The 59,370-nt window shown below is 39.3% G+C and overlaps 1 protein-coding gene across 3 annotated transcripts; it reads left to right on the forward strand.

Annotated features, from left to right (window-relative positions):
• Nucleotides 1–5,807: 5,807 nt before the first annotated feature.
• On the forward strand, nucleotides 5,808–58,928 carry GLCCI1 (glucocorticoid induced 1). Of its 3 annotated transcripts, none has more exons than XR_004060546.1 (8): nucleotides 5,808–6,756; nucleotides 25,798–25,949; nucleotides 33,859–33,945; nucleotides 41,913–42,029; nucleotides 43,990–44,142; nucleotides 50,022–50,232; nucleotides 55,878–56,237; nucleotides 57,060–57,128. XR_004060546.1 is itself a non-coding variant. In XM_030944168.1 (8 exons), exons 1-8 carry the CDS (start codon nucleotides 6,315–6,317, stop codon nucleotides 57,391–57,393), a joined length of 1,617 nt encoding a protein of 538 aa, XP_030800028.1. In that variant the 5' UTR covers nucleotides 5,808–6,314; the 3' UTR covers nucleotides 57,394–58,928. The 3 variants fall into 3 exon arrangements, 2 of the variants coding, with proteins under 2 accessions (XP_030800028.1, XP_030800029.1); XM_030944168.1 differs by having other exon boundaries at nucleotides 55,878–55,998; nucleotides 57,060–58,928; XM_030944169.1 differs by having other exon boundaries at nucleotides 41,916–42,029; nucleotides 55,878–55,998; nucleotides 57,060–58,928.
• The last annotated feature ends 442 nt before the right edge of the window (nucleotides 58,929–59,370 follow it).

Raw genomic sequence — 59,370 nt, forward strand, 5'->3', positions numbered from 1 at the left:
GTCAGAAACAGTGAAGTAGGATCACTAGAGGGGTAGAAGCAACCCAGAAAAGGACTGTCTGAAATGAAGGTTGAAGTTCCCTGACCCTCAGATTTGCCTTTTAAACCAGTACTGTCAAAATGCACCCTTATTAACACCAGCACTAATCTGACAGCCAGGACACTGATGTGGTAGGGGCATTCATGCTTAATGCAGTTTAAAAAAAACAACACAAAACCAGATGCAGACCAAATCAAGAAATCTTAATAGAAAGATGTCAGGGACTCTACTATCAGACACTTATTACTGTCTCAATGGATCATAATGGCTTCAAATCTACCTCATTAGGGGGATGCTGCTCATTTAAAAAGTTTAATATCATATAAATCAAAGTACTATACAGTACATTTGTGCTTTCCTAATATCCTTAGCAAGGTAACTGCTCATATGAAATGGTGTCTCCTTTCTTTTATTATATTCGTATGAATGGTAATAGATATAACAATATCATTATACTCAAATTGCTACTGGCATTTGCTTACTGTTTCTACCTTTTCCATTAAAGATACTACTACTGTGCATAATACACACTACCTAAGTACCCTGAAAACAATTTTTTTCCTCACAGATGGTTCTATGATGTGGCATGAAGCTATTTTAAGGAATAAATTATTTTTGTTATGTCAACATGAAACGCTGCATTATTTTGCTATTATTATTGGTATGTTTCAGATAAGAGACTGGCAAGAGAAATTATAGTAAAGAAGTGCTAGAAATGTCCATTACATTTAACATGGCAAGTTATCAGAATACCAGCCATTTTACCTGTGTTTCAAACCGTTTCACTTTGGAGAATAGCAACCACACATACTTGTCCAAAAGTGTCCTCATACCAAATGCCTAAAAATGGAAAAGAGGGAAAATAAACCTGCAAGATCCCTCAGCTCTTCATTCGAAGAACCTGGGCTTAGCCCCAGCTGTGCAAATCAGATTTTTTCCCAAATTATGAGCAGGGGAAGGGAGATGGAGAGTGGTTGAGTCAAGCAACCAAATTCAGAATAGTAATGTAGGGCAGGATTGCTGCCTGCAGGAAACTCAGCTTCCCATGGGACATGGTCTGACATGGTTAACTTGCCAGTAAGGGAAAGCCTTGAACGGAGTTACCTGTACCAATGAACAGAAAGAAAAACTTCAGACTAAATGCAGAGCTGGAAGCTTTGGTGATTTTAGCTGTGTGTTGAATGTTGGCCTTTATGTTAAAGCAGATGCCTAAGGAATACATAATTCAAAAGTCCAAAGTGGTTGGCCTATTTTCCTGAAGAGAAGAGAACGTAGTAGTAGGTCTGATTCCAGATGAGATAAGACTTTGTTATAACAAACGTAATGTTAATGGGCAGGATCTGGTTTAAGTGAGTTATTCAGTATCACAAAAAGACTTATGACAGATAGGAAAAAAAAAGACAATTATCCAAAATGGTATTCAATTTTCTTATGGGAAAATCTTACAGCTGGCTCTTATTCTGTAGTTTCCTGGCTTGTTCATTATGCAGTCCTCACTGCTAGTGACAATCCTTTGCACTGAATGAAATAATGTGAACACAATAGCATTTGACTAAAAAGAAAGTACTATAATACCTTCTGGCTGAAATTTGACTGTAAACTTGATTCTGAAATTTTCTGAAGTTTGTGAGTATTCATAAATACCAAATTGGACCTAGTATAAATACTGTTGGACCATAGGTCTAACAGCCCTTTACTTAATGCATTTTCCCCCTATCCAGGAAAAAAAGACATGAGAAAAAGAAACCTAACCTAACACTTGACCACATGCTTGACCCTAAATTGGATGATCAGAAGTGTTAAGGTAAGTCCTCAGTAGTGGGTTTCCTTTTGTTGTTGGAAGATAACTTGAGCATGTAGAGACTTGAAAGTGACCATGAGTTGAAAGTCTCATCCCTGGCTAGTACCAACAAAGCCAGCAGTGGGGATAATGATGTTGTATCAGCAGCCCTGGAGAATTCAAGGGCTCAAATGCAAGGTAATTCCCAAGAGGCTTGGGGATAGAGAGTGCTTGGCTGATCTGAGGAGATCATATCTGTGCCACTGAACATTTGGGAGCAGTGAGAAGATGGAGTGTGGTTGATGAAGGCAGTGTCTGTCTGTCAAAAATCCTTGTAGTAAAAATAAGTCCATATATATTTTTCCCCATTACTGTCTTATTCTAGCTAGAACTTCGTTTGAAGGCAAAACAAGCCGAAGAATGAAACCAACATCTCCACAGCTTGAAACACATATTTTCTAGGAAAATGGGCCACTGCTGCTTCAGCAGAGCTGCTCAGCTCCAGACAGCAGGTGCATTTCACATGGGGGCCCTTACTACAGGTGACGCTCCCATTCCTGCCTAGGGATGCTCCAAGGCCACAGAGGCAAGCCTCTGCTTTAGCCTCAGTTTTGTCATTTGAGAGCTGCAGTTTGGGTCATTAGGGGTTGATCTTGTTTTCGGCCACAGATAATGCTTTCTAGTCAGCATCTCTTTCAGAATATTATTAGGATGTAAGTACTACTTCTTGTTATTTCTCTCTTCCCAAATGTAATATTCCCAACTGTATATTCATTACAAATAAGAGAAACACAGGGAATGGACATGAACGTACATGAAGATAAATGCACCCTTTCTCATTACTGCTTTGTGTTAGGTGCTGCGTGAATACCTCAGAGACACTCACAAAGGACTTGATTACAAGTGGAATGGGGAAAGGGCAGCAAAGAAAACATAGAGGGAGACAAGAGAGACATAAAAATGACAAAACACTGGGAGCAGAGTATTGATGGCCTTATGCTCTGGTAAGGGCATAGAAACAAAAGTTATATCCAGATTTGAAGAGTTTGCCCTCTCTAAAACCTTCAAGTAGGAACAAAATAAGGATTAGGATTGCATATGTCTAATGACTGCTTAAAACTCAGTTTCCATGGCTCATGGCACTCATGTAAATCTGCTTCTGACCTCAAGAGATGAACCCATTATCAATTGATAATAGTAGGAGAGATGTAATTTTGCTTCACTCTTGCCTGTCACTGCCCTGCTCCTACAGTTCACTCCCTTGCTGTTGTGCTCTTGCTGTGATGCGTAATTTCCACTGCTCTCAGGATGTCTCTCCCAGAAGCTGTGTTAAGGATCTCCTTGTCTCCCAGGAGGATTTAAGATTCAGAAATACCTGTTACCTCCAGTGGAAACTCCCTTAAGCACAGGCCAGCTGGCAAGGTAGTTCCTTAAAGTGGTAAAGAGAAGCGAGAAATGCCTTTAACGTGGTTTTTGAAAAGTTGAAAAGGGTATTTAAGACAATCATGGGTTTTTTAAAGATATGAAAATTCTGATAGGAGCTCAGTTTTTACTTCACTTTCCCTGTAATATCTTCTTGGTATTATACAGCAGTGGTATTCCCTGAGGGAACTACTCTGGAACCTAGATCAAAAACAGTGAAAAATTCAACAGTTGGTATTCCGCTTTAAAATACTTTCTTCTAGAAGAATACTCTCTTCATCTTTTCTGAAATCACTTTTTCGTAGGCACATGGCATGGTGCTTTTACATGTATGCTAACTCTAGTTTAGAAGGAATTAAGATGGAAATAACTTTTGAGGAGCAAAGTCTCCCCAGCACAGCTGTTGATGTGCCTGGTAACAGTTTGGCTGGAATAAGTCCCAGTGGATTTTGTCTTCTCTGGTTGCTGTGAAGGCAAGTGAAGTGGTGATTCAGTTTGAACTGTAAAGCTGTGGCATGGTCTTCAGCTTGTTTGGAAAGGAAGACTTGCTATGATATTTTACTTTAACATGCCCTGTGGGGTGCGTGTGAGTGTTCTTGTTTTGGGGCTGGTGGGATTTTCTTTGTCACACATTTACCTTGTCTTTATGCATCTATTCTTCCTATCCAAATACCTTGCTTGTTCGATGTGCAAGAACATGGAAATTGTAAAATTTAGCCATTGTAAAATAGTATTTAAACAGACAAATTCAAGAGTTACACTAGTTCATCCTTATTTTTGTCTGACATAACCCTCAGCATTGGCAATAGCTGGAATTTGTCAGCTATTGTTAGTCAAAGGTGCGGTTTCTTTCTCAGCTGACACCAGATGATTTTTGGTCTGTAAGACATTACTGTATCAGCAATGTTATCTGACAAAGGTACAGATGTAGGAAAACGTGCTTACTGCTTAAAACGCTGCTGATATTACTGTTTGGCAGATGGCTACTACAGGTGAATGCTTTCCAGTCATTTTAAGCCCAGTGCAGTGAAGCAGAAAAAAAATAAACTGGATGGACTTCATAGCTGTGATTAAGTGCAAAATCCTTGGGGGAAAAACTCTCTACAGCCCAGTTTTACAAACAAATTTGGCTCATGCTAGCAGAAAACAAAAAGACCAGACTAGTGGAAAAATACATGGTTGCTGATTTTTGTTAAAATGAATTTATAGGAGTGGCTTTGTTGGCTGAGCACGTTCACGTGGATGTGCGGTGTATTATTCCAACCCTTTCTGTAACATAACCACGGTGGCTGCGTCACATGGTGCCAGTGCAAACAAAGTCTTGCTAACAGCCCATGAATAGGAGCATTTTCCGAGAATACGGTTTCTCATTGGGACTATCGACTGATTCCTGTGCTACCAAGGGAGAAGGATAGCTATGGACAGCTTTGGAGGTATAGAAGTGCAGTCATCTGAAGCGTGCAAAATAAAAATGAATGTCTGTTATTTAATCGGCAAATGGTACAAGGGATATAGTTAATTCTGTGATGCTTAATGATTCCTGATTGGTAGGTAGTATCTAAAATAAGAGAGGGTATCTTGTCAAACATTCTACTTCTACGTATATTCCATGTCCTTTTTGTTCTCCTAATGTTTGAATCTCAGAGGCCGTCACTGAGCTGACTTCCTCCACACAGCAAGACTCCCTGCATTTTCCCTTCTCCTCCATTAGCATCCTATTTGCATCAGATCCAAAATAAGCACTGTTTTCTTGATGGACTCAGCTCAACTTATCTTTCTGATCTCACAGCCATTTATTTTCTTAGCTATTAAGCTTCTCATCCTAACCCTCATTTTGTTTCTTATCGTCTCAGGTTATAAATTCATCTAATGGCAGCTCTTTTTCCTAGAACAAAAGCACTTTCTAAAAATATCACTGTAAAACTTTTTCTTTTCCTCTTGACATTCTCTGAGAACTGTTTTTGGACGCATATTAGGAAAAACAGAGTAATATTCTATATACACTTATAGGAAATGATGAAACCACACTTATTTAGACTTTGAAGAACATCTTGATTTTTTAACGAAAGTAGAAATACTGTCAAGGTTTGACGGACGTGAACAGACTCTGTTGCGAGAAATTCTGGCTGTTTCTGAGCCTTCCCTGCATGGGAGCGGAGTAAGCGTGAGGAGGCCGACAGCTCCCTGGGAACAGGGACAGCGCAAGACTTGGTCCAGAGCACTGCCTCTCCTGAGTCAGTGTTAAGTAGGCACCCCGTAAAGTCCGCTTTGAACTCAGAATCACATCCCGGCACCCCACCCAGCGCCTACCGGGACCGCTCTCCCACCGCTCCCCCGACGGGCTCGGCATCCCAGCGAGCCCAACCCCGAGCCCGCCCCTGCCGCCGCCGCCACATCCCACTTCCCTCGGCCCACCTCCCCGCCGCCCGCCACACCCCCGCCGCGCCGCTCGCTCCCATTGGCTGACAGTGACGAGCGACAGGGTCCCTGGCCAATGTGGCCCGCGCTGGTGCCGCGGTGGCGCCCAATGGGCTCACGCGCCCACCGCCCCTGCCCGTCGCGGCCGGGCGCTGGGGCTGCGCGGTGCCATTCGGAGGGCGGGCGGCGTGCGGAGCGGATGGTGCTGATAGAGGCTCCTGGGCACCGGCGGGGGCAGGAGCAAGAGCTGGCTGCGAGCGCCTCCCCCCCTCCCCATCCTTCCCGCTCCGGCTGCGTGTCCCCTCGTCGTGCTCAGCCGCCGACCGCCCTGAGCCGGCAGCGCTGTACGATGTGAGCGGCCGTTGGGCTCGGCAGCGCCCCCGGTGCTCTCGACGCTGGGGCGGGCAGCGATGGCCAGAGCCTGGCGTGGAAGCAGCAGCCGCCGTCGCCGATAGGAAGCGCCGGGGGCAGCTGGGCAGGCGGCGCGGAGACTCCCCAGGGCCGTGCAGCGCTTGTCCCGCCCCGCCCCCTCCCTCCTTCCCTCCCCTTCTCCTCCTCTCCCCGCTGCCGGTGCATGCGGGGCGCTGGGGGCCGAGCTCGGGTCCTCCGCAGCCACCGGAGCGAGTGACCCGCGGGGGTCTTGCGCATCCCCGCTATGTCCTCGTCCAGCTCCTCGCAAACCCCCCCGTCCCACCACCAGCCCCCGCCGCAGAGGATGAGGCGCGGCGCCGCCGGGTCCCCTACGGCCGGCACGGCCGGGGGCCCCGGTAACGGCGCCGGGGTAGGCTCGGCGGGGACCAGCCGGCTGCTCCAGCCTATCCGAGCGACCGTCCCGTACCAGCTCCTGCGGGGCAACCAGCACAGCCCGACCCGCTCCCCATCCGCCTCAGTGGGCAGCAACACGGGCCCGGGGGGCGGCGGGGGTCGCGGCGGAGGCAGCCCCCCGCCGCCGCCCAGCGCGACGCCGCCGCTGGCGGCGGGCGGCGGAGGGGAGTCGGGCAGGGTGAAGGGCAGGCAGCGGCGGTCGTCGGAGAGCGGCGGCAGCAGGAGGAGCAGCTCACCTGAGAGACGGAGCCCCAGTTCCCCGGTGTACAGAGGTAAAGCACCGGGAGAAAGGCGGTCTCGCTTCCCTGCCCCGCGGGGGTGCTGGCCGGGCCGGGGCCGCCCAGGCTCCGGGCACCCCGGGCTCTGCTTTCCGCTGCTGGGCTGCGCCCTGCCTTCCCCCCGGGCCGGCGGGGGTGGGACACCGGGGGACTCCCGGCCCGACGGGAGGAGCCTCGCCGGAGCCTCAGGGAGCGGGTCGGGGGGCGAGGGCGAGCCTTAAATCCCCCGCCCCTGAGGCAGGTGTCGTGCCCGGTTTTGCTTTGCCAGGAAGCGGGGGGGAAAGCGCTTCGTCCCGCCGCCCTGCCCCGCGATGGGGGCAGGCGACGCCTGAAATGTCATCCTCGTCTCGGGCAAGGTGAGAATCCTGCCTAGGAAAAACACCCCCGCGCCGGCCTTGGGAGGAGCGGCACGGGGGCGAGCCCGGGGCCGGCGGCGGCTCCGCTCCGCTCCCCTCCCCTCCCCTCCCCGGGCGGAGGAGCAGCGGGGGCTCCGATGGAGCTGCTGCTGTCGCTTCTACCCTTGGCCTCAGGCTCTGGCAGCGGAGCTGTGCAACAGGGAAACGAGCCTAAAATTAACCCGCTTCTCTGTCTCCAGCTGTAACTATCTAGTAGGGGTGATAATGAGGTAGATTTATATCTGGGGTGTCACAACCCAGTTCTGAAGTGGGGTTTTAACACTGTGTGTTAAAACCAAGCCTCAAATGCTCTTCCTTTCTGCCGAGCTCGGTTTCCTAAAAGACTTGCATTTTTGTAAGATCATAGGTTAAAAGATGTGATGTTTCCAAGCACAGGCTCCAAAACAAGAAAATTCCCATATTGAGGTGCTTAAAAACAACTCTGTCCTTTGTGATACTTAGTACTGAATCCTTGGGACTGTAAAAAAACCTCAACCAGACAAAATCCACTACAAACCAACCCCCGTGTAGCCAAAATAGGCCTGTAAAGTTTAAAATGTAAAATTGATTCCCAGCAAGTCCAACTTAACCCCTGTCAGATTGTCTGTTAAATTACTGAATGTGTTAAAGTGGCAGTGGCCATTTTACCTCCCCCACTCCCTTGTGCCTTCCCCCATCACTTGAGCAGTTGAATGAATTGGACTAAATTCACTTTTTATGTTGTCCTGCTGTAGCTATCAGGTATCACACATCATCCCTTTCTGGGAATGCATTCTGTGGTTCGATACCACTTGCTTTTTCTGTCCCTTCCATAAGTTTTAACTGTGTGTGATTTCTGTGGCAAATTGTGGTCTGTGTTGGATGCCAGCGTGTGTTGTAGCAGTGGAATCTTACCTTCTTTCCTCTTCAGTTTTTATGTATAGTAAACCCTTGCTGTCTGTAGTATTTGTAACTTGGGCAGATCTGTCATCAGAATTGTCCTACAGTGGGGCAGCATTTTACAAATGAGCAAAATGTCACTGCCAGTTACAAATTGAGTTAATTTGCCCTATGCATCTGCTTATGCAGATGACCTAATTGATTGTGTTATAATCTGGTCAGAGATACTTTGTAATGTATTTTTCAAAAAGAGTCTATTTCTGCAGAGGGTTTTGCGTGCTTGAAAATGGAACTTGAGCTTCTGTGGTTTTGATTCATTCAAGCCCTATTTAAAATTTTAAAGATCATATTTTTCTGACTGTATGGAGCACTAAATGTCGATTTCCCTTTTGCCTCCTAAACCTTTGGAAAATGCTGATGGGAAACTAGGAAAAACCAAAGGATCTGGGTGTATGAGTAGTGATAATGCTGATGATGAGCAGTAAATTATTTAATTATGGGAACCCAGAGGAAAACATTGTAGTGGTGCAGTGTATAAAGCCTACGCTTAAGGTGTATTGGAGAGTAAGGAATACGGGCAGTTACCTGCAAGCCACAAAAATACTGAAAAGCTGTGAAGTACTTCATTAATGTGTATGATATTTTTTGTTGGAGGGGAGATTTTAATTTTAGAAAGTGGTTTCAGTCTTCTTCATCTGTGGGCTATTTTAGCCTTAATAAATCAGACTATAAATTAGTACTGAATGACTTTTCTGTCATTAGACTTGTTTGAGCTTGCCTCCTGGTGAACTGCGTCACAGAGCTTGATTTGGTTTAATGAGTGCTGTGTATAAAATCATAAACGGTCCGTCGAGAAATGCACCCTGTAATCTGTATGCACTGCAAAGAATTCATTCCCCCTCCTCCAGGTCAAGCCAGCTGCTGCTGCAGAAGCTGACATCCTTTAGCAAATCCTGAATGAATGAATGAAAACAACGTGATCGCCCTAATAATGACCACAATTGCACACGTCAACAGCTTTATTTTACTGAAATACAGGCACCATTTTCTAGCAGGCGAGAGTAATGAGATACTCTATTTCTTCAGTCTTGCAAATGAAAAAAGGTTACCAAACCTCCCCTTCGTTTGCCCCTCCACCCCCCCAAAGCTAGAGGTGTTTTTACACAATTTGGAATATAGTTCCATGCCATGGGACAGTATTTTGTCTTTGTTTCTCTGCTTGTTCTCAGCATTTTAGTAAATGACGTGTGGACACTAAAAACATGTTTGTAGTCTGTGTGGTGATAATAGTATATAGAAATTTGATTACTGAGCTGGAGGACTACTGCAGTAATAATGGAGGACTTGAAAAAAAAAATTAAATGTTCCATATTCAGACATGGACCATTTTGCTGTGGCTTGTTAAACAGTGCTACTCCAGCTCTTTATAGTTGTTATCAGTATGCAAGTCTTGGGGAAGTGGCTTGATTAAAAGTTTTTTTGTCAGTTTTTCAAAGCCATTTCCCACTGCTGTAAAATGTGAGCTTAGGCTCTAGGTTTAATCCTGTTGTTTTTCTCACCAGTGCAGGAGATGTGTTTGTCTTTGGCTCTGCAGTCTGACTTGGATTGTTTCACAAATATGCTTGTTCTGGAAACTGCTTATGATTCTCATGGATAGATGTTATTCTCTTAAGACACCTGTCCCTTCCTCGCCTACTTTTAGCCTTTTTCAGTATAGATGCCTTGAACTGGCTATCCTGCTAAGCCATTTTGTGTGGATATTTTAGTGATTTGCTAGAGGTTCCTTTATGAAGGAGATTTCTGTGCAAACACTCCAGCTTTGAGCCTCTACAGGTCAGAGCAACTACCACTGCAGGCACTGACATCACTACTACATGAATGAAAGCAGCAGGGTCTGTTTTTTCTCCCACCATCATGTTTTCTACCCCTTCTTTCTACTATACTGTCAAGGTTTTTATTCTGTAGCAACACCCTGTGTTTTTAGGACTGAAACTTTCAATAATATGATATTTTCTTTCAAGCAAATTTGAGGACTTTTAGTTGTTAGGAAGCCATCAATGCCAGTAGCAGTATTTGGTTAGTACTGTTGCTGAATGGGTGAGAAATCATGAATGTTAGACATATATTTTTAAGGTGTTTAAAAAAGAGGGAATAAGAGGGGAAAACCTGATATCATAGGATAAATCTGCAATGTGCAAGTCTACACCTTTCCTCTTCTTGAAATGTGTTTATTCCTTACTAGTAGATATTTTTTGTAGTGTGTGTTCATGTTTTGGAGAGCTGGCCGTGGAAAAAGTGTCTGGTTGAATGTAACAACACGTGGTTTTCTTAGAGGGAATATATCTGTTAGATCTCTGAGTGCATAAAAGTAATGTCAACAGAATCTGAAGCTGTGTGGTTTATGACAAAGGATATTCTGGTAATAGTCCAAAAAGCCAAACCCTTGTACATGTCAAATAAAATTTGCTCTTTGCCTGTGGACACATCTTTTAAAGAAAAAAGCAACTTGTTTTCCTCCTTGCCTTACCTGGATAAAATCAACAGTGTCTGCTGTTATGTAAAGTAGCTTGTATAAATATGAGAGTGGATTTCCTGTTTAGTTTCCTTTTTTCATGATACATTAATATTTTGTATACAGGTAGGGTGTAAATTACTTCTATGATTCAAAATCAACACTGCTCTCACCAAATGCTTTGATTTTAGTTTTAACTCTCTCTAGTGGTACTGTAATATTATGCCTCATATTTTTCTAACTTTCATTTACACATTTTATAGAACAAACTTTTTTGCAATTCCATTTCCAAATATTAAAGATAAACGTTCGTTTTAAGGACATATGAAAAATACTGTGACCAGTTTGGCTGTTAAAGGTTCCCAGTGTCTTTTACTTCCCAAAATAACTCCTGAAGATTTGCCAACATGAGTGAGAGAAAGGAATTACAAAGGATGCAAAACAACTGCATAACCCAGTTCAGTGTAAGAAGTATATATATATCTGGTTTTAGGCTAGTGGAATTAGGAGTGGAGTAAAACAAACAATATTGTTGATCTCTAGACTTGTAAGGGATATCAATATTAAAACAACATCCAAAATTTGTACTTCAAAAGGTAGAACTATTTTAATATCCTGGATTCAAACCATCCAATATTTTGGCATCATAAGCATTTATACCAGAGACCAAGAAGATCTTGCCTTTATTTCTAGCAAATGTAGGTAAGGAAGTAATTTTTGTGACGCTTCCTATTTCCTGGTCGCTGAATAATGCAGTATTCCCATAATTGTATGGCCAAAACAGTTTTGCTCCAGCTTTGTCCCTCTCGCTTCCCGAAATAGCTTTCATTGGAATATAATATGATGACATAAAAGACCCTGGCTAAATTTGATCCAGTTGTCCTGAACTCAGAGCCTTTTTAGCTACATGTCTTAACATGACTGTAAATGAGAATGGTGTATTAAATGTCTGTCATAAATAATGCTTTATAAAACAAATTACTGAGCTTCTTTCAGGTGTTAAACTGTAGGAAGAAAAAATGGGAAGGTATTTTCTCTGTTGATCTTGAATAGTGCCGTAGCAAGGCATTAGCTTTGAAGACAGAACCTCCCTGTTTCATGGAAAAAAAAAACTAACTTAAAAAGTGTATGATTAGACCTGTTTTAAATCACTACTTCACCTTTAATTCTTATTCTTTGGATATAAGCAAGTATTTGTGTGTTACATATGGCCAAACTGAAGTTACTTGCCAACATCTGTGCATAGTAAAATAGTGGCAAATACTGAAGTTTGGTTTCTGAAATTCATGGTTTCTGTGTTTTGTTGTTTTCTTTCCCATGGTGGTGGGGTGAATGGAGGTTCTTAAAATGTATTTTAAAATGCAGGGAGGGTAGGTCAGTGGAATGTATCTTAGAATCTTACAAAAAGTCAGTGTTCACCAAGTCTAGACTGCTATATTGCAAAAATTCACAGTGGAAAGCCAGTTATTTTTAAAATGGGTTTTGTGCTACTACTCTATATCATTATGAAAAAAACCATAAAAATAACTGATGCAGTAATTCTGAAGTTTCAGTTAAGTCTAGACTTGAAAGCAGTAGTCGAAACTATGCAAAATGTATTGGAAATAGAGTATATGGTCCTCTGTGTTTCAGTACAAGTGAATATCTACAATACATTTTAAATGTGACTTTACCCATTGATTAATTATCTTCATCTGAAGAAGATAATGTTTTTTTTAACCTGCAGTGAAAAATGAAAGCTCCTGTTTAAATCAGTTGGCAGTTACTTCAGTAGAGAACAGTGCTGCCAGCACTTGACAAAATAGGTAGTTCTTCATGGATTTCACATATGTTCTTGGGAAGTTGTTAAAATAGTAGAGTTTAAACATCAACTAGCATTTTTTAATAAGTATCTTTTATTGATTAAAAAAATGACCCTGTATTAAACATACATAACTGGAAAATTGTGCTCAAGTATTTAACTGTCAATGATCATCATCTTGCTTTAGTGTTAGTATTTAAATGGATGTTTATGTTAGTCTTTCAGTGCTGCCTCCTTTTGTAGTGCTTAAACAATGGCTTAAGGCATTTTAGGCAAGTAAAATATTGTTTACATCTCATCGTTGGAATACATCACAGCAACTTGTCAGCCTGAGATTATGACCTTTTCCTTTGTATCACCATTTTTAAGGTTTGGGTAATTGCAAAATGTAGAGCACTGGAGATCACAGTGAAGGAAAATGGGTGTTTGTGCTTAATAATCAAATTCTGACAATTCATAACAATTTTGAATGTATATTCACTTCCCCAAAATTAGATAGTCTTTCAGTTATGCTTTAATTTTTTTCCATCTGATATGACTCTGAAGCTCATCCCTACCATACAGCTAGTTTTGAGTTGGAGGTGAAATGCTGAGGTGCAGAAAGGGATCAGAGACTTGTGCAGTATGGATAGCACACAGAGTATCGTGACCCAGTGTGTAATGGTGATCCTTTGGAATGGCGAGTCGGCCTCTCTGGTTCTTACCTTCCTGAGGCTGAGATGGTGTCCATGGAAGCCTTTATCTGCGGCTGAAACTGAAAAACCTGCACTCTCAAGAACTCTTCCCTGCTCTCCCAGCTTTGTGAGTCTGGGCTTAGGACCAGAGCTGTTCTGTCACATGGCCCCCTTGGATTGCTGGTGGTAACTCTGCTCCCACAATGTCTCCACAGTGTTAGTAGGACAGAGGAAGGAGTGTAGCTTCTGGAAGTCTGTCTTGGAAGGAAGCACAGGCAGCCCAGGTGTGGCTGTGTTGAGGAGTGCCCTCACTCAGCCTGCTGTCTCAGGCCCTACAATACCATCTGTGCCCTGGGTGTGTTCATTTCACCTCTCCTCCTTTCTCCTTTGGTATATGCACTTCCTAGCTGCTGCTGCTGCTGATTCCTGCCAAACTATTCACCCTGTTAGGTTACTTTTCTCTGACAGGGAGAAAAAGCACCCAGAAGGTGTGAGTGTCTGCACTCAAGCTATAACAGTTTTCTGCATAAAAAACTTGTAAATGGGGGATTAACCTAAACAGTTTGTTTTAGGTCAGTAAAGATGGTTGTGATGGGAAGTTTTAATTTTTTGTAGTAGTAGATCTCTTAATTAGCTTTCCATATTAGATATTGTTGCTTTGCAGATTGTATGTACTTTCCAGGAGGTCATGAAATGTTACGAGCTTGAGTTTTGAAACCTTAATGCAAAGTACTGTATGGTTAAGCTTCCTTATTTAGTGTTGCATATGCCCCAGTGATAAATGATGCCACTGATGTTGGTGTTTATAGGACTTGACTTTCACTGTTGCTGGTGTTAAATTGAGGAGTAGCTGTTTGCAATGGATGTTGTTCTCACATGAGTGAATAACAGCATTGGTTCTCCCATGCTGTTTATTTTGCACAACTTGAAACTAGTTTTACCAAAACTACGCATCATTTCCTCTTTAGGAAGAAAGTGTCTTGTAAGAAAGTGTCTTGTATTTTGCTCACAAGAGCAATAGGTAGTAGTTCTGTCATGGTGTTTGAATAATCTAATATACTCTCTAGAATATTTTCTTCTCAATCTGCTGAAATATAGCCTAAAAAAGAATAGTAATTTAAGTATCTCATTCCTTGAACGATGCTAGTCACCTGTTTGGAGAAGGCCTCAGCCTCCTTTCCTATGCCCTTAGCACCAGGCATCAAGCAGTGTTGTAAACACATTTCTGAACTTCAGGAATTAATACTTATTTCTGATTGTCAGGTCATTGCAAGATGACTGACATTCATACTTGAATTTGAAATGAATTTCTGTAGCTAAATTAATTTTAATGTTATATAATAAGTATAAATCTGTCTTTTATAAATGTTTTGTGTAACAGTAGTTACTCAGTTGTGAACTGATTAAATGTATGGCAATGTGGGTATTGTTTTATTATGTGCCTTTTAATCTCAGGTGTTTTGATGTGCAATGCCTATTCTGGAGTTCTCCAGAAAAAATTAGTAAAGGTTGGCTAGCTGGATTAGCTGGGTGTCTGTTACATGTTTTAAAAGTTCTTCATAGTTAGGAAAGAAAACCCAAATATTTTAATATAGGTGCTTAGGCTGCAGTACAAAAAGAAAAAAAAAATCAGAACTGTAAACTGTAATAATTGTTTGATATTTGTCAGCATTTGGAGACCAAACTATCATTTGGAAATAACGTGTTCTTACCAGGAAATGAGATTTGTTACTCAGTGTTCAATTACTTGCTAATTCAATTAATTGTAGTCTGTAAATACAAACCCACTTCAAATTATGCCATGAAGTCAGAAGTTGGCTATCAGGGAGCAGATTGCCTAAGTGCAAATATACAGTCGCAGGTTTGTGAACATGTAGCTCTCAGGGACAACAGTGCAGTTGCTTTTCTTAGATGAAGTGCTGTATCCATGCTGGATCGGAAATGTTGCTGCATAAACCTTGAAAATTTTGTGCTGTGTTCCCATAACTCAGGCTACAGAGAGACAGCATAGAGAAGCCAGCTCTACAAGAGCTGTGAATTTCTGTAGATATTAAACGTGATCCCAGTACCACTCCTTCTGCATGCCATGGCAGTGCTCCCTAGCCCAGTAGGACTAGAAGATGGTGGTGGCTGTAGTAGGTGCCTTAGTGGTGCTGTCTGTGCTCTGGAAAGGTTTGGTGAGTCCAGTGCTCACACATGGAGACCAGTTCAGTGCTGAGTGTCAGCTAGTCAGTCTTTCTGGAATCTGGAGCCCTGGAAAGTACATTATGAAAGCCAAGTGGCTTTGCGGCTTTGACTCCGTGAGCTAGGTGTTACACCTCCATGTTCAACATATATTATTCTAAGTCTTTGTTATATGTGGTATCTTAACTTTCTGCTTTTCAAAGCAATAAAGAGTTGAGCTGCTCGCTGAAAGTTAAACCCAGATTTACGCTGTGTCCCGGAACAGACTTTGACCAGTGTGACTCTAAAAATACCAGCTAACTGCTGAAGAATGCAGAATGAGACTTAGGTTTACACAGTAGCTGGGAAGCTGCCAGGTTAAAGGAGAAGCTGTCTTCACAGAAGTAAATTTCTGTCCAAGGTCTTAAAATCTTCATTCTTAACTGATAGCTGTGTTTGCTTAATTGTGGCAATTGACAGTGGAGTACCACACTTCCTTTCTCTCATACTCTGATTCCTCTGCTATTTCACCTTCAGTGGCTCCTTTGTTATACCTGATAACCTGCCTGGAATAATTATCTTTGCAATGTTTTCTTCACACACAAAGAAACCATAGAATACATTTGAAATACTTTCTGTTCTTTCCAAAGGGAGCAAGGAAAAGGCCTAATTTGGAAGAGAAAAATTTCTCATGGGCACAAATGTGATTAAGTCATGTATGTTTAAAAGTAATGTGTATTTGAGGAACATCCATACAAGGAACTGACTGCAGACACATACTCAGTGTAGGATATTGTCCGTGTGGAAGATCCAAATAAACTTTGGTATTGCTGTAGAGGGAGAGGCTCATTCTTTCAAAACAAGTTGTTTAGCAAAGTGTGCAGTCCATATATTATTTAAAATATGTTGTAAATCTGTTGTATCGATCTACCTGTATTTCTTCCAAAGAATGAACTAGGCTATTCAGATGATTGGAGGGGCATGATTTTTCTTTAGTGGTGTGTATAGCCTTTAATATGAAGTTGAATCATACAGGGAGATCTTTTGACTGCAAGATTTATAGTAGAAAATTAGAGTGGCCACATTGATGATAGGAATTACCAATTGTAACAACTTAAAATTTTGGAGAAGCAGAAGAAATGGGTGTGCTGACACTGTACATGAAAGAAATGTTAGATCTAGCCTTCGTTTAGTCATGTAAATTTGCATGCATATACAGCAGAAGAAGAAAATCCTACATAGAGGTTTGTTTAAAACTCATGCATCTGGAGTAAAGTTTTGGATTTCTGAAGGAAGTCGTTTGAAAATTTGCCTAAACAGGGTTGCTCTGCCTTGAGTAATAGAGAAACTGTTTAATGAAAAATATTAATACTATTGGAGTCTTTCAGACATCAGAAAAGTTCAAGGATATGATCTGATTGCGTGGACACTTACCTCGAAAAGGCTGCTAGGAATAAGCAGAGCACCTGCAAGAAACAGCAGGAAGAACTGAGGAAAGAATGTCATGTTACCAATCAAAAGGTGAACCTTAGCTGAGGATTGTTAAAACATGAACAGGCTTGGACTTTGTGTGCTTTAAGAGAGATAATAGAAACACGCAGATTGAAAAATGAGGAAAAACTTGTAACCATTTGGTACGAAGAAAAAAAGATCTGAGACTGATCTGCTAGAATGTATGGTTTCAAAGTCAGCTCCAAGTAATAGTAGCTACAGTCTTAGAGGAAATAGCACAGATATTTATTCAGTGCTTTGCACTCACCAGAAAAAAGTCTAAGAAATCACTTTCCATAAGAATAGTGATTTTTAACCCAGAAAGATAAAAAAACCCTGAATTGTAAGGGATAAGGATAATTTGGAATTAGGAATTACCAAGATTGTGGTAAATACAGATTGCATATTTCAGCAAAGTCAATTCAGAGATCTCCATTGCAGGATTCTAGAAAAGCCTATTCAGAAATTGACATTTACCTTCACATTTCTGAGGCAGTCTTGTTAGTAGAAGTGACATCATTAGAGAATAGATACTTCCTGAGTATAGCAATGCTGATGTTTTAAAAATGTTGTGTCCAGTTCTAAAGTATGGAGAACTACTGGTGGAACTTCAGAAGAAATTGTAAGGGATGGTGGAAACCAGGGAGAAATGTTAAAGTGCAAAATGAGCTTTCCAAGTGTTGTCATGCTAACCTGGTCATTGTGATAAGAAAACTGATCTCCTAGACGGGAAGTAGATCTTATCTGTGTAGGCAAATTTTGAAATTAGGGTGATGAAACCATTGATGAATATTGAGTGGTTTAATTAGTACACAAGAAGATCATGCAAGAAGAGTTTAAGAGCCGTGGGAATTGAAGTAATAAGTTTAAAAAATTAGATTTAAAAGTAAAAAGTAGAAGTTAATGTATGTGGGGTTGTACTTGATCAGAGTATCTTTTCCTCGGAGGAGGAGCATCTCATTTGGAAATTTTGGAGGGTGGAGTTGGGTGATGGTGAGATCTCTGAACTGCCAGCATAAAGTAACTGAAAGACTTCTGGGCACAAGTCTGGTCTTATATGAAGAGCACTTGGCCACACAGGGGCTGCTGAGGCGTTAAATGGTGTATTGCACACTCTTTTCATGCTCTGCAGTTCAAGAAAGGTAAAGTCAAAGTGGAGTTGACTCAGAGAAGGACTCACAGGTTAGGAGTTGAACTGTGTGATTCTAAAAAAATCTGAATAAAAATACAGTTGCTTTGTCAGAATCCAGGTGAGCAAGGAAGGGAATGAGCGGGTGGATTGGATTGACAGTGTAAATATTTATCTATTAAACTGTAAGAAGGCCTGAAACCATCAGGAAAAGAAAAGTTCCTGGTTTTTTTCCCAACAGGAGTTGTGATGACAAATAGCTGCTGTAAGACTGACTGTACTCTGTTTTGAAGTGATTTTGTGTTTTGTCAGTGATAGCTGCGAAGTGGGCTCCAGATTTAGGAAGTTGTTTCTAGTCTTTGTTTCTGTGTCTTAACTGATAATGAAAAGATAATTTATTTAATCATCAAAGTTGAGCACTCTCATTTAGGCAATCAGTTTTAATCTGGTTTTACATTTCTATTTTCAAATTTTTTTCCCAGAAAAATATGTTATTGTTGTTTAGTATAATTTGCTCTAGCTAGGAGAATGCTTTCTATCTCTAATAATTGGTGATCATTATGATGGCATTGTATAGCCTCTGTGCATTGATTACAGTTCTTTGTGAATTTTGATTATGGAAATGGTGAGTTGTGCCTTCTGATTAATTTTATTCATTATTATGTCCAGCTGCATTTTGATGGAAAGAAGAATTAAAGGTTTACAAAACCCTCACTTTCTACATCTTGTTAAATTTTAAGTATTGTCTTTATAACAACAACAACAAAAAAATCCCTTCAGAGTCATCAAATATATTTGAAAAAACTGTTCTTCAGTTACTGAATCAACTGCATGTGTTTATATTGACCCCAAGAACCCCAAGCTTTAGTGCTGTTCTTGGTTCCCAGTTTGGTTCTCAATATTGGATGCACAGAATAGATGATTCAGCAGATCTAAATTAATGAACTAAAAGGAAGGAAATTCTCTGTATCTGCTTAAGTGTCCAGCAGTTAATGGATGGTTGTTTCAGTGTGCTTTTTCCCAAGTACTTAGCTGCTGAGCTCCAATCAAATTTGTCTTAACTTTATAGTACAAACACTTTATTGAATCATACTAAGTTTAGGTATTTGTGTAGTATTTAAATTTGAAGTAATAATCGTACAAAGAAAAATATATTCTAAAAACGTGAAATGCATAAAAATCTGAAGGTTTGGAATTAGTGCTTTTACCTACATGTCATTCTGTTAGAGGAGTCCAAGTGTGTAGGTTACATCTGTTGAACAAAGCAGGCTTTTGTGCCGTGAAATCCTACAGGTCCTATGCATGCCAACAGTAATCCTTGTTAGAAGAATAGTTTAGCTTTAGCAGGCTGAAACTTTCTGCCATATGGCTTGTTTACTTTTCTTACAGAGATTAGAGCCTTCTTTCTATGTTTGATCTCTAAGGATAATGTTGATTTTAAACAGGGGAGTTTTGCTGTGGACAAAATCTGACTTCTGAAATACATTCATAGTCACATTTTACCTGTACCTCTGGCTGGGGGGAATAAGGGACATGAGGCAGAGACCTTGCTTCAACATACATGCATAGGCAACCAGGGCTTTCAGTCAACTGCAGGTCCAGTGAATTATGCCTAAAAATTCATCTGTGTGTTCTACTTCCCCTGGTGTCCATACTAGCCCTGCCACTGTGCCATCCTGTGGCTAGGTGTCCTTGAGAGTCTTGCATGAAACCTCCATTATGGAAGGAAATGCCTTAACCTATGGGTTGGATTCGGTGACTAACCAGAAGATCTCTTCCCTTTTCAGATGACTTAGTGATACCTGAAAAAGATAACTCAGTGTAGTTGATTCCTAAATCCCATACTGTGGGTCAGTGTGCGTGTACAATTTTCCTTTGAAGGAACAAGCTGGTTTTGTCTCATGTTGTTTTCCCAGTACAGGTGATCTCCTGTCTTGATAGACTTGTGTTTCTTGCAGTTCAGTCTGAATTCTCATAAGCTTTGTCAGGTACAAAACCAAATTGGCCCTGGCTACCAGACTGTAAAATGATCTGTGTGGAAGATGGCTCCCCTCTTGTTTGCTTTTTTTTTCCTCCCTGAAGAATTCTGGATGTAGGAAGCATATGATTCATGGACCTGGATCTCTGAAAAAATCTTCACTCTCAAGAAGTAGCCTGCTTTGTGCTTGTTCGGTTTTGGTTGTTGGAGCCTTGGTTAGATTATGATGCTGCTCTTTGCTGCCTTTATTTTTCCCTTCAGTTAGCATGATGAGAGGAAGTTAAAGTGGATTTTGTCTGTCTCTTTTGGGTAGTAACTTCAGAATGTCAGCCCTCTTCATTTTTAGTCATTCTCTCTTGTGATTTTTAAAGATCGAAACTGGGGATAATTTCTGAAGTTGATACAACTGAACCAAAACCAGTGTGCTGCACATAATGAAAACAGGTTTTAAAGAGTTGAAGTGTAAAGTACTTCAGAGATGTATCGGAAGGTAACTTGAAAAGACTCTCTTCTTATATTCCCTTAGAATTATTGTTTTGGTAGCAATTTGCCTTTTAAATGTTTGAAAATGCTAGTGTTTTGTTTTGTTTTAAGCTATTAAAGAGATTAGGCTATTTAATTTGAAATTGTGAAGGAAGAGTGCAGTAATTTCATGTTTTTTCTTTTCAGTTACATAAAAAAGGGTGTTGTGGGTTTTTTAAAGATCATATTTAAAATAATATTTTTTGTTATTTTGTATGAGCAGTACATGGCAAACAGCATGCTCTTTGTTGCTCTTCACCTTTCTGAACAGTTAATGCAGTCGTGCAGCCATTTAGCAGATTTGGGCCGAAACAAGTCCGTCAGTCCCTGGCAACTGGGAAATGTCTTTTGAGCCAATAGATCTCTTTACTTCTCTGGAGTAGAACTTCAGGGGACCCCAAATCCCTTGTTAATCTTTTTCATGAGAGATTTTGGCTCCAATTACAAGAGAAAAGCCTTCTTGAGAATGAAGATTGAAATATTTTTTTAGAGTGGCCTCTAAATCCCCATTATTCAGTCTTTTTCCTGGCAAAGTCATAGAGACAAGTTCTGCAAATTAAACACACACCAGTTTGACCATCTACCTACATAATCAGAGCAGGAGAGACCAATCAGATACACATTCAGATATCAGTGTCACTATATACGTGCTTAAAAAGCAAGCAGAAAAACAAAAAAAACTTCCCTTGACCAGACTCTTCAGAAACAGAATCCTCTTGAATCCAGAAGTCTGCTTTTATGGTACTCAGGGAATCACTGTCCAAAGTAAGCAAGAGCAAAGGTATCCCTTTTTCATGCTTTTACAAGGTGTAGCAGGAGGGGACTTTTAATTAGGTGTAGGACAGTCATCAGTAGCTGCTCTGGGAAATGTGACTTAAGTGATGCCAGGCATCATTCACTGTTGGTCACCATTCCTCAATATTCAGCTTTCCATTTCTAGTTTTTGATTTCCTAGACTGCATTCTCACATAATTCATTATTTGAGAAGCACTCACACAGGGACTTCTTGTCAGATCTGATAGCAATGTCCTAGAAATATCTGATACTAATTTATGGTGGTATACACAGTCTCTGAATATCCTTTGGGCCAGAATATTTGAACTCTGACTTTGTGGCTCTTGAAAAGAGTCTTAAGCAGACTGGGATATCCATCATAGTGAGTCTTCCCAAGAGTATTTTTGGAGAAAATTCTTTTGAAGTTAGTATTTATTTCCTAGATAAAATCTGAAATTCTTCAGGAATGGATGAATCCTAAGCTTGGGACTCATTTCGTGAGTAGCTTGTGACCTGAAGGTTGTGCAGGGTGCTAGCAACTAAACTGAAGAGAAACAACATCTCATGAAAATTATTGGGGAATTAATTACTGATATTTCATGGTCTCAGGTTAATAGTTTAAGTTAAAGAAGTTTCGAGAAAAGAAATTAAGAAATTACTGCAAGAATATTGTCTAACCTTTTGGCAGGATAGTGTCACAATTAGCTGACATCAAAAGTGAGATGACAATACTTCTGGTTTTGGAGAAGAATGAATTTTATTTTTATTTCATGTTTTTCACTCAGTTTGAGAGGAGTCTGTGTTATCTGAGATTCTCAGGATAATTTTAGTCCTTTAAAATCAGTTGTATGCGAGTACACGAGTGGAAAAGTTCTGGCCAAATTTGAACTGGATTTGCTAACTGTTGGAAGAAACATGGGAAGAAAATATGTTGACAGATGAGTTCTGGTGGCTTGAGCTGAACCAGTTTTTTTACTGCTACCAATGCTAGCTGTCAGTCTTGCTGTTCTGTTGCAGGTGATTTTCCTCCTTGCACATGTGGCACAAAGCTATTTAAGCTAAAAATGGACTGTGAACGTGACTTTCAGATTATGGGCAGGTTAGCTGCCTCTATCCTAGATGGGAATGCAAGCTCTTCATTTTAGAGCTGCAGCAGATGGTTTTATTTGAGCCCCCTGTCCTTTACAAAAGAGCTGTCGTGTTAGGCTCTTACTGAATTACATTTTGCTGTCAGAGAAATAGAAACCTTTTTTCAGTCAGTCTAGGTAGTATAACTAGAATTCTCTTTGCTCTCAATGCAGCATGCAGAATCATGATTTCATGCAGGTTATTTTAGTTGATTCCTGCTGGGAGGTAGGATCACACCGAATTTTGCCAGCTGTAGTATTCAGGTGGACCATTGTGTCACTTTGTGGAACATTCCTAACTAGAATAGTGTAGCAATTTTTCCTAAATACATGCCATTAAAACTTGTGGCATACTTTAAGTAACACATAGAACCACAGAATATTCTGAGTTGGGACTCACAAAGATCATAGAGTGCCACTCCTAAGAGAACGGCCGTGCAGGGATCAAACCTACACTCTGGGCATTATTATCATCATCATGCTCTAATCAACCAAGCTAATTGCAGTGGTCATGAGGTATTTTGCCTTGCTGCAAGCATATGTTTTGCTTTTCTTATTTCTAGATAACTTCCTCAGGTAATGTTACACTGCTTAAGTGCTGTGATCTTGTTTGCTTATTCTGGAGGTAGGGCTGAGTTTCATATGAGATGTCTCACTTGTCACTAAAACAACAGAATCCTTTGACTTACTGCCGCGGTAAAATCCATTCATACCCTTGGGATGTTGTCAGATGAGTTTTAGTCTGAAACTTGGATAAAATCAGTCTGTAATTTTAGAGATTTCTTAATATTGTTGAAGCCTTTCTGAATGCTGAAGTCTGTTGGCTATCTTCAGGAGCTGTTGAAGCACTTCAGCTATTTTGATTCTCTGAGAAAACTGGAGCATGAAGTTTCCAACCAGAGACAGTGATTTGGGCTGGAGAAGGGTATTCATTATAGTAGCATCAGCATTCCATTGATAATGAAAATTTGGGAAGTGTTATGTAGTAGCTTCCTAGAGTAGTGGGAAGCCAGACATATGATGAGGTGATAAAAGCAAGATTAAGAAATAAACCCTGAGAGCAGTTCTAATATTTAGAAAACTACTTAAGCTGATCTGATCTGCCAGTGTTGGGGTCCAGTAGAGTGATGCTCTCCCGGGCATCCTATGATGTTTGAGTACATTACTCTACAAGACACTTTGTCAAATGCTAATTTGCAAAAGTTCCTTTAAATGCCATGCTTATAGATCCCTTCTCCTTTATTTTTTATGTTCTAATGGTACATAGTAAGAGGTGAGGAACAAAAACTGTTATCGAACAGTCCACAGGGCTGCTGCTCTTCTAGCTCTCCTGGTGGTTTCTGCCCATTATGTTGTGCCAGCTCTGCTGTAATGGGGAAGACCCTGTGTTTATGACTTTAGGGGGTGCACTTCAGTTTTCATTATGTTTAACTCAGTGAATTATTTTGCCAGGTGGATTCACACATCTGTCTGTGCATGCCACCTCAAAGGAGATGGAGGGAGAGCAGACAATGGTGGAATAGGGATGGCATTAAATCCATCTCAAGACCACAGCAGTGGAATAGGGGTGACATTCACTTAGCATTAACTTGAATTGGTTTATGCAGTTGAGAAGTGGTTTATTTGCTTAATTCAGAGAAACACTGAGGAATAGTAGGGACTTTGGAAAACACATCTTGAACTTTTTCTTCTCTCATCTTTAAGGCTTGACAATGTCTTTCAGTCCACTTCCAAGATGCCCATGGAAAAACAAAACAAGTAATTTTTGGTGGTGTTGATTTCTCTTCAGTTTTAATGGCATTATTTTAGTTATTAATGTTGGGATTTCTGTTGCCTTTCCTCTGGGTGTAGAACAAGTTACAAACCTTAGCTAATTGTCTGGTTGTATATATTTTGTTGTGTCTTTTGGGCTTGTGTTTTCTTGAGTTTAGTCTTTACTTCCTCATCTTCAAGCATTATCTTGTGCGTTGTTTCTGACTTGTTTTAAAAGGTGTTTTTTGAGAAACTTTCAAAACTTGGGCTGAGAGAGTAGCATAGTGCCATAGCATGACAGGGAAGGTTGGAAGAATTCTTTGTAGCTTTTTACCTATTAGGTACACTTGTGTTTCAGCACAAATGTAAACACTACTTTAATTTTTGAAGTTCGTCATCTCTGTTTTGAATTTCAGATTTCTTTACTTTTAATAGTTCAAGGATCTTTCTTAAAATGCAGATTTGTCACAATTGGAATCCTATAAGGATAGATCTTTTAGAGATGGTAGAGATTTGATTTATAGCTAAGGCAGTCAGAATAATTACTGTATAAAAGTCAACATGATACATTACATCATGTCCAATTCACAGCATTATTTAGAACCCTTCACCTAAAATGAGTAGCTAATGCAGTGTTTCAGCAAGTCTATATATTTGTTTAAAACGGTCTGGTTTAACAGTGTCTTCATCTATCATACTATAACCATACTGTATTAGTGCAAGCTATGCCGTAATTGTGCTGAATGCTGTATATCACATTGATGATGGACTCTGCCTTTGGAGATCCATCAGTCCTAGGTGATACACAAATAGAAAATACTTGTGAAGGCCAGTGGCCATGTTTGGACTCAGAAGTGTGCCAGCAGGTCTGCTCTCACGTTCTGAGCAGTCAGTAGGCTTTTGGTGGGTCAGATTAGTGTATGGCACGTGATTAACTTGGAAGTTATCTCACTTGTGAACTTCTTTTAGTAGGGGTGAGCAGAACAGACAGTAGCTGCCATGTAGGGCTTAGGTTGGCTAATATGAAGTCTAGAAAACGAGTATATGAAGTAATTTTGCCTAAGGACAAAGCAGACAAAGATAATCCAGAGGGCATGCCATAAAATTCTGTTCTTTCCCACATCAATCTCGTCAATCACCCTGCACTTTGCTCTCCAAGTGAAATGTAAGAAAAAGTGTTCCATGATCTGGGTGTATGGCGAGAAAAGTACAGGGAGGAGTCGAGGACTGCAGGCACAATGATGAGTGAAAAAACAAACAAGGCAGCTGCTCTGACCAGCACTCTGTCAGAGGGAAAGATGGAATCACACTCTCAGCTTGCTAAGGCCTGCAGTGGGAGCTTGTAAATAATATGGATTTGATTTAAATTATGAAATAATATGGAAAAGAGGATAAATCGGGTATGCATCCTCTTAACAACCACAATTTTTCTCGTTATTTGTATTTTAGTATGTAGAAAGCTAAGCAAGCTGGCTTAAAAAGTGCTATGCTGTATTTTCTATTTCTGCATGTCTGGCTTTCCTGAGTTGCATCATCACTGTATTTAAATTTGCTTGATGTTTTTTGCTGATGAAAATACATAGCATACGTAGCCCAGTTCTTTGCAGATATGAACACCTTAAGCATTGGGGTTTTTGTAACTGTTACATTTTCCCTTTTCTGTTTGTTTTCCTTTTTTGTCTGATGTATTTGCTTTGATGTGATGGCATTCTTTTCAGCTTGGCATTTAGACAAAGGTTTCTGATGTGTTCTTGCCATTGTGTGTCATAGCTAGCTTTTAACATTTCACATCAAATTTAGCCTGACTTTTTTGTTGATTTTGTTCTGGTTTTCTACAGTGGACAGGCCAAAATCCCAGCAAATCAGAACTTCTGGTACCATAAGGCGAACTTCTTCTTTGGACACAATAACAGGACCTTACCTCACAGGACAGTGGCCACGTGATCCCCATGTACACTACCCTTCATGTATGAAAGATAAATCTACTCAGGTAAAAGCAGTAAAACAAGACAACAGAGATGTTTCATATAATTGATGTCTACTCAATTTAATTCTGAAGAAATGTGGATTCGCTTAATTTTATTAGAAATATGAAATCCTAAAGTAAGTTGCAGTAGTCTTTTTTTAATATTTGCCAATGCAGTAACATCGTATGTGAGGATAATGTTTTTGTCGTTTTAGAAAACAGTTGTTAAAAATAATTTTCTCAATGTGGGCAGATCTATTGAGGCTAAATAAGCAGATATCAATCTCAGCCTTGTATCTGGTTTATTTTGAAGCTGCTATATGCAAAATTGTGCTGAGTGTTATTTAAGAAAAAGCATCCATGTAGCAGTGGCTGACAAACTGAAAGATTTTACTAAATCATGGTAATAAATCTGTCAGTCTGAAAACCTGTGTGTTTGTCTGTGTGTGTGGGACTGAGGGATGGCCACTGAGTTTATTCATGGCCTGATCGTCTTGTGATATCCTTGGATTCTCTTCAGGGCTCTGTCCTTAATAGGACCCTCTGGCAGGTAGGTTGCTGGGACATTCTACTGCTCCAGTGCTCTTTGACTAGAAAGGTGAATGTTCTTTCTTACCTGCTTCCTCCTTGTGCTGGACTTTGTTGCCTGCAAAGATGATCACTGTCAGACAGATGAAAAATACATAATGCTAGCCACCCCATCCCAATTATTATCAAAGGAGCTGCATTCTTTTTTCCAGCAGGGCTTTTGATGTTTGGAATAAGCCATCCGAGTTCATCTTCCAAACTAAATTGGAAACTAGAAGAAACTAGCTCTCTTTAGTTCTAGTTTTAATCTAACAGGTCGTGTAGGTTTGGTTGTTAAATCAGTTGTTTATCTCTTGTGCCACGATTCTGATCCATAGTTATCATGGGTCTTGAAATAGATTCTATGATTCTAACCTTTTGTGTAATACTGAGTTTCTCAGGACAAGTTAGAATGTATACAGAAGTTTCTTCATCTCTAAAATATGGTGTTATGTGGCACAGGAAGCCCTTTGATGGGGTAAAGATAAGTACAGAATGCTTAGAAAAGAAAAAAACGGGTCTGTATGTTTCAGAAATCTTACTTAATTAATTTGAGAAACTGATGATTAAAATGTTCCAAGAAAATTTTTAGAAACTGTAATGTGGACCCTTTGGAAAAGGCTGTCTTCATGTCCTGCTTATTTTGAAACGAGACAGTAAGTTTTAGCCAAAAAACAGCAGTCATATTTACTGTCACAAAAGATCTACTTAAAAAGCCCTTAATTCTGGATTTATTTTCAAGATGCCTTCTTTTCACAATACTATGACTTTAAAGTCTTTCTGTTTTGAAAGCTTTGTAGTTACTGTATTTCTCAGGCCCTCTCTTAAAATGCATATCCATATCAATCTTTACAAATACCCTTATGAGTAGAAAATTTAGAATATTTAAACATTCAGAAACAAACATTTTCACTAGTTACAGAAAAGATAAACAAACTGTTCTATAAATATTTCAGCTCCAAGTATTTGGCAGTAAAATTGCTTTCCTGGTGAGCTCAAGTAAGTGTTCAGGTTATGTGAACATTTGACTGCCTCCCTTTGCCTCATTCAGAAACTAAAAATGAAATTTTACCTTTTCAGCATAATCAGTTATAAAAGAGAGGAAAAGCATACTGTTGTCATTACAAAATGAAGTATTATTTCAAAGGGGTAGGAGCAGGGAGATCTCAAGGTTTGCATTTGTGGATATTTTCCAGCATAGAATTCTATTAGCTGTCTTTTTATTCAAATTGTGCCAGACTCAACCATTTATCAGTGCTTAAGTTGAGTCACTACTTGGGACTATGAATATGTAAAATGGAACAGCATATTAATATGCACAGTGATTTCCAGCTGGAGGGCTTTTTTTTTTTTTTTTTTTTTTTTTTTTTTTTTTTTTGGGGTTTTTTTTGGGTGGATTTTTTTTTTTCCCCCCAAATAAAATGCTTACTAGGGAGGCTTGTAGATGATGATAAACCATCTTATGTTTTGGTGTGCGTCTGGGGTTTTGTTGTTTGAGCTCTGTATAGTTTGAAGTATATCTAATTTCAAGAACTGAGGATGAGTTCCAAGTTGTTGATAGGATGCATGCATAGCAAATTAAGTTAAATAAAAAGAAGTTAATGAAAATCAATAAGCCATTTTTCTGTATGAGCATGTTTCATTGGAGAATAAGTTATCTCTTGTTTTATTTCTAAATTCAAGAACAATGCTCTCAGTATAACTACATTGTAGGTGGAATAATTACTTATCTTTCAAGGGTGTATTTTGTTCCTAATTAAATGTTAACCTAAAATACAAATTTTGTTTGGTTTTGTTAAGGTGGTGATTATGGCTGCTCCAAGTTTCTTAGAATTCTTGTTTTTTAAAGAAGAGAGAGTTTCTGGTCTTCATGGTGATCAGATGAGCCTTTAATGGGCTTTATTCCAAGTCCTTGTTTCCACTTAAATTCTTTCAACTTGTATAATACTCATGAACAAAATGTTTCTTCATAATAATAGAAGGGAGGGATCAGAATTCTGCTTGGTTTAGTTTGTCATATCTTGGAGAATAGGAACTACAGTTCATATTTTTTGTCACTCTCACTTGCCCCAAGTGTTTTGACTGAAAGTACAGAAGAGAAGTGGTTGTTTGCTTTTGGAAAAATGCGCTGTAACACTGCATTGTGGTATTTGTACAATTCAGTATTTCTCAGAATTCTGTGTGTACATTCGTGTGTGTATATGTGCATATGCATGCAACTGGCTGATCATTAAGGAGCAGCACATTTTGGATAACCAGAAGTATGCAATTGTATTTAGTAGTGCTATAAGTATTTCAGAAATGCAGGTAAACTTCTTATTATAAGAAGTTACTTGTGTTGATATACTTTGTGATCCCCTTCCTGAGTTCCTCCATTGTCCTACTTTCCTCTCCTTTTGTAAAATCTGAACTTTTCATTAAGACCATTTAAAACTCAGTGTAATTTCTTTCCCCATTTTTCTGTCTCTTTTGGGAGCACTGATGGAACAATTTTGTACACCACTTCTTTATGCTTCATCATTTAAGTATTTCCCCCTTCATAGTGTAAAGAACAACTCAATGTTGAAGTGGCTGTGTCTAACCTTGGAATCTTCAGAAACATTTGGATAATTGTCAGAGTTAATAAATATAATTATTTGGCAGTAGATATGTAATTTAAAAGATATTTATAAAATTAAAAAAAGAGAGATTAAAAAGAAACATGATGTTGATGTCATAACAAAAGTATTGTCAGTTAAAGTTTGTCATGGAGTCTTTCTCAATCTGAATAATACAAAGAAATGAATAAATAGCCTAGTGGCATTTTATTATCCAGTGATTTCTGACTTGTTGATGACTTAGGCATATCCAGCAATATTGGAATCCAGTTTTTCTCATTGTATATGGCAATTAGGTATGGAACAAATGAAACTGAAGAAAGTTTGCAAAATGCCTTTCAGAATTTTTATTTCTCTCTAACCTAGAGAATAATGCAGAGTTTCTAGGCTAAAATATGTTTTTCTTATGGGTAGATCAAGGCTTTAATATAGCTAGCTGTCATTAGACACTTTTTTTTTCTTCTGGGTAGATTTTTTTTTCTGTGATATTAATAGACATAAACAAAGAGGCTCAATTCCATGAAGCTTTTTTACTGGTGTATTAGTTATAATTGATTTCTTTGGGGTATTTTAATGATGTATATTGGCAAAAAGGACAGGGAATAAGATATGTCATAGAGCTGTGAATTTGTCATTCTGACTTAACCTGTCTGATGTTTAAGAGTGATCATCTGCAGTCAAATTGACTTCTAACTAGGCAATTTCTCTTTGTAAAGTTTCTAGATGGCCTTTGAATGCTTTAGAAATACCTGAAAACACATCAGTTTTTATCTTCTAGTGCTGCCATTGGGTTTCTTTTGAATGTGGAAGTTCTTCAAAAACATGTTGCTTCCCCTGTAAAGCATAGACATATGTATATATTCCAGAATGCAGGCTGGATGTAGTAGTTATGAGTGAAGGGCTGGCAATAAATATGAGACACTTAAGGTAATACAGTATTATTTTAGGTTTAGGTAGGTTGGTATGCTATGCAGTCATTCTGATCTAAGTGGAAAGGGTGTAGCTGTATGTCCCTGGCATGGATGGGAAAGAAAGTCAGGGTTACCTTGCTGATCTCCACAAGGCTGGGTGAATTAGAGCTATGGTAATTGTGATTTACATGAAGACTGAAGAGAGCAAACAGATGTGGCACTCTGAGCATGTCCTATCCCATGTGTCAGCTGAAATGGGCTACAAACCTTAACTTCTTAAAAACAAGGGATCCATGTCTTGTAGGTGCAACATGCATTATCTAGTGTTTTCAAGGATCTCCCCCTAAAATCTTAGTTTCTTAGTGTGGCCTTGCAGGACTAATCCTTCTTTATGAAGTTCAGTGCATCACTTCTGTGATGCTCTGAAATGTTACCAGTTTGACAGGTAGTGCCTGACATCTCTTACTGTGGAGGTACTCTCACCCTCTCTCTGACTTGAAGTGCAGCAACTGTGGTTTTGTGATTCAGAAAATTTTCTTCTAATACAATTCTGAATTACATTCTGGCTTTAATATTGTTTTTTTCATATGTTTAACACTTCAGAAGTACACTTGCAGCTTCAAATGAAGGCTTTCATTGATAAGCTTGTTTTGTGGAAATTGTAAATAAGATGAGAAAACAATTTCCATGAAATGTGACAGATTGTGGGTACTACACTCCCCCATCTTATTTGTGATCTAAATGACAGCATTTAAGTGAGATATGAGGTGTTCATACATAAGCTAAACTTAGAAAAGCAGAATTTCTGTTTGAATACAACAATTCTGGGATGCTTCTGTTTGTTTTTTAAAAGCTTTTACTTGACTACAAAGATTTGTTGTTACAAACTCAAAATTATTCTTCATATAATGTGGATTCCAACAATATAGCAAGCCACAGTTTCCAGGGTTTGAAGAAGACTACCTTGTGGTAATATTCTAGTAACTGCTTATGTTGTATTATTTTTGTAAAGCTTTTTCTTTTTTAAATTTGCCTCTAAATAGCCCATAAATGTAACACTGTCTGACTTCAGTACTGTGCAAGGAGCACCATACAATATTTGTAATCTAATACTGCAGGTAAAATGGGATTCACAAATAGTCTGCCCTCTGTATACTGTGTATGTATCCTTTGCAGGTTGTGTCTTGACTCAGTTTACCAGGGGCTGAAAGCATCCATGTAGTGCTTGTCTCAAGGGGGATGCTACTTCAGTGGAAGAGAATGTCAAAGCATTCTTGAACAAGTACAAAATTTAGTATTAAGTGAATAGATATTTTCTGACTTTTATTTTTGATTTCTGAGTAGATCCTCTGCACTATAAGGATTCCCACCTCTCCTAGCAGTCAGTGATATTGTTGATGAAGGTCTTTAGAGGTTGATCTTAGTTTGTGTTTTGTCCTTGCTATCTGGATCAATATCTGTGTTTATTAAAAATACAATCAGGCTTGTGTGTTCTACATATTTGTTTTATTTTTTAACAGTTTACTTCTCTGTATTGAGAAAGTCACTTTGGCTTTTTAGATTCTTGATATCTTTTCAGTTTATTAAGCTGTAGTTGAAAGGATATGAGCTTGTAGTGATCCCTGGTGCACCCTTCTGCACTACAGGTAAGTATTTAAGCCCCCAAACTGCCTGGTTCTGCTTCATCCTGGTGTTCCCCAAATGGTGGAGCAGTGCTGTATTCAGGAGACGCTCTTTAGAAGATAAATTTTCTTGGAATTGCCTTTTTATTGCTGGTGTCATGTGAGGATATGGTTCCAGCTGTACTTGGGATATAGTAAAATATTGTAAGAGCAATTTAAATTGCAAAGTAAATTGTAACAGATTGTGAAAGCCTCTGATTTTAAAAAAGCAAAAAATTTTCCCCATTTTTACTAGTTTAGTAGGAATCTGCAAGCTACTTCAATGTTTTTTAAAAAAACAACATTTAAACCCAACAGAATGTCTTCCACACAAATTTCAGGGAGATGAATCTGCAAAACCAAGTAATTATTTAGAAGGTGGCTCTGTTGAAATGCAGAGCAAGCAGATGCACACACACAGGTAGCACATGCATATGGCAGAGGCTCTGCTTTGGGTCAGGAGAGTTAAGTGCTGCCTGGCTGTGAGGGACTGCCTTGTCTTTCACATAGTTTTAAATAGCTGTTGTAACTTCTCACATTTGATTTTATTCTTTTTTTCATAACGACATTGTCTTCTGGTTTCTTCCTCAGACCCAAACAGAAGGGGATATTAATAAGTACACAGAACTCTTTAACTTTTCATATAGGGACTTATTTTTTCTTTTCTGGAAACATGCAGGAAAAACTTCAAGACTGACTTTTTCCATTTGGTTTTCTAGTCACCCACACAGCTTGCTGGGCCTTTGGTTGAAATATTACTAGTGGTGTAAAAATAACAGAGAAAAAGCCCCACCAAAACCATGGAAAGTGCAGGGGTGGCAGAAAACACAGGAGGGTTCTGTAGGCCTGTGCACACAGAGACAGAGCAGATGAAATGTTAGCACTGATGGGTTAGGTGCTGGGCTGTAGGCTGTATAACACCCTGGCAGTGTGGTGGTTATGGAGGTGCAGCCCATGCTCTGAAGCTACAGTTGTGAGCTCGATAGTACCACGGCTGGCCTGGAGTGGCCTGGCCCTGGGGGCTGTCCCCAGCTCCCCTTGCAGGGCAGGGAGGAGCTGAAGGGGTTGGTTTGATGGTGTTCCCAGAGTGGTGCCCAGCCTCCTACCTGAGCCAAACAAACAGTCTCTGGTATCCATGTGAGTACTACAAAAGCTTCCAGATCCTAGATGGGAAGCGAGAGTAAGGGAAGCTGTGGAGGAGCAGGGTTTCCATGCATGAGAACAAGTCCCACAGACATGTGGATCCCAGATCCTATTTGTCTTGTGGGCTGGGCTTTTGTTTCCCTAGAAGTGTTAGCAGTGGTCCCCTCCCTTAAAAACCCCATGGACAAATTGTTATTTTCAGTTTTATTTCTTGTGTACTTACTGTGAAAGAGTCAGCTAATACTAGTAGGAGTTGTTGAGGGAAAAAAAAATCCCAACATAAACAGATTTATGTTTATGTGCCTATAGCACTGAGTTTTCTATAGTTCATATCCCAAACTCTTCCTGAATTTTAGATGTTTCCATTGTTCCTGTGACTCTCTTGTTCAGGAATTCTGGTGGAAAACCTCAATTTTCATTATAGCCTTGTGACAAATAAGCATAGTGGTTGAGATTTTGGGCTTTCTGATGCTTCTCAGTCTTTGGGGTTTAATTTTAGCTCCTATATTTAAGAACAGTCACCAGACTTACAGGCTTTGAGATATGGTTAGAAAAGGCCTGTGTGGTACTGTGCTGCTCATGTAAGTTGGTGCCAGAAATAATAAATGGTGTATAAAGCTCTTATCTAGTCAGAGTTAGCAAGAAGAGATTGGTTCTGTGGTCCAGTGTTTGAGGAAGACGGTGTGAGAAGTGAATCCTGGCTTGAGTTTGTTCTACAGTTTTTTTTAATGGTGTGGCTTTCTAAACTGCCCACTAAGTGAATGTAGACGTGGAAGCCCAAGCACAGTGGGAGCAGCCAGGTAAGGTTTTTTGTCAGGCCTCTGATTCCTTCTTCATTAATGTGCATTGTTCTCATCCTTTGTAAATGCAAGTTTACAAAGCTCTGTTTTCTATATTGCTTTTTGTTTATTGAGATTATTAGTGCTGCATATCAGGTTCTGAAATTTATTCACATAACTGACGCTGCCTAAAGAGTAAGGCAGTAATTTGTGCCAGAAGTTTTTCTCACCTGGAGAACTCAGTATAGCATATTTTCTTTTTTTTTCCCTTGTAGACACCCAGCTGTTGGGCTGAAGAGGGAGCAGAAAAGAGATCCCATCAGCGCTCAGCATCGTGGGGAAGTGCTGATCAGCTGAAAGAGGTGAGAAGTTTTGCACAGTGAAGCCTTTCAAGATTTGATAAGCCCAAGACATTTTTTAAACCCTATCTGGAGTCCAGGAAACTGCACCCTTTCCCTCTTCCCTTTTGCTTTTGAAACAGGTTTTACCTCCAGTCTAAGAGTTGTTTGAAGAGTGATTGTTACTTTATGCTTGTTGGACTTCCTCCGTGCGTACTATGAAGCGTTGATTGTGAAAGAGTGGCCAGAGTGAGCATTGAGGAACCAGCTTCTTGTTCAGTGTTATGTTAGTTAGCTTTCTGACCTTTAACACTGCTCTCCTGGAAGAGACAAAGTGGCAGGTGGTATATTCACATATCCTTGCTCATAAATTTCGTTCAGATTTTAGGTTGGAAATGGAGAGGACACCACTTCCACAAAAAAAAAGTGTTGATACAGTAAGGGTATGAGTACTTGAAATGCTCTTTAATCATAAATATTTTGCTGTAGACTACTATTGCAACTAGAAAGAGCCTAAAAAAAGTGGATTTGCATAATGAGAAAGTCAATACAGTTAAATAGTCTCCAGCTCAGCTGAAATGACAGTATCTCAGTTTTTGCCCCAGTAACCTCCATCTTCTCCAGAGTTTGAGTAACCAAATCTGTCCAGAACCTGATAAGGGGCTACATTCAGCCTCATGCCCCTGTCAGGAAGAGTGTATCCTCTCTTCAAGAACTGCACTTTTCTTCTAGAAAAATGAATCTTGCAGCATGTTTTCATGATGGAACTTTTCCTTCATATGCTGGGCTTTTTACATTCTCTTTCCTGACTCCCTGTTGAATAGGGCCTTCAGAAATGAGAAGGAGTGTATAGGTTATCTAAGGAGAAGAAGTTAAAAGGCAGTATATATTCTTCTTCTGGACAGCCATTCATAGAATAATTGTCAGAAGGAGTGATGCAAGTTTAATTACTCAAATTTTAAAATGTCATTTGACAAATGTGGAATAATCTTGCAATCCATTGGTGGCAATAGCCTCATTTTTAAAGGTGAGGTCCTGGGCCAAAGATAGGTTGATCAAAAGAGGGTTCTCTGTTCCCATCTCACCAAATACATCTTATGAAACCTTGATGTATTGGTACATGGGCCTTCAGTTGCCTGGATGACTTTACCTGCAGCAGTGAGGAAGCATTCACAATCACAGATTAGGTGACCAGAAATAAGTGCAGTAGGAGTTTTGTGTCTGAGAAATTTTGGCTTAAACCTTTCCTACCAGCACAAAGAAATGATCGTACAGACAGGAGTAGCATCTGTTTCTCTAGGATAATGTTTGCTTGCTTTTACTGAGAGACTATCCTTCATACTCTGGCAGTTTCCTATCAGTTTGTACAACAAGCAGCTCTTCTTCACCACAGGCCTGTGGCTGTCAGTGATAGTGAACCCTTCAGCATGTAAGCAAGTCTCTGCCATTTGATAACAGTGATCCATTGTGCTGGGTTGCCACCCTCTTGGTGTACTGACCACATGGGAAAGATAAGAAATGTGTGGCCAATGTGCTTCACAGTTCCTTTTTTTACTAGAATGTTGTAATAGACAAAATTGGTTCTGTGGAAGAGAGTTGTTTCTATCCAAACTTTGCAATGGTTGTTCACCCCAAAGCCTACCCTTGTCTTCTTCAGCATACAGTTCTTCCCTTTCCTCTGTTTTCCTTTCTTCAGCTACTCTGGCCAATTTTCTTACCTTTTCTAGTTCCTTGGGTTCATAACCCATGTCATACTTCGTGCATCATCCAGCCATTATTCATCTACCCTATTTGAGCTCTTACTCTGTTAACTTCCAGCTCCTTGTTAGTTCTGGCTATCCATTGTTTGGCTTTTATTTTATCTCTTTCTTTTTCCTTTCCCTCAGTGTCAGCCTGTGTGGTGGGTGTTAAGTGTTTGTTCAATACCAGCAGTGTCTGTGCACTTGGTTTCTTTGTGCCACATTAATCTGCAGTTCCTGGAAGGAGAAATTCCCTGGTGTGGTTCTACTCAAACTGTAAAGCCCATGAGAGACAGAATTGTTAACAAGTGTTGCTGCCAGTTCCAGATATCTTTCTTGAACATGTGCAAACTGAATTTTTTGCCAAAGCTTCACCAAATGTAAAGATTCTTCCGAGGGACTAGAGGAGCACATTTGCAGCATAAAGGACCCTCAGGCAAATGTTTGGCTTTTTCATCCAAAACAGTGGAGAACAGAACCATGCAAGTAAAAAGCTTAAAGTAATGTGCTTTGGCACATAATATGGTAAAATCTCTTCCACCCTCCCTTTCATTTTAAATCACATTCTTAAACAGCCCTAGCACTTCTACTGAAGTCTCTGATGGGAAGGAGATAGAGTAGAATGTTGCGTGGTAGGCATTTGACAAAGCTATGGGCAGCTGAAAGCAAGAGCATAAGTAATGAAAATGAAAATAACACCTTCTCCTGGGCAGCTGCATTTCTTATGCGTAGTGTAGGTAACATTGTTCTGCTCAGAATTTTGAATTGTTTTCTTCAATATTTGATAGTAAACAAGTAGATAGCTGTTGGCAGTTTCCATGGCTTGTTTTAGCAATTTGTATTCATGTTTTCTTGCTTCAGAAATTAATGTGATGTTTTCTAGCATTTTTTAATATGTTGGTAAACTAGCTAAACACTTGTGTGATAGTTACTGGTTTTGATAAAATAAGATTGTGTGTTTAAGTTCAAAAACAGTTTTTTCCTTGGTTAATTTGAGTACTATTAAAATTAAATAAATTTCTGTAATGCAACTGCTAGGTCTTTTTTTAAGATCTACATCATAAAAGCGACAAGCAAGCGTATAGGTTTAACATCCCAAGCAAGCAAATGAATTCAGAATTGCCACTTACAAAAAGGATTTCAGTTTGGGTAGTGAAACTTACTTTGCCCTTAATTGAAATAGCTCTGTGTCCAGGATTAAGTCTGTCTAGCACTAAAATAGATCTATATTTGCTTTCTTGTGAGTCTATTAGAAATTTAGAAGTCCTTAGCTGTCAATATAAAGTTTCCTTTAATTATTTCATAATGAAATCTACTTCTAAAGAATTTGTTTATTCTGAAGGGCTCTACTACTTGATTTTGAAAAGTCTTAAGTGTAACTTGTCTAAGATGATGCCACACTGCTTTAACATTATTTCAATAGATACATGTCTTGATGGGAACATAAAGATTGCTGTCAGTCTTTATACTGGACACTCATATTTTTTTCCTTTTCAACCTGAAAAATTAGTTGGAAATGCTCTTGATGTTGTTCAGGGACTATTTAGTTATAGCTTACCCTGAACTGGAATTTACCCAGAACTGGGAAAAACCCTTTATTTAAAACTAGTAGTTTTCGCTTTGTATAGGTTTTTTAAGGACATATTTCAGACAGCTGATTTTTCACTTCCCATAAGCAGCTGTCTGTGCTGTGTCTGTTACACAGACAGCAGCAGCCCCCCATTGGAAGGTCCCTTTTGCTCTAACAGAGTACTTGAAAAGGACTTAGGAATTAAAGAGAATTGAATATGAGAGCTTGCATGCCTAATGTGCTTTCATATAGCAATTGAAAGATTGTATTCAAAGGTTTAGGGAGAACTTCTAATGCTTGTTTTGCTCTTTGACCTACTGGTTAACTCATTTATTAAGAAATATTTAATGAATGAGATGGAGCTCACTCATTAACAAGAAGTTTGTGGCTTGATCAGCAATAGGGAGTTACCATGTTGTGTAGGCTGAGCTGTAGAAATACAGCCTAGTGACTGTTAAATATTAGTGAGCATTTGAGAGGTATGGTGGGATGTGTCAGGTTCCTTCATATTAGTCTGCATCTAGGTCCCTTCAAAAGGGAAAAATTACCAGGATATTTAGATTATATCAGTGTTGTAAAGAATGGACCTAATTTGGTTATTTTCCAGTTTTGTGCTATGAGTTATATTAGTCTGCATGCATGTCACAAGTGGCAGAGAGAAAATTCATATTATTCATTTTACAGCTTTGAGCTATATAAATACTTAGCAAGCAAAAAATATATTTATAGGGGTTTTCCTGACTTGTTTGTTCAATAATCCTAGATGGTCATCTTACCTTTGGCTGACAGTAAACCATGAAGACCAAACTGAAACTTTGTACCCTGAATGACTTTGTGTAGGTTTCTGATGCACTGCTCTTTGTGTTTTCTCAGTGTTTTTTGTTGGTGGGGGATTTTTTATAAATTACTTTAAAATAGGTGAAGAAAAGAGTCTTTCCACTGCATCAGCAGCATTGCAGAGAACAATGGAAGACCAAAGTCTAAAATTTTCTTAATTTTTTTGTAATGTGCACAGATCTGTGCTGTGTTTTCTCTCTCCATGCAGTCACATGAGAGTACTTGCCAAATGTGAATTAAGATGTATTTTTTTAAATTTACTACCATATATGTTTACACATTGAAATGTAGCAAAACAGTTTTAGATAACAAATGGCATTTGAACATTGGAAATAGCATTCAAATTGAGCTTACTCCTTGATGAATACCTTGATTATTTTTTTTGGCTGTGTTTTACTTTCAGCTGTATCCTCTAGGAAATAGCTGTATTTTCTAAGAAGAATGTTCTGCCCATCTTCAAGTTAGGTAGGCAGGGAGAACATTTGAATTGGTCAACAAAAATAATTCACATGTAATGGATCTAAGGGCATATATGTGCAAGGCTAAGGCTTAAATATGTCCAACAAGTGAGTGCTTTAGGATACAGATTAGATCTTTTTGTGATGATTTGCACATGTTCCTTAATATGACTGGGTATACCCCAGTCACACTCATGCTCAGTACTTGCACGTGTGAGGGAAGTGGTGTCCCAAACCCTTTCTGTTCTCAGCTGCTCAGTGAAAATGGAGTGTTTTGTTACTGCCCTTTGGTTTCCCCAGTGCAACTCATGGTTACTTTCCTGCCACTTCCTTGTCACCATTTTCTTTGCACAGCTCTGGTCTAATGCTGGATCTTCAAATGTCTGTTTTCCTGATACCTCTCACTTGGCACCATTTTCTTTGCACAGAGACTCCCTAGCTCATACTCACTGCATCAGTTGAGTGCCCAGGAGACAGGATCTGCTGGTTCCTTGAGATAACTGGTAGAACAGGTGCCATCAAGGCATATGTTTCAGACTTTTCTCTTACTCCATGAATTATATTTCTTTTGTAAGAATTAGTGTAGCTCATACTGTAGATAATTTTGCTTATGTTTGGTGCTCTGATGGTGCTTTTCTGCTACCTGAGAAGAAGGTGTAGATAAACTTGGAGGAAGCTAGCACAGCTATTTCCTGTTGGTAGCAGTGGCTTTATTTCACCTTGAGATAGAAAAAAATTGGTAATTAAAAGATAATCTTGTAGAAGAAAAAAAGCTATTGCAATTTCAGGATTAGCAAGTGGTAGAATGACTGTGGACTCCCCTTGGTGAAGAGGTGGAGCATCGCTCAGTTCAGCAGATTTGGTGTACTCATTGACACTGCCAGCTTGCTGGTTGTCTGTGCCAGCAAGCCTCTGTCTCCCAGGTCTGCAGGATAAATAGGAAAAGGCAGATTCCTTTTTCTAAGCCCATTGTTACTTTCTCATTTTCTTGTCCAAAAGTAACTACGACATCATGGACAGCTAGGGTCCTGCAAGTTCTGGGCTAAGGACATATGATCTGAGAAGGCACATCTGTTTCTTCACTGCATTGCTTGTTTGGCTCAAGAGATTGTATCAGCTCCAGATACACAATCAAATCAACAATTTTCCATCTTCTGTTTCTCCTCAGTGACCCAATCACTCTTTGTTAGTGTCAAGAACCTACTGACTGCCATAATACACATACTCTTGAGGTGGCTGAGAGAACCTTAAATTCCAGGGATCCATTGATTCCTTTCACAGTATCAGAGCTTCAAGGTTTTTGGCTAGGCTAGAGACATACCAGCCTATCAACACTCTCCCATTTAGAGTTTTCACTATCCAAATTTTACAGTGAGAGGCTATGTTGTCAAAGATTTGCAAGCTTATTTGTGACAGAAAACAGTCAGCCAGATCTCTGAGGTGGTATTGTGTAGATATAGATATTTGCTTTTCATAGTGTGCTCTTGAGGAAAGCTCAGAAACTGTATTTCATCTAAATTAAACAAAATAGTATATTTAACTTTTTGACTTAGGAAGAGGTGCACAGAGTCAAGGAGAGGCAGTAGAAATGAAAGATTTATATACAGCAGTCTTCTTGCTTTCTCATGATTCTTGTAGCCAGCCATCTCTGTCACAGCTGTCTTCTGATCCAGGCATCATTTTTCTCCTCTGTTTTTAAAGGGGAAGATGAAGATTATTTCCCAGTTCTTCCCATTCTTCAATATTCCAGTGTAAGGACAGAAATATTTGTAATGTGTGTATATTTACCAGAGTAGTTACCTGCATGTTTTTTCATCTATGGAGTTAGATTTCCTAAGTGCTGTTACTCCTACAAGAAGGGGAAGTTTCTACAGAAATGGATTTCTTTTTTTTTCAGACATGAAATACCTCTTCAGACTGCAAAGTTTCTTGCAATATGGTGCTTGAGTTGTACTTTTGATCAAGACTTTAGTGTCCCAGTTCTCTAAGTGTAGCTCGTCTGTGTAGTAATGCAGTTGTATTAGGGCTCTGTTTTTCTGGATATATTCAACACATAGACCCTTTTGGAACTCTTGAACTGTTTGTGTGTTTAAAGATCAAAGTATTCAGCCATTTCTGAGTAGCAGTTTTCTAAATATGGGTAATGACCTGTGGCAAAACTTGATGTGAAGCCTTAAAGATAGATTGTTCTTCTGTGAGTGCTACCAGAAACAGCACAAAGAAGAGTTCACAGCCTGCAGCAGAGCTCCATCCAAACCTCTTCACCAAGCACTGTCATCTCTGACACTGTGAAGAGTGATGTGAAGTGATTCTCTGACATGGAATTGCTTTGCAAGAGTACCAGTGATATATTTAACTACATGGAAATAACCACAGAGTGCGTGTACTTGTGAGTTGTCACTCAGAAAGAGAGGCTAGTCTCCAGCTGATGTATGAATTCCATGTGCATTCATTCTCCTTACTTGCCCTTCAGGCTTTTAAAAGTTGTATCTCTAGCTGAGTTAAAAATGAAATGGGGCCATGCATGGCCTTGTATTCTAGTGTGCTGAGCATGAGGAACAGTGGGATTTGAGCCTAAGGGAACAAATTATCCAGTTTTAAGGAAGTGTCTGTACCTGTTGTGTGAATTTGCACACAGTCTAAACTTCTGAGACAATGTTTATAGAGGTAAGTACTCTCTTTCATGTAGAAGTTTCCCGGGAGGAATACATAAGTAGAGGAATCCCAAAATGAAATTCTTTGGTTTCTTGTTAAGGAGCAGGTCAAATGGATAATGGCTTTAGTTGCATTTGACATTTTAAATGTAACTTTTGATTAGACATCTTTGCAGCAGATAGCAGGAAAGATAATTCTGTCTGCCTGAAGGAATTTGTGGTAATATTGCCTGTAGTGAAGTGCTATTAAATGTATTAAAGAAGTACTCCAAGATGAACAGTGCATTTTGAGTGCCAGTTGTTTGTGAAGGTTCTTTACTTTTATGATGAATTATCATGAAAAACTTTGTTTTGGTTTAAGATCAAACAAATTAAACTGTAGGCTTTAAAGTCCCCAGTTTAAACCAGTTAGAGATTAGAAGATGCTACAAATTGTCATTCTGATTACTTTTATTTGCATCAGATACTACAGTGCTTGTGTGTAAATGAGGAAATTCAGTAAATAAACTAAGCCTGTTGTCATAATCAGGTTGGTGAATAGGGCAGATACTTTGGAGTAAATATCTGATAAGCAGAAAGAAGCTTTAGTGCTCCTACTTCAAGGAAAGGCAATCCTATATGCCTATAAAATCCTCCAAAGAGGATTAAAATGTCCATGATTCACTTCATATGTGAAGATTTGATCAGGTACCCATTTGATAACTCATTCTCACACCACTGAACTCCTCTCCAGCAGATTGCCAAGCTGAGGCAGCAGCTGCAGCGCAGCAAGCAGAGCAGCCGGCACAGCAAAGAGAAGGAACGTCAGTCACCGCTCCATGGCAACCACATAGCAATCAGTCAGACTCAGGTAAGGGGGCAACTCCTTACATCAACAGCTTCCTACCTTAGCAGGCTTGGCTGAATAGCCTGCTGAGCCTTCCCATCTGCCCTGTGTTTGTTCTCTGGTGTGGTACATCAAATGCTTACAGTCTGATACTGCTGTGCCTTCACTGGAGTTTATCTGATGGTCATCATATAATAAAAGAAGGGTTGCACCAGGATAGCGACTGAAATATATTATGATGCTGTAAAAGTTACGGGCATGGCCAGATAAGGCTGTGCTTCCAGGGATGCATACTTGCTTCCAAGACTAATTTTTTTGTGGTAAACTTTCAAAGCTCCTCTGGGAGGTATTTGCTTATCAGTTTTGCAATCAGTCCTGATTCCATCTGGACTAGTTAAAAAAATAGAAAATAAAGAAAAAGAAAGTACCAAAACAGGGTGCCGTGGAGGATACCCAAAGCAGTCATGATCTAGTCACTACAACCTGTCAGCAAAATTGAAACCCAATTACAGTTCTAAAGCTCAGGTGAGGTTCAGCCAATATCTTCATAAATCTTAAGGCACTTGTAGAAAGCATTTAACCATGGCTTATTTGAGAGTGCAGGTATTTGAGTCCTCCTTAAATTTCACCTGTAGCAGATCCTTAACTTGGACTCCCTGTTACTAGCAGGCCACTCTTTGAACATCTGAAATGTTTGTTCTATCATGGTATTTCCTGAGTACCTTTTTAACTGCCTGGTGTTCTATAGCAGCTAGTTACAGCAGCTGGTTGAGCTGTGATGGCTGATTCCTTACATTCCTTCTATGGGGATAAAATCTTGTGGTCAGATCCTAATGCATGAAGACAATAGGAATTTGATGCTCTTCCTGAACCTGTTAGCCTTTATAACAAAGGATCCTACTACATTTGACATAGAAGAAGGTTTTGCTTTACATCTCAAAGTAAGCTGTTGCAAGTACCTGTGCCATTATAGTCACATAGCAGACAGTCTTTGACACAGATTGAAACCCACCGAGGACATGTGCTGTGAAGAAACCTTGTTTAGTACTTGGAGCTCACTTTGTCATTGCTTATGTGACACTTTGGTTTCTCAGGAAGATGTTCTCTGATAAAGCCATTCTGCAGGATGTGTGCTCTGGCAGTCAGAGAATGCTTGCAGGCAAATGACTTGCACCTCGGGAGCTGCACATTGTGCAAGATTCACTTGATAAGAAGTCAAAAAATGTTTGCATTTTGTCTTAAGCATCCTGTGATTCTGTGAGGAGGAGGAGGAGAACAAGTTGATTGATACGTGAGACTGTTCATGGCTGTCAGTGTAGCTGCTGCCAAGGTGAAGCTTTTAATGTTGACTGTACAAGATGTGTGCACTCTCAGGAATGTTTCCTGTTGGTAACAGAGCTCCACTCAACAGGCTTTTCTGAAAATCATATTTGTACTCCCTTAGATGCTTGTTTCTTAAACTCAAGATGATTTCTTTTAAGACCTTTAACATCAAGTTCTGAAAAGGTATTAACTAATGAAATTAAAGGTTCTGAATGAATGTTTTATTTTGCATTCAGTAAAGCCAACCAAAAGAGAGTAAAAGTGCATTAGGTGAATATTTTAGTTGAGTCATTAAGCTTTAGGAATGTTATGAAAGGCCTTTTGGATCCCAGTTAGCATCAGGGCCCCATGCACTCCCCATCCCCCTGCAGTGTAAACCTTAGTCTGTGCCTCTGGAAAGTACATACACCTGTCTGCTTACTACCAAGTGAAGTCATAGAATGCTTTGGTTATACAACTCTTCTTTGAGTTAAGGAGAAATTATTTTACTGGCTTTTGATTTATACAGGCATTTGTTTTTATTTAAATTCACCAATTAAAGATGATCTTCTAAATGGCAAAATTAATACACACCTTCTTACTTAAGTTTTTACTTTTGGTCTCAGATTTCTGCTTTTATTCTGTTTTCCATCTTTAAATCATGTTGCTGTCTACCTTCTAGGCTTGTATTTCCAGATCTGTCCCTATGCCACTGTCAAGCATTTCAGTGCCAAAATCAACCGCTTCACGTGTGCCGTGTAATGTAGAAGGAATAAGCCCTGAACTGGAAAAAGTATTCATTAAGGAGAACAGTGGAAAAGAAGAGGTATCCAAGGTAAGCATATAGTAACATGTTTATGGTTGTTATCTCTTTGTAAGCTATAAACACAGGGAAAACCTTCCTCTTGAGGAACCTTCGTTGTGGCTGAAAATACAAATAATTTTCTTCAAAGAACTGTTTGTTTGAAAACTTTGTTTCAGTGTTCTAGCATGGTGGGTTTTAGTTTTTAAGTTTTCTTTTTTATTTTTAAAGGGCTTCTGGCCAAACCTACTTTGTTAAGAATGCCCTTTCTGTAGAGAACTTGCGAGTTTTTGTGAGAAATGCAAGTGTTAGAACATTCAGACACTCCAGGCTGCAGTAATAGGTAATTAGAGGAGATTTGTTATATTTGCTTCATTTTGCACTCTTTCTTGAGCAAGATGTAAGTTTCCAGTGCTGTGCTCTCCTTTTTGGTTTTAATGCTTTTTTTTTTCCATTAACTAAATGTGGACCATTTTACTGCCATGAAACCTCTGTGATCTGTCATGGAGATGTCTGTATGGGAAGTACTGACAAATGGGGCAGCTTTGCTTTGGAGCATTGGACTTTTCATCAAGGAATTTGATGACACTGAAAATGTGGAATACTTGGTTTACAGCCACTCTTTCCTGAACGGCCGGTGAAAATTTTCTGCTGTGGAATAAAGTACTCCACCATTTTTTTCTAATCTTCTCCAAGTTGTAGGTGCTTTTCTCATGAATGGTCATATAATAGCAATTCAGTATACAAGTCAAGCTATAAAACTTCCATCAGAGGTTTAAGATTCTGAAACCTTATATTTCCAGTTCTTCATATTGGTAGTAAACTTAAATTTTTTAGGAGTAGTCTTGGCTTCTCCAGATCCCTAGTTGTGTTGACAAAGCAGTCTTAAGAATGTAGTAGTGGTTCTATGCTAAGTTTTCTTTCCTAAGGCTGTCTTATCCCTTTAGAAGAGGTGTGTATTATACCAGGGGAATAAGGAAAAAAAATCAAACATGCGCCTTGAATGCCCAGCTCAACAAGCCTTGTTGCAGCATCTCCAGAGTACAAAAAAGTATTGTGGTGCCACCATTGATGTTGCTATGGCTGGAGTTGTAGTTGGGGGATATTTCGTTTATTTATCAGACAAATCATCCTTGTAAATGTTGTCCTTGGGTTTTAACAGCTTATTGCTTGGGATGCAGAGCTCTCCTGTGTTACTGAATGTACTGACTCTGATCCCAGCAAACCAGTTAAGCACATACTTAAGTGCGTTGTTGGATTTGAGCCAGAGGTGCTTGGAGTTTACGCAACCAAGGCAATTGTGAACCCTTCCTCCAAACATTCAGCTGGCAAGAGCTTCAGACACAAAAGAAAGTCATAAATCAGACATTGCCCTTGAAGTCAAGTCCATCTTTGTGGGCAGAGGGTTGTTTCCTGCTATGTAACTGTTAGTTTCTGTGAACTCTGGTCTTGTGGGCCTAGAGTGGGACTCCTAGCACTGTCTCTGAGATTACAAGATCTCAGTTTGCTTATGGAAGATCATAACATGATCATAATTTACTCAAATCTTACTGCTGGTGAACTTTCTCCTAACACAACAATTTAGACTGGGGGCAGCTGGGTTAAAGGTTAGGAGCCACTGAACAAAAGATAAACCATAGGAAACCAAACTTTAGTGATCCTGTTCATTTTTCTTTCGATTTTCTGCCATTCTTTTTCGCTGTAACATTTTGTATTTTTAGAAACTCTTTTAAAAGCACAGTCAAAGATAGTTTGTTGCTTTGGAATATGTCTTCTGTCTTTACTCACACTGATTTGGTTCTGTTACTTCTCTGAAACATTTTGTAAAATGTTTTGTTTTAACACCTTAATGATGGTTAAAATTGTAGTTATAAAAGCAAAAATAACCAAACCACTCTTGGATTGTCCAGTTATTTTTGTATTTCATAAAGATAGTTGAGGATTAGCAATGTCTTTGTGTCATTACAGTCAATAGGATTTTTAAAAGGTAAAATTTAGAGATATTGCATAGTGGTCAAAATACTCAAAAAATTTCATTCTTTGCAGTTTAGCCATAGCTGTATTTTTTCACATAGTTAATCTTCCTCAGTTAGCTGAAGGTGTTTCCTTTTTGCTTTCATAAAATGAACTTGTCCTTTTTGAGCCACTTCTTAATCACCTCTTTCTCTTCAAATTTATTAATAAACTTCTAATTAATGTTCTAATGCATTTATTCAAAATTCTTGGATATATTTTCCTTCCTTCTTTTTATAACTTGCTGATTAACTCTGACAAGGTGTGGTGGTGTGTCTCTGTTCTCACCATAGCTTGTAAGATGGGATCAGGTTTTTGTGAAGTTGTTGCAGGCTTTTGTTCTTTGTCCCATTGTAATTCCACAACACCACCATTGGAGACTCAGGTGCCAAAAGATGATTTGTAGGGATTAGGGGATAAGAGGTGTTCCCTCTTCTGGAATACGATAGTGAAAATCATGAAAAGTGCCCTGTAGCAGAACACAAACACGTTTATAGGCCTCCTGTTAGGAAAAACATTCTACTAGAAGAAGTATACAGAAGTAATTAGAAATAAATAAATTTTGATGGACTATCAGACAATGTAAGTAAACTGATTACTGTGTTCCTTGTTTGATTTCTAATGCTTCTGGAAGGAGATGGCAAGGTGGTTTTATGTACCTATCTGGAAATTTAAGCCTTTAATAAAATGGCTTCTTTTATTTTGCACAGATGCAGAGAATCCTTACTTAACTCCTCATAACCTTCATCTGAAAACTGTTTTTTTCCCAAGTGTTCCTTCCTAGGGCACATTATGGTTTTTGCACTTGCACCTTATCTAGTGCATTGATGGCTTCACTGATGCCAGCAGGAAGAAGCACTTTCCTATGTTGGCCTTTGTGTTCTAGTCTAGAGGAAAGTTTTTAAATCAGTGGCATTGAATGCTTTGCTCTGAAGAAGTTGCCTCCCAAATAGATGTACAGCTTGTGAGGAGACTCCCATTGGTAATGCTGTCACAGACTGGTGGTGTTCCTGATTCTTTTAAGTAGAGTGTTGTTGAGGTTTTTTCCAGCAAAAAGATTGATACTGAAAACAAATTGGTGAATGTGAACAGTGTATTGAGAAATACATACTTGTTGTCAAATGCAGCTTTTTCCTGCCTTTGCTGGGAGATCAGAACAGTATGTAACTGTGTGCAAGGACACACATCCAGGTGTCCTGTCGGAGGGCATTTGGCATAAGGTTAATACATGACTGGACATACTTGGAAAAAAAACCCTGAAGAAATAACATATAGAATGCAGTCATTTCTAGTTGTTTTCCATGCATTTGGCATTATGGGAAGTAATAGCAGCTGTACCAAATTAGTTACCCTTTTTCTTATCTTGTAAGGTTGTGAGAACTTCAGTTTTAGAATAGTTCAGGCATGACTCATAGAAAGTAACTTCAAAAGTGTTTTTTTCCATTGATCATGTTTGATATATAAAGTTTTTAACAAGCTAAATACTTCTAGTTGATATTTTCATGGTGATTTTTCTACTTGTCAGCAATGAGGGAAAGATAAATACAAGAACACAGCAATCTGAGATATTAACTGCATTTTTTATGCCTAATAAGTGTTACTGCACTTGTAAAGAATGGTAAATATTTAACTTTTTCTGCTTGTGTGTATATTTAGATATGTGTTTAAAAATATGGATTGTTTTTGTACCTCGGGCTTTAGTTCAGGGGAGATTGAAATATGTGATGTAGGATATACTTCCTGACTGCCTGAGACTACATTGTTCCTCCAGGTGTGGAAGAACATCTGTGTTATCCTGAAGTCTTTAATTATGTGATCACTTGCTGGTTTTTTCCCCTCCCTGGAATCCTTGTTTTACCTGTTACATAGACCATAGTGTATGCCCTTAATGAGCAGCTGCTGGTGTTTTTCCCTTCTCCTCCTTAGATTTGTGTCCTCATGCTTATTGTTACACCTTGCTTTGAAGTCAGAAATCTGAATTTTTGCCTGAAATTTTGCTTCTTTATAATAGGAGCATGTCCGAAATTTTGTTCATTTTACATCACAGTTATGTGAGAAGAAAGATGATATTATTTACACTTTATGAATGGGGAAACACAAATCCATCAGGGTTCTATAGTGTGGTTGTTCAGGTAACTCAGGATGTTGCATTCCATTTTAGCAGTTCAAAATACAGCTCCTGTAGTCTCCTTCTGCATCTCTTAATGCAGAGGACTTAGAAGTCAGACCTGTATAAACTGGGCATCCATAAGAGATACTATAGAAGACAGAGGTTGGTTCAGCTGATTCCATGACATCTCACAGAATTTTTGTGGCAGAGAGAGAATTAAAAATGCTGTTTTGTATGGCAGTTCTTGGGGGTATTTTTGGGGGTTTTTTTGGTTTTTGTTGGTTTTTTGTTCGGGTGGGTGGTTTTTTTTTTGGTGTGGTCTTTTTTTTCTTTTGTTGGTTTGGTTATGATAATTATGAGACTACTTTCTTTCTGCAGCTTCAGTCTTGTTTTCTCTCTTCTGTCTGTGTAACAAATCTACAGAGCTGCAGCTCTGTCTTGTGCATTGAATGAGTCAGGGCCTGTTGGGGTGATGGGAATGGAACAGCAAGTCGTGTTGTAACGCATATGCAATGGGAACTGAGCTGTTGGAACAGACCACACAGCTGTGCCCAAACCTTACAGCGTTTGATGGAGCAACTGTAATGTTCCCTTAAGTGTTTCTTTGCTCTTACTTGAAATATGAAATGGTATTAACTGGAAGACTCATAAGAAGAAAATTATCTTCCTGCTCTGCTCTGTCTGCCTCTTTATGTAATATGTGGTGGTTTTCTGGATAGACTGTTGCTGAAAAAGGGAGAATGTGATACTCAGCCAATAGGTGTCATGTCCTTCTTGCTAGCAAAAGTGTTGGGTTGAATTTTAGGCTCTGGAACAAGCTGTTACAGTTTTGGAATATATGCGGAAGAGAGGCAATAAAATAAAAATGTTCACTTGAAGTGAGAAGGAAAAAGACATTAATTTTTTGTAGCTAGAACATTTAAGCTTTTCTTTATGGTTTGGACACAGTTCTCACTGAAGCGAGAATAAAAAGTTTTTAAATCTTGCTGACATTTTTTTCCCCTTTGCTTCTAAGCAAGACTCAAATTCCCACTTGGTTTCTTACATTTAAAGCAGCACTGTCTTTATTAAAAACTAATTTTCCATTGGGAAGGACAAATAAGTAGAGCATGCCAATTTACTGCTGTGAACATGTCTATGCAATATGTTGCAGAATGGGATGCAGCATCACTCTGGCCAGTGCCAGCTAGGCTGATACAGGCAGGTAGAGCTTACTAGCTTTGGCTCAAGACAAAGCTTGTGAGCCTTGTTACAAGCCTGCATGTGTGCATCATCTGTAAAAGGATGGAATGTAGGGCTGTGCTGGAGAATTGCAACTTAGTAGCAAAACTTGGATGGTTTCCTTTTATAATTGTAATTTAGTTGGTTGTTATGGCAATAGTATGCCATTGTATTTGACATTTTCTACTTTCCCTTTTATCCAAATGTGATCTCTGTCGGGGTACTTGTTTTTGTATTATAATAGCAGTGACCTTTATTGAAAATTGTAGTACTACATATAATTAGTGAGGGAGGTTTGCTTTTTTAGCTACCATAAAAACATAACACTGGCATGTGTTGAATTGTGGATGTTAACTTTGCATTGGAACGTGTGCCTGTTGCCCCAGTACTCCGTGTAATTAATGTATGTTGTATCCATTGTACACTGCATTATTTTCTTACGTGAGATCTCCCTGTTCTTTCTAAACTGCCATGTTTTTTCTTCTTAAGGCCTTTGCTGATGAGTGCTGCAGGCTGCCATTGCTTGTGAGTTTGATCTTTTCCCTGTGACTGCTTGTTTCTCTTGCAGCCTTTGGACATCCCTGACGGCCGGCGGGCACCATTGCCCGCTCACTACCGCAGCAGCAGCACGCGGAGCATTGACACGCAGACTCCCTCTGTGCAGGAGCGCAGCAGCAGCTGCAGCAGCCACTCACCCTGTGTCTCTCCCTTCTGCCCTCCTGAATCTCAGGATGGCAGTCCCTGTTCAACAGAAGATTTGCTCTATGACCGTGATAAAGGTGAGAGTAGAATGGCCTGCCTTTACCTATGGGAGGCATGTGATGTCATGCTTTTACAACTACCTTCATTTTGCTCATTACATCAGTTTTTGTTTTTGTTTGATGGTTGTGGAGGGATTGAGGATTTATCTGAAAATTGGTTTTGTTTGTTTACATATCTTTTTCCCTCTTGTTTGTGAAACTTCACAAACATCTTCCATAAATACGTCAGAGGAGCACAGCAAACAGTTACCTATTTATGAAGATTCTAATGTGAAGAATCCAGACTGTAACATGTTTACCTTTAAGAAAGATTTCAGGAAGGTTTGTGGTAGACTGTATATTTATTGTAGGTGAGTTGCTTGCTGTTGGAAATGGTGATGAAGTTTTGGACTGCTTTTAAAAGAACTCTGCATCTGAACTCTTACATTCTACTAGGAGCTGTTTGGTGAGGAGCTCAGATACCTGTTTGAACAACCTGGTGGAGGGTAATTACTTCTCTGTACGCTGCACAGCAGCTCCAAAATTCTGAATAATATATGTATTTATCAATATCCTGCGGTTTTCTTGAAGTCTGTAAAATGTTGTTTGGTTTTATAGTGGGAATACAACTGGAGTTTCAGGAATGAAGAGTTACTGACAGACTATGGAGTATGAGTATATGGGCACCAGTGTAAAAAGGACTCTGTTTTTTTTGACAACTATTTACTAATAAAATTACCCTTGTGCTTCTGGTCAGCTAGCTGAAACACGGACTCAGTATGGAGGATATGGGATTTGGGTAAATCATGCAAGCTAAGAGGAGTAAGTTTCACAGAGGAAATGAAAACTTCTAAGGTTTAGCATATATTTATTTACCAATGAGCTAAAGATAGCAGAATTTTGAGGTTGTAAGTAAGGTTAAGCGTTTTTTTGTAAATACTGTCTGTTTATTAAGAGTTAAAGTAACTTGGGAATAGGATTGGGGAAGTGAACAGGACAAACACTAGCTTTTCTTGATTTCTGAAAAGTATTTCTTCCCACATCTTGGATTTAAAAGGAAATAGTGAAAAAGAAATCCATCTGCCTGCCCAAATCCTAAACTGGGGGTGGGTGTGTGCAAGTGTGCAAGTTAACCACATTAAAGTAAAAGTCTTAGCTCAACATGAGGGTTGGCTATGCTCCAAAAATAACAGTGTTATTAGCTTGCCCCTACCACACTTGCCTTTCTTATACTATGCATGTGAATTTTAATATGTTGTCAAGACTAAATCACTATAGAAACATCTACTAAAGTATTAGCACACAAAAAACCATCTTGACAGGTAAATTGGTTCATATATGTCCTGATAACAAATATAAGTCAAAAAGCAAGGAAATTAATAATTCCTTTTGCAGTCAGTACTCTGTTATCACAGTAATGGGAATTTTCAGTGGTACATTTATTGGCAGTAGTGAGTGAAGACAGTTTGAAATAGTGCATCTAGCCTTTTTAATGCCTTTCAAGGCTTTTTATCTCTTGCCTTGGATTTTTAACAGCTGACTGGAGTGAAATTTATGAGCAGATCCTTATTTGTCGATTTTGGTTTTAAGACTGGCTTTAGTGCTTAAAAATAGGCTTGCATCAAATGTCTCCTGTGGGAGAATTGTGTAGGTGATGATGATAAACAGCCAGTTTTTTAAGTCATCATGATGGCATTTTAAACTTGGTTTAAGTAAGGTACATAATACTGTGCGTATGAAAAATAAAACCTTGAACTTCTCATCACAACTTAATGTTTTAAGGGCAAGGTAAAAACTAGGATAACATGTAGCAGTTTTCCAAGAGAAATTCTTCAGAGGTTGCAATAGTATGGTCAGAAGGGTGTTTTTTGCTCTCATATTATCCAGATACTACAGGCCGAATGTACTGAATTAGAATATTGCTTCAAAATCATTAAATTATGGATAAATGAGGGATATGGCTGGAAATTACAACAAAATAGCAAGTTTAAGGGACAGTTTATTACATTTGTTGTGGCTGTTAATTGCTCTTTACAATAAAAACTTGGGAACGTTTTCACACCTTCATTTTAAAAGCTTTTGTAAGCTGGAATAAAACCATCATCAGTTTTTTGTGAGGCCTGTTGAGTTTGGAAATATGCATTGTATAACCAAATGTAGATGTTTTGGCAACATTTTCTTGTTACTTTTCTAAAGGCTTTGTTTTCCTCTTGATGGAAATAACTTGTATTTACCATTAAAAAGTGGAGTTACTGGTGTTACTAATGGTTGTGGGGCATGGTACTGAATAGGAAAGGAAGGTTAGTTTTAAGACTAAGAGACTAAGCAGTGAGAGGAGCCAGTACTCTGTACAGACACAGGACTGCTTTACATTCCTAAAGCATCTTTTACTTTTTGTGCAAAGCTGTGCTTTGGCCTGAGGCCCTCCCAGCTGCCCTTTGGACTCTATCAGCTGGTGGGTTTACCTTTCTGCACGAAGCCATTAAATAATTGAATTTTTCAGAAGCAAGTGAAAGCTAATTTTTAGAAAAGGCTCACAGTATTACTCTGAACAGAGAGCAGTGATACTACTCAGTGTTGATCAGATAGATCAGATAGATCAGATAGATCAACACTGAGATGTTGATGTAGAGCAGATAAGGAATGGTTGAGAAAGCATGTGTTTTCATGGCACCTGGATTTTGTATTAAAACTACTGGTTTTGCTAGATCTATTTTGTGATACTTTAGTCCATGAACCTGTAATTCAGAGCCCTACATAGCATCTTCAGCAGCTGTGACAGAGGTGAAATTCAAAGGCATCTGAAGGTATAAGCAGATGAAATCTGGAGGGGTTTCTTTGTACAAATAGAGATTGTATACCCTGTTTTTCAGGGATTATGATTTAGGCAGCATTTAGTAGTCCCACTTGCTAGCAGGCTCTTCCAAGTAACATGTTTGTGAAGATGCTTGTTAAATTCTGGGCATCTGATTCATAGTTCTTTCGAGGAAACTTGTTGGTGGAGTCTTTTGATGGTCTTATTAGTTACTTTTGAACCTATCAAAAGTAATTCCAAGGCTCACTGGCAGTTTCTTGTTAAAGTATGGTCACTCAAAAAACTGCTCTACAGATTATTTTTTATTTACTCTCTTTTGTTGTTGTAATATGTGCAAGATATGATTTTCTGTTTTAAGGTTAAAATAGTATTGTTAGTGTTTTAATAACACTCTTAAAATGCTTTCTAGACAACAGAATATGTGTTTTAAATTTGTGTCCAGAAATTCGGTGTGATAAGCCTCCATATTGTCTGCTGTGCATTTGTGGCAAGGAAATTCCCTTTAAAGATTCCACAATCAGTCAGTGTCGGTGGGATGGGATGGGATGGGATGGGATGGGATGGGATGGGATGGGATGGGATGGGATGGGTCACGTCGGCAGGGCGCCCCCTGCTGGAGGGAGCCGAGGGTTCGGCCTCGCGGCCTGGGAGAGCAGCGAGCGCGCACATCAAACCCCGGGACGGCACACATGGATGTGCGGTGTTGTCAGGGGTTAATGATGGGACAGTTCAGCTCTGCAGAGCTCACTGGATACACAAGTGGATCTGGCTTAAGCTGTGAACGCCACCTCTTGTACTTAACTGGTGGCCTGTGTTCCCAGTCCCTTCTGCTCTCGCCCAAGGCCGGGCTTGTACGCGTGAGTCTCCTCACAGTTCTCCAATGGCGTGTGCCGTGCATTCGGGCGAAATGAAAACCCAACAACCTCATAAGCTTTAAAAGCAGGGAGGATAAAGAGAAATACTTGTTTAGCAGCTATCTCACGTAGAAAGTTTCAGCCAGGCTGGACTAACTAAACCAAAAACTTGATTGAAAGCTGAACTGGCTAGTAGACAAGACTCTTAAATCTTCCAAGAACTGACTTAACTTTGAATTCTGTTTGATTCTTCCCTTGGATGTACTGCCATGGTTTTCCACTATTCAGTGGAATGAACAGTAGTACATTTTATGTCTCTAATTTTTTAAATAGAAACTTGGATGTTCAATTTTAAATATTAGCAGGAGGAAACTAACTGTCTGGGTTCTGTTAATGATTTCTGTGTTTGGAATGAGTGGTGTGGGCCAACAGTGGAAAGATGCCAACAGGACCATCATGCTCCCAACTTGGCAAATATCTGTATCGTCTCTAAGCATTTTCTGCCTTCGTAGTTAACACCAAAAATTCTATAAATAGAAGTTCTGTATTCACTCTACAGCAGGAAAGAGCTGAATAATCAATATGCTACTGAGGTTCACTTCAACATTATTTTTTATCTCATATCTTTCATAATAAATCTTCAAAGGGAAGTGTGACATTTGAGTTGATTTGTTTCTTCTTGTAAGAGGAAGCAGAAATGTTTCAAAACATCTAATGATTAGCCTTAGTATTTGAGTCATGGTAATATAATAGTTTGTGTAGTTACTCTTTGCAAGCTGTTAAAGACAAATCTGTCCACTTTGGTGAAGTTAGATTGTAGTGCTTTGGATAGCTGAAAAAGCAACACACATGCACAACAGGGAAGTAAACAAAGGCTATAAACTTGAGTTAAAAACAATGTACCCCACATGAGTGGAAAGACTTGAAATGGGCTAAAGCAAGAGCAGCTATTTCTCTCCAGTTAAAGGTATATTTGTAAGTTGGTGGGTCCTCATTAATTTTGCTATTTCGTTTTTTAATTGAAATCCTAAGCAGGAAATAGGGAACCAATAATACTACCTTGGGAGAGGTGTTGCACTTTGAAAAGGTAGAAGCCACTGGAGAAAGCAAATTTTCTGTGCATAGCTATGTCTGTACCTACTTTATTTCCTTAATGCATTTACTATCATGTTGTCAGCATGACTGTTTAAAGTGAACCCTTTCATAAGCTAAAGATTTGAACCTTCTGTGCTTCTATCATTACCAGACTTAAGCCTTCTCTCATACTTTCTGAGAAGTACAAATAAATCTGCCCGTTGTCTTTTCTCCTAGATCTTCTCACCTTTAATTCTAAGTGTGTCTGGCTAAAATACACACAGGCAGCTAGAGATATGAAAAATACCTGTATTATATAGCCAGTAGTGATGAGAGAATTAAACTGTAGAAGTTTTATTCTAGATTCTAAAGCAACTTCACAACTGTGAAGCAAGTAAGAGAAGACATTGTAATGATAAGGCAGCAGTACCTGTGTTACAAATGTGTTTTCTTTAGTTCTGGCTTCTGAGCTGCTCATGAGGCTAATGAGGTCAAAATTCAGTGAAGAATTTTGTTTTAAAATAAGATAGAAGCTATATACACTGTTTATACAGTGAGAAGGTGTTTTATCATTATTGCTCATAATTCTTCTGCATGTATTATGCATATTACCTTGTTCATTTATGGTTTTTGAACTATGTAATAAAGAATGTATTTGTTTCCAGGATCACAGCTCTGCTTTGTTCCAGTTGCAGTGTTCTGGATAAAAATATCCTCCTGTTACATGTTGTTATACAATGGATTGCTGCTGCACCGAAGCTGTTACTCAGAAGAAATGTGCTATACAAGGGTGTTAGAAGTAGCCTGCAATAAAGGAAGCGTTGTGGTAGAAGCAAACCAGCGTAGTGGCTAAATTGTGAAAAAAGGCATCTTGTTTGGAAATCGAATTTAATTAAAAAGCACTCTCAATCTCTAGTAATATAACTGCTTTAAATTTTCAGACAGTGGGAGTAGCTCACCGTTGCCCAAGTATGCCTCATCTCCCAAACCAAACAACAGCTACATGTTCAAACGAGAGCCCCCAGAGGGATGTGAGCGAGTGAAGGTCTTTGAGGAAATGTCGTAAGTAATGCCTTTTATATCAGCTGGTATCTGCAAAGCAGTAAACCTGTTTACTGAGCCTATTCAACTGCAGATGAATAAACTATTCCAGCTGATGGGTTTTGCAGGAGCAAACTATTCTTGTAGTTTGTGCAAGAGAGAAGTTCAAGTGTTTACATTGGTGTGAAGAGAAAATGGAGTCTTTTACCTCTTTTTGTGCGTTTGCAAAAGGCAACAAAAATCCAAGCAGGAAAGATAAGGTACATTAATTTCCTAAGCATTTATATAAACCTCTTTCCATGTATTTTTTAAACATTTTAAATTTTCATGGCTTAAGCAAAAATTCCCCTTGTCATAATTACCTGTTTCAAGCATAGGTTGTATTTTGATGTGTATGAAACAGAAAATTGAATGAAACATACTAAAAGGGTTTGTAGATGGTAGTATGCTTATGGCATAGACTTTGCTCAATATTTTTGCTGAGCAAGAAATTGCAAATTAAACTCTTGGACATCATGTCTTTTTTTCCTAGACCCAGCAGTATTTGGGCACAGCACATGCTGTTGAGGTTGCATGCTAAGCTCCTGTGGATGAAAGAATTAAGGAGGGAATGTTTCTTGCTCTAGCAGCATTCGTTGCCTTCTGGGTGGTAAAGGGAGCAATGTTGGATTGTGGAAAAAGCCTCCAGACAAATTACGGAATATGGGAAATGAGAGGTCTGTTTTGTGGAGGTCCTCAAAGGAGTTTAAAATGACTAAATGTGTTGTTGCTGCATCACTTATCAAAGAAGAATGTGTGCCATTCTAAATTAATCATGGCATTTTTTCATGTGCATATGTACTGCAGATTTTTTGTGCTGGAAGTTGCATGTTTGTCCAGTAATTACCAAGTCATTTTTTGTGATGGTACTATTTTTAATGCTGTGGATCAGTTAGCTGACTACCAATATGGAAGATGTTTGCCCCTCTGTCCAATTAATCCCATTCCTTGTCATTCACATTTTAGCAATGTATAGAACCACAAATTCATGATGTGAAGAGCATCTCAACTGGCCAGATATATAATCTTTTCTCTCGTTGTAGGTCTCGTCAGCCTGTCTCAGCCCCTCTCTTTTCATGTCCTGACAAAAACAAGGTTAATTTCATCCCAACCGGATCAGCTTTCTGTCCTGTAAAACTCCTGGGCCCCCTCCTTCCTGCTTCAGACCTGACGCTGAAGAACTCTCCAAACTCTGGTCAAAGCACAGGTCTGAGCACCCTGACTGTTGAGCAGCTTTCGTCCCGGGTCTCTTTCTCATCTCTGTCAGATGACACCAGCACAATGGACTCCCCAGAGACCCCGGTACAGCCGTGCCAGCAGCAGCAGGAGATTCAGACTGAAGAGCATTCCTCTCCTCAGAGCTACGTGTTGATCTAGAGCAAGGTGGAGCAGGCCTCTGCCCCGGACAAGGAGGGAGGAGATCCTAGTTCAGATACATCTGCATGAGGTGGCAACCTTTGAGAACACCATGGAATACTTAGCAGCATTCAAAAAATATCTCAGCACTGTTCTTGGCAGGGACAGAATCCATATTTGGCATTTTTTTTGTGAGAAAGCAGTAATGCCTGCAGAATCCATATTACATCAAATGTTTTAAGTGGAGACTATGCATTTCATAGTACGTTTGACCAGATTAGTACTGTGTCCTGTGTTCTGTTTCAAATTCTACAGTATTAATAAGCTCTCTCTATATATAAAAAAAATGTTGCCTGTCTGAATAGAAAATGTCTTGCTGTGTTGTGTCCTATGGAAAATACTGTACTTCAGGATTATGTTTACAATTGATCCAGGTGTTTATGTTTCTAACTTCTGTAATACACACAATGCAAAAAAAAAAAAAAATGGCCACAGCAGTTGCACAGTGCCCACCCTATGGCCTAGCTTCAGGTACTTCTCTTGAAGTGTAAACTCAGGTAACTTGGAATGTATATCATATTGGAATATAACAATTTTACAGCTACGAAGCTAAAGAGGGAACATCACTCTTTTGCCTTTCCTTGTTTTATGCATTATATTTCCTCATTACATTCCACTTTCTTGGAATAAGTGCATTCAGATCCAGGTGAATGATGACCCTGGACATGGGTGAACATGAGGAGAACCAGCAAATCTGTGATGTATATCACTTTTGTCATGTGCTTACAAGTAAAACAACTGTTGCATTTACTGTCATTTCAATAGATGTAAAATTGTGGCATTTAAAGGTTTCAGGTGTTGCTCAGTTAATGACTGTTAAACTGTTGCAAATAAAGTGTTCAGTACTAGGCTGTACATGAGAAACATTCCACATTGTGTGTGAGAGGATTTTGAAAGACAAGGATGTTTTTGTTAAAGGAGAAATTCTTTTAGGTTTCACGGGGGGGGGTGATTGGGGATTTCCTCTCATGGTTTTTGTTGGCAGTTAAGGATGTGAAATGCTACTGTTACCGTCTAAAAGTCAAATTAATGTTTAGTTTCTCTTTTGGAAATGTTCATTCATTTGCTGGTTGGAAATAGGTTTTCAGATTTTGTTGAGCAGTGTTAGGTGAGCGGTGTTTTATTTATGTAGTGAGTAATTGTGTTTGGATGAAAGTCCAGAAGTAGCAAGTGGGTGTTCTAAGAGGGGTGGGGAAAACAATAGTTTTAAATTCATGTTACTTAAAGCTTCTCCCATAACTTTCAGTTACTTAAGCTGTGTGTGTAAAAGTGTGTTTTCCCCCCTCCTTAAGTGTAAATAAAAGAAAAATCCATGTAAAATAATCCTGGTTTTCAGGCTGGACACTGTCTCAAAATAGTACATGGCAAGATTGGGTTTGTGACACTCTTCTATTGTACTAGAAAAAGAGGAGCATTGCTTTCAGAGATAATTTCCTGTGATACCAAGAGGACCCCAAAGGCAAAATAAACTTGATGTTCTTGCTCCATTGCTTTCAGCTCGGTGGAACTGCGTGTATGCTGTCTGCTCCTAAGAGAATAAGGTTCACCATTTCCAGGAATTGAAGAGATTAGTAGCCTGCAGCTACTAGGAGCATTTAAACATGCTCTTTTATGTTTTTTTCTGCTTTGGAAGATGAGATTGGAGGGGGATGAGAGTGAGCCACCAGTAACTACTCACTAGATATGTGCTTTTTTTGGAGATAAAGCATTGCTTCCTTTTTATTACTGAGTTTTTGTTAACGCTGTCTTACAAGGTGGAATTCACAGCCTATAAAACATCCACTGTTTTTTGACTCCCCTTGCAGAAAACATAGAAGGAGAGAGGTCTGTCTCTACCCATTTTCATGTGAAAAAGCTTATTGAAACACAGCAGCCATCTTTAACCCTACTAATCTCAGGCCTAGGTGAAAACACTATATATTTTATAGACTGAAGATA

Source organism: Camarhynchus parvulus, chromosome 2 (genome assembly GCF_901933205.1).
Source record: "Camarhynchus parvulus chromosome 2, STF_HiC, whole genome shotgun sequence".
Lineage (NCBI taxonomy): Eukaryota > Metazoa > Chordata > Aves > Passeriformes > Thraupidae > Camarhynchus > Camarhynchus parvulus.

Excerpts from the sequence above, each read along its gene's own strand:
- GLCCI1 (XM_030944168.1), top strand. The coding sequence starts at position 6,315 with ATGTCCTCGTCCAGCTCCTCGCAAACCCCCCCGTCCCACCACCAGCCC. Across the intron at positions 42,030-43,989 it reads TAGCAATCAGTCAGACTCAG|GCTTGTATTTCCAGATCTGT; the intron begins GTAAGGGGGCAA and ends TCTACCTTCTAG. Across the intron at positions 55,999-57,059 it reads AAGGTCTTTGAGGAAATGTC|GTCTCGTCAGCCTGTCTCAG; the intron begins GTAAGTAATGCC and ends CTCTCGTTGTAG.